The sequence below is a fragment of the Hordeum vulgare genome, chromosome 5H, assembly GCF_904849725.1.
Source record: "Hordeum vulgare subsp. vulgare chromosome 5H, MorexV3_pseudomolecules_assembly, whole genome shotgun sequence".
NCBI classification, from domain to species: domain Eukaryota; kingdom Viridiplantae; phylum Streptophyta; class Magnoliopsida; order Poales; family Poaceae; genus Hordeum; species Hordeum vulgare.
Genome location: NC_058522.1, coordinates 500,405,145 through 500,477,233, shown reverse-complemented (window position 1 = coordinate 500,477,233; position 72,089 = coordinate 500,405,145). Strand labels below are relative to the sequence as shown.

The 72,089-nt window shown below is 44.3% G+C and overlaps 3 protein-coding genes across 6 annotated transcripts; all 3 read right to left on the bottom strand.

Moving 5' to 3' along the window:
- Positions 1-18,179: 18,179 nt before the first annotated feature.
- Positions 18,180-35,202, bottom strand: LOC123400089. 3 transcript variants are annotated; one of them, XM_045094496.1, is made up of 11 exons: positions 34,719-35,202; positions 33,511-33,588; positions 33,098-33,402; positions 32,968-33,009; positions 32,849-32,890; positions 32,194-32,300; positions 31,960-32,103; positions 29,674-29,820; positions 19,409-20,436; positions 18,878-19,207; positions 18,180-18,666 (listed from the first exon to the last, which is right to left on the bottom strand). In XM_045094496.1, exons 1-11 carry the CDS (start codon positions 34,846-34,848, stop codon positions 18,617-18,619), a joined length of 2,403 nt encoding a protein of 800 aa, XP_044950431.1. In that variant the 5' UTR covers positions 34,849-35,202; the 3' UTR covers positions 18,180-18,616. The 3 variants fall into 3 exon arrangements, with proteins under 3 accessions (XP_044950431.1, XP_044950429.1, XP_044950430.1); XM_045094494.1 differs by having other exon boundaries at positions 18,878-20,436; XM_045094495.1 differs by having other exon boundaries at positions 18,878-20,436; positions 33,511-33,585.
- An 11,969-nt stretch (positions 35,203-47,171) lies between these two features.
- Positions 47,172-50,692, bottom strand: LOC123400088. Of its 2 annotated transcripts, none has more exons than XM_045094493.1 (3): positions 49,117-50,692; positions 48,319-48,550; positions 47,172-47,496 (listed from the first exon to the last, which is right to left on the bottom strand). In XM_045094493.1, the coding sequence occupies exons 1-2, from the start codon at positions 50,508-50,510 to the stop codon at positions 48,325-48,327; spliced, it is 1,620 nt and encodes a 539-aa protein (XP_044950428.1). In that variant the 5' UTR covers positions 50,511-50,692; the 3' UTR covers positions 47,172-47,496; positions 48,319-48,324. The 2 variants fall into 2 exon arrangements, with proteins under 2 accessions (XP_044950428.1, XP_044950427.1); XM_045094492.1 differs by having other exon boundaries at positions 48,319-48,556; positions 49,117-50,688.
- Positions 50,693-59,272: 8,580 nt separating this feature from the next.
- Positions 59,273-64,744, bottom strand: LOC123398997 (wax ester synthase/diacylglycerol acyltransferase 11-like). Its single transcript, XM_045093434.1, has 7 exons — positions 64,451-64,744; positions 63,654-64,262; positions 63,399-63,465; positions 63,222-63,295; positions 61,332-61,547; positions 61,054-61,191; positions 59,273-59,440 (listed from the first exon to the last, which is right to left on the bottom strand). The coding sequence occupies exons 1-7, from the start codon at positions 64,742-64,744 to the stop codon at positions 59,273-59,275; spliced, it is 1,566 nt and encodes a 521-aa protein (XP_044949369.1).
- Positions 64,745-72,089: the final 7,345 nt, after the last annotated feature.

The following is a 72,089-nucleotide window of genomic DNA, read 5'->3' as shown; positions in this document are numbered from 1 at the left end:
TGGGAAGGTCCCTATGTTGTCGAGGAAGTATATCGTTCCGGTGCCATCAAAATCAATAACACGGAAGGAAATTTTCCTAGAGTGGTAAATGGGCAAAGAATCAAGCATTACATCTCTAGTACTCCCATAAATGTTGATACCAATATCATCAATGTCATAACTCCACAGGAGTACATAAGGGATGTTTATCAGCCTGTTTCAGACCTTGAAAACGAAGATGTATCTGTTTCGGCAAGAAATTGGACTCCGATACTTTTCCAATAGGAAATTTCTTCCGTTTTGGAATTTTTGGAAAATTAGAAAAATAAAAAGCAGTTCGGAGAGTGAACGAGGCAGCCACAAGCCCTGCCACCGCCCCCTACCCCCCTGGTGGCAGAGGGCAAGCTTGTGGGCACCTCCTGTGCCTCCCAGATTCTGTTTTCTTGCGGAGGACTCCTTCTGGCCCAGAAAAATCAATATATAGTTGCCCGAAGGTTTTGATCTCCATATCGTGCAGTTTTCCTCTATTTTCGTTTCGAGCTTGTTGTCTGCCGCAGATTTAGGTCAAGATGTCTTCTCAAGATTCAGAAGAAGAGATCTATGTGGCCGATGATTGTGCTAACTCTAGGATTAATGGGGACCTGGAACCATATGGCTCGACCACTAAGGAGGAAGAGGATTATGAGCCCAAAGGGAAGGAGCAAACGAGTTCCGATGAAGAGGAGGCTCCTCTACCTCAACCTGCAAACACCCATGTGGAGTTCAAGAAGTCAAGCCTCCCTGACCATAGAAAGAAGCCTAAAACCTTGTTTATCCCTTCTCGTTTCTTGCAGGAGAGTAAGCAGGAGCTTTGCCATAGAGTTTTGAAACTTGAGGACGAAATAGACGATCTAAGGGAGCAGAACTTTTTGCTCAAGTGGAAATTAGACAAGCTCAAGACTGCTACAACAACACCACCATCACCACCAAAGGAAGACAACTAAGCATTGGTATGGGCAATCCCCTTGGCTTCTGCCAAGCTTGGGGGAGTTGCCCTGGTAACGTATCACCTTTATATCTTTTGCTTTTACCTTTGTTTTAGTTCTTTCCTTTTCAGTTTTTATTTCTTCTTTTAGAGGTTTAAGTCTTTAGTTTTTAGTTTGAGTCTTTTGCTTTTGTCTCTCCCCCGATGTATTCGAGCTTACGAGCTATATAATAAAGAGTGTCTTAGTTAAGGGCTTTGCTTTGTGCCATGATCAAAAAGTATGAAAAGAACGATAGCATGAAAGATCATGAGACGATCTTATGGAAAGTGATAACTTCACTTATGACACGTATGATGATTGAAACTTGTTGAGAATAAATCAACATAGACCTCACTCATTGTTGCAATTAATAATAAGTAATAAAGAAAGAGAGGTTCACATATAAATATATCATCTTAGACACTTTTTACAATTGTGAGCACTCACCAAACTATTACATGCCTAGGAGTAGATGTTGGACAAGGAAGACAACATAATGAGTTGTGTTTGCTTGGTTCCAAACAATGTTATATGATTAGAGATCCCTTAGCATGTGATGATTGCTTCCACCTCATATTATCCAAAACTCCCGCACCAAGTAGAGATACTACTTGTGCATCCATAAACCTCCAACCAGTTTTTCCATGAGAGTCCACCATACCTACCTATGGATTGAATAAGATCCTTCAAGTAAGTTGTCATCGGTGCAAGCAATAAAAATTGCTCTCTAATATGTATGATCTATTAGTGTGTGGGAAATAAGTTTTGTACGAACCTGTGATGAGGAAGACATAAAAGCGACAAACTGCATAATAAAGTTCTTTATCACACGAGGAAATATAAAGTGACGTTCCTCCGCACTAAGAGGACACGCATTCAAACCTCAAAAGCGCATGACAACCTCTGCTTCCCTCTGCGAAGGGCCTATCTTGTACCTTTACTTTTTACCCTTGTAAGAGTCATGGTGATCTTCACCAATTCCCTTTTTGCCTTTGTCTTGGCTACCGTCACATGTTTGGGAAAGATCTATATTCATAAATCAACTTGGAGTTGAGTACTCATGCTTTATTGTTGTTGACTTTATCCTTGAGGTAAACCGTTGGGAGGCAAAACTATAAGCCCCTATCTTCCTCTGTGTCCAGCTGAAACTTTGACACCATGAGTACCACGTGAGTTGTAACAATTGTGGAAAACAAAAGAGATGATTGAGTATGTGGGTTTGCCTTACAAGCTCTTAGTTGACTCTTTCTGACGTTGTGATAAATTGCAATTGCTTCAATGACTATGGATTATTGTTGGTTACTTATCGGTAAGGTTTTTGCTTCATGCTTTGCTTTGTGAAGGAATTGTCACTTTCCCATAAGAATCTTTATGATGTATTGTTGTTCTATGTGTGATCATGATGCCCTCATGTCCGTATTATGTTTTATCGACACCTTCGTCCCTCAACATGTGGACATGTTTATGGAACTTGGTTTTCGCTTGAGGACAAGCAAGGTCTAAGCTTGGGGGAGTTGATACGTCCATTTTGCATCATGCTTTCATGTTGGTATTTATTGCTTTTTGGGCTGTTATATTACTTGTGGTACCATATTTATGCCTTTTCTCTCTTATTTTGCAAGGATTATTTGAAGAGGGAATATTCAGGCAGCTGGAATTTTGGACTGGAAAAGGAGCAAATCGTAGTCCACTATTCTGCACATCTCCAAATGCCCTGAAAAGTTACGTGGATTTTTTCTGTATTATATAAAAAATACTGGGTGAAAGAACTACCGGAGGGGGGCCACCAGGGCTCCACAAGCTTGCCCACCGCCACCACCCCCTGGTGGCGCAGGGCAAGCTTGTGGGCTGCCTGACGGCCCACTAGCCCCCCTCTTTTGCTATATGAAGGGTTTTGGTCTAGAAAAAATCAATAGGGAGCTTTTTCGTGGTTTCGCTGCCGCCACGAGGCGGAACTTGAGCAGATCCAATCTAGAGCTCCGGCAGGACGATCCTGCCAAGGAAACTCCCCCCCCCCTCGGAGGGAGAAACCGTCGCCATCGTCATCACCAACACTCCTCTCGTCGGAGGGGAGGCATCTTCATCAACATCTTCATCAGCACCATCTCCTCTCCAATCCCTAGTTCATCTCTTGTAACCAATCTTCGTCTCGCGACTCCGATTGGTACTTGTAAGGTTGCTAGTAGTGTTGATTACTCTTTGTAGTTGATGCTAGTTGGATTATTTGGTGGAAGAGTTTATATTCAGATCCTTGATGCTATTCATTACACCTCTGGTCATGATTATGATTATGTCTTGTGAGTAGTTACTTTTGTTCCTGAGGACATGGGATAAGTCATGTTAATAATAGTCATGTGAATTTGATATTCGTTCGGTATTTTGATATGATGTATGTTGTTTTTCCTCTAGTGGTGTTATGTGAACGTCGACTACATAACACTTCACCATATTTGGGCCTAGAGGAAGGCATTGGGAAGTAGTAAGTAGATGATGGTTGCTGGAGTGACAGAAGCTTAAACCCCAGTCTATGTGTTGCTTCGTGAGGGGCTGATTTGGATCCACTAGTTTAATGCTATGGTTAGACTTTGTCTTAATTCTTATTTTGTAGTTGCGGATGCTTGCGAGAGAGGTTAATAATAAGTGGGATGCTTGTCCAAGTAAGGGCAGTACCCAAGCGCCGGTCCACCCACATATCAAACTATCAAAGTAACGAACGTGAATCATATGAACATGATGAAACTAGCATGACAGAAATTCCCGTGTGTCCTCGGGAGCGTTTTTCCTCCTATAAGACTTTGTTCAGGCTTGTCCCTTGCTACAAAACGGATTGGGCCACTTGCTTCACCATTGCTACTACTTGTTACTTGTTACTCTTTGCTTGCTACGTTTCACCTCGCTACACAATCACTTGTTACCGCTACTTTCAGTGCTTGCAGTTATTACCTTGCTGAAATCCGCTTATCAGAGCCTTCTGCTCCTCGTTGGGTTCGACACTCTTACTTATCGAAAGGACTACCATTGATCCCCTATACTTGTGGGTCATCACCTTCCTGTGGCAGCAGGGTTCTATTGGAAACTAAGGGATATTAATGCCTCCTTTTAATAGAAAACCGGAACAAAGCATTAACACATGGTGAATACATGAACTCCTCAAACTACGACAATCACTGGAAAGAATCCCAATTATTGCCACATTGGAATATGCGGATCAAGACACGTAATAGGTGCATACAACTTGCAAGATAGGATCCAAAACACTTTATATTCATGGAAACATAATAGGTTCATATCTGAAATCATGTCACCCGGGCCCTAGTGACAAGCATTAAGCATAGCAAAGTCATAGAAACATCAATCTCAGAACATAGTGGACACTAGGGATCGAGCCCTATCAAAATTAACTTGATTACATGATCAACCTCATCCAATCCCATCACCGTCCAGAAAGCCTACAAAGAAATTACTCACTCCTCGTGGTGAGCATCATGGCGGTGTTGATGAACAAGGGTTGGTGATGAAGACTGTGATGATTTCCCCTATGTGGAGCCCCAAACGAACTCCACATCAACCCTCCCGAGGAAGAACAGGAGGTGGCGGCGGCTTCGTCTCATGAAATGCGATGAAATCTTCTCTCTAATTTGTTCTCTGAAGATGTGAATTTATAGGAGTGGAATTAGGTTCGGAGGAGCCACGTGGGCCCCACAAGCCATCAGGGCACGCCCAGGGGGTGGCGTGCCCTGTTGACTTTTGTCCCACATGCAGCCCCCTCCGGTGGATCTTCGCTCCATAATTCATTATATATTACAAAAATAATTCATAAAAAGTTTCGTCCAATTCCAGGAACTTTTATTTCTGCACAAAAATAATACCAAAGTAGTTCTCGTGAAAATAGCGTCAGTCTGGGTTAGTTCCATTCAAATCATGCAAATTAGATTCCAAAACAAGATCAAAAGTGTTTGGAAAAGTAGATACGTTGGAAACATATCACCTACTTCGTGAAGATCTACCCCAAGTGAGGCTAGTCCTTCGTGGACGTAAGCCATGGTGGAATAGACAAGGTTACTTCTTCGTGGAACCTTCATAAGTGGAGCCCTCCATGGACTCGCACAACCGTTACCCTCCATGGGTTGAAGTATCCATCAACATGGACGTACAATAGCACCACCTATCGGAACCACGCCAAAAACCTTCATGTCTTCATTGTGTTTGATTTTCCTATCCCTCCCTTTACTTACACGTGCAATGTCATTACTTTCCTCTCGTATACTCGTGGACTTGCATGTGTAGGGTGTGCTAGACTTGGTAAAATAACTAAAACTTGCCAACCGATAAAACTGGGAAAATGTTAAGTTTTTAGGTCAAGAAATGAGGGCTATCTAGGCATACCGATCGTAAGTGAACCAAATCCTTCTCGTTATTTTGGTTTAAACAACTGAGTTCCTTATGCTTCCAAATTATCTTTATGTTGCTCGAGGACGGTCAAGTTTAATATTGGGAGAGTTGATGAGTGATATTTTTACACTCATTTCACCCTTGTTTAAATTGAGATATTTCAATAAAAGATAGATATTCGCTCTAATGTTTCCACTAATGACTAATGGATGCAAAGGATAACACAAATACTCTCTTTAATGTCTCTCCACGGGAAATGGGATAAAAGGGGAAGAAATCACGTGGAGGGATGGAAAGGAATGTAAATGGAGGAAGAAACAACCAACATGAGGCATCAGAACAGAGCCAAAGCAAAAGACGGCGTTTCACATGGGTGCATGTGCCCGTATGAGTCGTCGTTTGGTGTGGATTCTGAGGTGACGTGTCTACCTAAATAACTTTTATAAAGGGACCCCGTCGATATGTCAAGAGAAGAGCGTCGAGCACAGCTAGAACCTCTTCACCAACTTGATCATCCACAAACCCTAGCCGTCGCAAGTTCCCTATCCACCACCATAGTGCTCTCTCATCTAGTTCATACTGTTCGGGAACGTTGCATGGGAAACAAAAAATTTCCTACGCACACGAAGACCTATCATGGTGATGTTCATCTACGAGAGGGAGATCGTATCCACATACCCTTGTAGATCACTAAGCGGGAAGCGTTAAGAAACGCGGTTGATGTAATGGTACAGCTTCGTGATTTAAATCACCGTCGTCCCATGATCCGTCCCGATCTAGCATCGAACGGACGGCACCTTCGCATTCAGCACACGTGTAGCTCGATGACGATCTCCGCCTTCTTGATCCAGCAAGAGAGACGGGGAAGTAGATGAGTTCTCCGGCAGTGTGACAGCGCGCTGGTGATGGTGATGATCTATTCCTACAGGGCTTCGCCCGAGCTCCGCAGAAATCCGATCTAGAGGAAGAACTACGAGGTATAGGTTTGAGTTGCACGTGGCAAAGTTGTGTCTCAAAAACCCTAAAACCTCTAGTATATATAGGAGGAGGGGAGGGGCTAGCCTTGGTGCTCAAGAGAGCCCCAAGGGCGCCGGCCGAAAGGAGGAGGAGGACTCCAACTCCAATTCAGTTTGGGAAAGAGGAGTCCTCCTCTTCCTTCCCACCTCCCTCTCCTTTTTTTCTTTTGGTTTTCTTCTTGTGGTGCCATAGACCACTTGGGATGGCCTCACCAGCCCACTAAGGGTTGGTGCGCCACCCTAGGAATATTGGGCTCACTCCCGAGTAGGTGGGCCCCTCCCGATGAAAATCCGGAACCCATTCGTCACTCCCTGTACACTGTCGGTAATGCCCAGAATCTTTCCGGTGAACAAATGAAACCATGCTATATATCAATCTTCATTTTCGGACCATTCCGGAAACCGTCGTGACATCCATGATCTCATCCGGGACTCCGAACAACCTTCGGTCACCAACACCTATAACTCAACTATACAGAAACGTCACCGAACCTTAAGTGTGCAGACCATGCGGGTTCAAGAACTATGTAGACATGACCCGAGACACTCCCGGTCAATATCCAATAGCGGGACCTGGATGTACATATTGGATCCTACATATTCTACGAAGATCTTATCAGTTGAACCTTTGTGCCAAGGATTCATATAATCCCGTATAACATTCCCTTTGTCCTTCGGTGTGTTACTTTCCCGAGATTTGATCTTTGGTATCTCTATACCTATTTCAATCTCGTTACTGGCAAGTCTATTTACTCGTTCCGTAATACAAGATCTCATGACTAACACTTGAGTCACATTGCTTGCAAGGCTTATATGTGATGTTGTATTACCGAGTGGGCCCCGAGATACCTCTCCGTTACACGGAGTGACAAATACCAGTCTTGATCCATGCTAACTCGACGGACACCTTCAGAGATACATGTAGAGCACCTTCATAGTCACCCAGTAACATTGCGACATTTGATACACACAAGGTATTCCTCCTGTGTGAGTGAGTTACATGATCTCATGGTCATAGGAATGAATACTTGACACGCAGAAAACAATAGCAACAAAATGAAACGATCACATGCAACGTTCATAGTTTGGGTCTTGTCCATCACATCATTCTCCTAATGATGTGATCCAGTTATCAAGTGACAACAGTTGCATATGGTCAGAAAACCTTAACCATCCTTGATCAACTGACTAGTCAACTAGAGGCTTAATAGGGACATTGTTTTGTCTATATATCCACACATGTATCTATGCTTTCATTCAATACAATTATAGCATGGATAATAAACGATTATCTTGAAACACGAAATATAATAATAACTATTTTATCGTTGCCTCTAGGGCATATTTCCAACAGTTTCCCACTTGCACTAGAGTCAATAATCTAGTCTCACATCGCTATGCGATTTACATTGGAATGAATCTAACACCCATACATTTCTGGTGTTGATCATGCTTCGCTCGTGGAAGAGGTTTAGTCAGCGGATCTGCTACATTCAGATCTGTGTGCACTTTGCAAATATTTACGTCCTCTCCTTCGACGTAGTCGCGGGTGAGGTTGAAGTGTCGTTTGATGTGTCTGGTCTTCTTGTGAAACCTTGGTTCCTTTGCTAGAGCAATGGCACCAGTGTTGTCACAGAACATGATTATTGGATTTAGTGGACTCGGCACAACTCCAAGATCCGTCATGAACTACTTCATCTAGACACCCTCCTTAGCTGCCTCCGAGGCAGCCATGTACTCCGCTTCACATGTAGAATCTGCTACGACGCTTTTCTTGGAACTGCACCAGCTTGACCGCCGTCCACTGATCCACTCCTCGATTATTTTGAAACCTGCCTGCCATACTTATGGCCAGGCTGACGTCCGGTCTTGTGCACAACATTGCATACATGATAGACCCTATGGCTGAAGCATAGGGGACGGTACTCATCTTTTCTCTATCTTCCGCAGTTACTGGACACTGAGTTTTACTCAACTTTATACCTTGTAATACTGGCAAGAACCCCTTCTTGGACTGCTCCATTTTGAACTTCTTCAAAACTTTATCAAGGTATATGCTTTGTGAAAGTCCTATTAGGCGCCTCGATCTATCCCTATAGACCTTAATGCCTAATATGTAAGCAGCTTCTCCTAGGTCCTTCATCGAAAACCATTTGTTCAAATAATCTTTTACACTCTCTAAAAACTCCACATTGTTTCCAATCAGCAATATGTCATCCACATATATTATTAGAAATGCTACAGAGCTCCCACTCACTTTCTTGTAAATACAAGATTCTCCAACAACTTATATAAACCCAAATGCTTTGATCACCTCATCAAAGCGCTTATTCCAACTCCGAGATGCTTGTACCAGTCCATAAATGGATCGCTGGAGCTTGCATACTTTGTTAGCATTCTTTGGATCGACAAAACCTTCGGCTTGCATCATATACAACTCTTCCTTAAGAAAACCGTTAAGGAACGCCGTTTTGACATCCATCTGCCAAATTTCATAATCGAAAAATGCAGCTATTGCTAACATGATTCGGACGGACTTAAGCATCGCTACCGGTGAGGATGTCTCATCGTAGTCAACTCCTTGAACTTGTGAAAAACCCTTTGCCACAGGTCGAGCTTTATAAACAGTCACATTACCGTATGTGTCTGTCTTCTTCTTAAAGATCCATTTGTTCTGAATAGCCTTGCGAGCTTCAGGTAATACTTCCAAAGTCCACACTTTGTTTTCATAAGTAGATCATATCTCGGACTTCATGGCCTCTAGCCATTTGTTGGAATCCGGGCCCACCATTGCTTCTTCATAATTCACAGGTTCATTATTGTCTAACAACATGATAGATAAGATAGGATTACCGTACCACTCAGGAGCAGTATGTGATCTTGTCGACCTACGAGGTTTGATAGTAACTTGATCTGAAGCTTCATGATCATCATCATTAGCTTCCTCCTCAACCGGTGTTGCCTCGACAGAGGTTTCCCCCTGCCCTGCGCCACCATCTAGAGGGAGCAGAGGTTCCACAACCTCATCAAGTTCTATCTTCCTCCCATTCAATTCCTTCGAGAGAAACTCCTTCTCTAGAAAAGATATGTTCTTAGCAACAAACACTTTTCCCTCAGATCTGAGATAGAAGGTGTACCCAACTGTCTCCTTTGGGTAACCTATGAAGACGCACTTTTCTGCTTTGGGTTCCATCTTTTCAGGCTGAAGCTTTTTGACATAAGCATCGCATCCCCAAACTTTAAGAAACGACAATTTTGGTCTCTTGCCATACCATAGCTCATATGGTGTCGTCTCAATGGATTTTGACGGTGCCCTATTTAAAGTGAATGCAGTTGTCTCTAATGCATAACCCCAAAACGATAACGGCAAATCGGTAAGAGACATCATAGATCGCACCATATCTAACAAAGTACGATTACGACGTTCAGACACACCATTACGCTGTGGTGTTCTAGATGGTGTCAACTGTGAAACGATTCCACATTGTCATAAGTGAGCACCAAACTCGAAACTCAGATATTCACCCCCTCGATCAGATCATGGGAACTTGATCTTCTTGTTACGATGATTTTTCAACTTCACTCTGAAATTGCTTGAACTTCTCAAATGTTTCAGACTTGTGCTTCATCAAGTAGATATATCCATACCTACTCAAGTCATCAGTGAAGGTGAGAAAATAACGATATTCGCCACGCGCCTCCACACTCATTGGACCGCACACATCAGTATGTATGATCTCCAACAAGTCACTTGCACGCTCCATTGTTTCGGAGAACGGAATCTTAGTCATCTTGCCCATGAGGCATGGTTCGCACGTGTCAAGTGATTCAAAATCAAGTGACTCCAAAATCCCATCGGTATGGAGTTTCTTCATGCGCTTTACTCCAATATGACCAAAGCGGCAGTGCCACAAAAATGTGGCGCTATCATTGTTAACTCTACATCTTTTGGTCTCGATGTTATGTATATGTGTGTCATCACAATCAAGATTCAATATGAACAAACCTCTCACATTGGGTGCATGACCATAAAAGATATTACTCATAAAAATAGAACAACCATTATTCTCTGACTTAAATGAGTAACCGTCTCGCAATAAACAAGATCCAGATATAATGTTCATGTTTAACGCAGGCACTAAATAACAATTATTTAAGTTCATAATTAATCTTGATAATAATTGAAGTGAGACTGTGCCGACGGCGATTGCATCAACCTTGGAACCATTTCCCATGCGCATCGTCACTTCATCCTTCGCCAGCCTTCGTTTATTCCGCAATTCCTGCTTCGAGTTGCAAATATGAGCAACAGAACCGGTATCAAATACCCAGGCACTACTATGGGAGTTGGTTAGATTCACGTCAATAACATGTATATCACATATACTTGGTTTTACGTTGGCCGCCTTCTTATCAGCCAAATACTTGGGGCAGTTGCGCTTCCACTGACCCAGCCCCTTGCAATAATAGCACTCTGTTTTCAGCTTAGGTCCAGCCTTGCGTTTCTTTGTTGGATTGGCAACAGTTTTGCCGCTCTTCTTGGAGTTACCCTTCTTTCCTTTGCCATTTCTCTTGAAACCAGTGGTCTTATTGACCATGAACACTTGATGCTCTTTCCGGAGTCCTGACTCTGCGACTTTCAGCATCGCGAATAACTCGTTGGGTGACTTGTTCATCCCTTGCATGTTATAGTTCAACACGAAGCTCTTGTAGCTAGGTGGCAGTGATTGAAGAATTCTATCCGTGATAGCCTCTTGCGGGAGTTCAATCCCCAACTCAGCTAGACGGTTTGAGTACCCAGATATTTTGAGCACATGTTCACTGACAGACGAATTATCCTCCATCTTGCAAGCATATAATTTATTGGAGGTCTCATACCTCTCGATCTGGGCGTTCTTCCAAAAGATAAACTTCAACTCCTGGAACATCTCATATGCTCCATGACGCTCAAAGCGCCGGTGAAGTCCCGGTTCCAAGTCATACAAGACTGCACATTGAACTGCTGAGTAGTCCTCCTTACGTGATTGCCACGCGTTCAAAACATCTTGGTCAGACGTAGCGGGTGGTTCATCTCCTAGCGCGGCATCAAGGACATAATTCTTTTTCCCAGCTTGTAGGATGAGCCTAAGATTACGAGGCCAATCTACAAAGTTGCTACCATCATCTTTCAGCTTAGCTTTCTCTACGAACGTATTGAAATTCAGGGTTGCTACTGCGTGAGCCATTGATCTACAACATAAAATATTGCAAAGTGGACTTAGACTATGTTCAAGATAATTAGAGTTTAACTAATCAAATTACTAATAAACTCCCACTCAAATAGACATCCCTCTAGTTACTTGAGCGTGGCATGATCCAAATTCACTAACTCAAATACGATCTTCACGTGAGTTGAGCGTAGTTTCAGTGGTAAACATCTCTATGCTAATCATATCAACTATATGATTCATGCTCGACCTTTCGGTCTCTTGTGTTCTGAGGCCATGTCTGCACATGCTAGGCTCGTCAAGTTTAACCCGCGCATTCCGCGTGTGCAACTGTTTTGCACCTGTTGTATGTGAACGTTGAGTCTATCACACCCGAGCATCACGTGGTGTCTCGAAACAACGAACTGTCGGAACGGTGCACAGTCGGGGAGAACACAATTTTATCTTGAAATTAAGTTAGGGATCACCTTATAATGGTACCATCGTTCTAAGCAAGATAAGGTGCATAAAAGGATTAACATCACATGCAATTCATAAGTGACATGATATGGCCATGATCTTGTGCTTCTTGATCTCCATCACCAAAGCACCGGCATGATCTTCATCGTCACCGGCGCCAAACCATGATCTCCATCATCATGATCTCCATCATTGTGCCGCCATCGAGGTTGTCGTGCTATCTATGCTATTACTACTAAAGCTACAACCTAGCAATATAGTAAACACATCTGCAAACACAAACGTTAGTTTAAAGACAACCCTATGGCTCCTGCTGGTTGTCATAGCATCGACGTGCAAGTCGATATTAACTATTACAACATGATCATCTCATACATCCAATATATCACATCATGTCATTGGCCATATCACATCACAAACATACCCTGCAAAAACAAGTTAGACGTCCTCTAATTTGTTCTTGCATGTTTTACGTGGCTGCTATTTGTATCTAGTATGATCGCATCTTACTTACGCAAAACCACAACGGAGATGTGCAAATTGCTATTTAAGCTCTCTCCAAGGACCGCCTCGGTCAAATCCAATTCAACTAAAGTTGAAGAAACCGACACCCGCCAGTCATCTTTATGCAATGAGTTGCATGTTGGTCGATGAAACCAAATCTCTCGTAAGCGTACAAGTAATGTTGGTCCGAGCCGCTTCAATCCAACAATACTGCCGAATCGAGAAAAGACTAAGGAGGGCAGAAAAACGAACATCAACGCCCACAAAAACTTTTGTGTTCTACTCGATATTACATCTACGCATGAACCTAGCTCATGATGCCACTGTTGGGGAATGTCGCATGGGAAACAAAATTTTCCTACGCACACGAAGACCTATCATGGTGATGTTCATCTACGAGAGGGAGATCGTATCCACATACCCTTGTAGATCGCTAAGCGGGAAGCATTAAGAAACGCGGTTGATGTAGTGGTACAGCTTCGTGATTCAAATCACCGTTGTCCGATGATCCATCCCACGATCCGTCCCGATCTAGCATCGAACGGACGGCACCTTCGCATTCAGCACACGTGCAGCTCGATGACGATCTCCGCCTTCTTGATCCAGCAAGAGAGACGGGGAAGTAGATGAGTTCTCCGGCAGTGTGACAGCGCGCTGGTGATGGTGATGATCTATTCCTACAGGGCTTCGCCCGAGCTCCGCAGAAATCCGATCTAGAGGAAGAACTACGAGGTATAGGTTTGAGTTGCACGTGGCAAAGTTGTGTCTCAAAAACCCTAAAACCTCTAGTATATATAGGAGGAGGGGAGGGGCTAGCCTTGGTGCTCAAGAGAGCCCCAAGGGCGCCGGCCGAAAGGAGGAGGAGGACTCCAACTCCAATTCGGTTTGGGAAGGAGGAGTCCTCCTCTTCCTTCCCACCTCCCTCTCCTTTTTTCTTTTGGTTTTCTTCTTGTGGTGCCATAGACCACTTGGGATGGCCTCACCAGCCCACTAAGGGTTGGTGCGCCACCCTAGGAATATTGGGCTCACTCCCGGGTAGGTGGGCCCCTCCCGATGAAAATCCGGAACCCATTCGTCACTCCCTGTACACTGTCGGTAATGCCCAGAATCTTTCCGGTGAACAAATGAAACCATGCTATATATCAATCTTCATTTTCGGACCATTCCGGAAACCGTCGTGACATCCATGATCTCATCCGGGACTCCGAACAACCTTCGGTCACCAACACCTATAACTCAACTATACAGAAACGTCACCGAACCTTAAGTGTGCAGACCATGCGGGTTCAAGAACTATGTAGACATGACCCGAGACACTCCCCGGTCAATATCCAATAGCGGGACCTGGATGTCCATATTAGATCCTACATATTCTACGAAGATCTTATCGGTTGAACCTCTGTGCCAAGGATTCATATAATCCCGTATAACATTCCCTTTGTCCTTCGGTATGTTACTTGCCCGAGATTTGATCGGCAGTATCTCTATACCTATTTCAATCTCGTTATCGGCAAATCTCTTTACTCGTTCCGTAATACAAGATCCCGTGACTAACACTTGAGTCACATTGCTTGCAAGGCTTATATGTGATGTTGTATTACCGAGTGGGCCCCGAGATACCTCTCTCACACACGGAGTGACAAATCCCAGTCTTGATCCATGCTAACTCAACGGACACCTTCGGAGATACCTGTAGAGCACCTTTATAGTCACCCAGTAATGTTGCGATGTTTGATATACACAAGGTATTCCTCCGGTGTCAGTGAGTTACATGATCTCATGGTCATAGGAATGAATACTTGGCACGCAGAAAACAATAACAACAAAATGACACGATCACATGCTACGTTCATAGTTTGGGTCTTGTCCATCACATCATTCTCCTAATGATGTGACCCAGTTAACAAGTGACAACACTTGCATATGGTCAGAAAACCTTAACCATCCTTGATCAACTGACTAGTCAACAAGAGGCTTACTAGGGACATTGTTTTGTCTATATATCCACACATGTATCTATGCTTTCATTCAATACAATTATAGCATGGATAATAAAAGATTATCTTGAAACAGGAAATATAATAATAACTATTTTATCATTGCCTCTAGGGCATATTTCCAACACATACTTGTAATCGTGCATCACACAAGGCGTCGATTGTAAGACATAAGTCAATCAATCAATCCCAAGATGTGTTCTTCAATGATTTCTTCTTGCGATCTGAACTCTATGTGTGAGTTGTTAGGTAAGGTATGGGTTGAGGCATGAGCCTTGCAACCCCAGGTATTTGTTGAGGGGGGCAATGAAAGTCTTTGACATAACGTCTCATATGTGTGGAATATAATTGTTTCGTGAAGTGTCTCTTGTCTTGTTCGCGATCTTCATCCCTGAAGGTACCCATGATCATGGAGATTGAGCACCGATGAGGCTAGGAGCAAGGGGGTCGTGAAGTGTTATACCGAACACTGGTGACAGTAAGGTTTAGTCATTAAACATCCAATGCTTCTGTCTGATTTGATTGTCTTAATTATCGGGGCAACCCTACGAGATGGATAGGGACTTTAATAGGACAACTGCTTCTTGATGCAGGACCCGTGACGGTTGAGATGTTATTTGGACACATCCCCCACTTCGATATGAAACAAACACATCTTGATGGGTGTGACTTTCCAAGCACAAACTAGTATCTTTTTTTATTCAAACACAAATACACTGTTTTAAGCATTAAGACTTCATACTTGTACCTCCTTTTATAATAAGTGCTTGAATCACTATCTGTTTGTTGATCTGGTCAAATGCTGGATTTGACACTTTGGCAAAAGCTTGCAACCATGTCAACACTTTACCCCCCCCCCCCTCCCCCCTCCCCTCTATGTTGTAACAATTCTCTTATATCTGCTCCCTTCATTCCTAAATATAAGTCCTACAAACTACGTACGGATGTATGTATATATACTTTAGAGTGTATTTTTATTTATTTCGTTTTATATGTAGTCCCTGGTAAAATCTTTAAAAAGATTTATATTTAGAGAGTATCAACCAAATGGTACACAATTCTTTTATGTATTCGTGGAAAAGTGATAGATCACCGTGATGTCGATGGGCAGGACGCAAAGCTCCTTGCATAACACAACCGCGATGTCCTCGGTGCTTGCGCGGACGTCCCGTTTGAGCGACGCGATGGCAGCATTGAAGGCTAGCAAGTAGCAACACAGCTTAGATAAATACTCCCTCCGTCCCAAAATAACTGTCTTAAGCTTAGTACAACTTTGTATTAGAGATAGTACAAAGTCAAGACAGTTATTTTGGGACGGAGGGAGTACATCACTAACTTGCGGGTATTCAATTTAGCTCTCAGGTCCAAATGATCCTGGAATCTTAACCACTGCCTTGTATTGAGATCAGCGTTGGTAGCTGTATTCGCTGCCGTATTTAAATATGTGGCGAGCTTTTTAAAAAGTAACAGGCCCAACACTTCGTAGCATTTAGGAAGACTGAGCTGGTTTTTTGTACCGTCCCTAGCTAGCTAGCACCTGCACGGCTGCACCGCTGCATGAACTGTGCCATGCATTCGGCGTGTCATCAGACTCTAATTAAATATTTCTCTGCAACCCAAATCATGTCTGACTTGGGAAGTTCGAACGGTGACCATCTTGATCTGATACATTCGCCGAAAAGCCTTGGCATGACGCTACTCGTACTGGCTACTGCATCTGTCAACAATCATGTTCTACCACAGTCATCCACATCAAGGAGTTTGGTAAAAGCATGACGTGTCTGCTATTCAGGGATTTAGTGAGAGAGAGAGTACAGGCAGCACTTAGTGAAAGAAATAAGGTTTGGGGGGTGCAATTGCCAATGCTTCTGAATTTGAACCTGAAGTTTAGCAGAAACAGAGACGTTAGAGGCAGGGATGGAAATATCAAGGCTGGATAACCACAACAGCACCACCAATCTTATGGGTTGTCTGCGGGTATACTTTCAGTATAAAACCAGGCAGCTAAACACTCCTTTACTGTTGCACATTTCCATCACGCAATTTCAGCATCACAGTATGCTGCTCGAACACGGTCCCTGATGATGTACAGAAAATGGGTGGTAGTTCAATCGACATTGCCACACTGGTAACATGGATGAAAATGAGACCCATCTTACATTCTGTACCATGGTCCTGACGGACTAGCCCTCCCTGTCGCCGCAGTAAATGACATCCTCGTCTGCTAACCGTTTGCAGTCAAACCGGGCTGTGTATGACATACTCGTCGGCTAACCGTTTGCGGTCAAATCGGGCTGCACACGAGCGTGTCTCATCCATCAGGTTGCACCACGACACCGTCTACAGTATTGTACTACCTCTGTAAATTAATATAAAAGCGTTAAGATCTCTATTTGTGGTGATTTAAATTCTTTTATACTCCCTCTGTCCCAAAATAACTGTCTCAACTTTGTACTAGCTCTAGTACAAAGTTGTACTAAGCTTACGACAGTTATTTTGGGACGGAGGGAGTATTAGTTTACGGAGGGACTACTATAAAACGTTACACCAGATTTTCTAAACAACAGCGTATCACCATAAATTCCTTTTGGACCGGATCTAGAGCACCAAACACCACTCCCAACACTAAGGTCTTGTTTGATACTAGTGTATTTTAAGGAATTAGTAGGGATTATCCCAGTCAAACCCCTAAATCCCCACATATCCCATTACACCATTTGATTCTAGTGTATTTGACATGTTTCATCCCCACATTTTCTCACAAATCTCTAAATTCTAGTGCATTTTTTTCAATACACAATACACTACCCTACCTAGTGGATTGGGGATAAATGGGGATTTGAAGGGATTGGGTGAAGGTTGGGGTTTCACCCAATCCATGTGGGAAATCCCCGCCAATCTCCTCAAAAACCCTAGTACCAAACAAGGCCTAACTGGTTACTTTTGCATTAGTTATGGTCTGGCGATGTTGCCAGTTGCTCTTACAATTGGGGTACTTTCAACTACGGTAATTAAAGAACCAAGAAAATATATGACATTTGGTCCTAATATAACAGCATCTCTCTAAATGCTTTCTCTGCTCGATAAAGGGAAGAGTCCTAAAATGTGTTGTTGCTAAAAAGAGTGTCCTGCGCAGCAGTCACCTCGGCTAGTACAGGCAATGTGAGGCACCTCTACCTAGCGCCCCTCAAATTCAGATCCATACCTGCTGCTTCTCATCCAACTAGTGTTTACATACTGTATGTATCATGGACATCAATTGTTGAAAGTACCATTCTTGGCTGTACAGAATAGTAACATAACTTCTATTTTTGTTAACCTTTTGCACAGACTATGATCATCAATAACCAATTAACAGTGACCTGAATGGAGAGAAGTTTCAGCAACAACAAACAACTTCAAAAATGTACCTTAGCCGTACCCTGCATAGAAATGGCATCATTTTGCTCTGCTGCTATTGGCATTGTTGCCTGGCTTTTGATAAATGCCTTTGGCAACAAACAACTAGTGTCAAAAAATGTCTTACATTATGGGACGGAGGGAGTAGCCAAGATTATTTGTTGCACAAGAGATTCAAACCAAGTGTATGTTGCTGCATTCACAAACACACAAACACAGATCAGCACAATTAACAGATACTGCATTTGAGACGGCGACAGAACATTGTCAGCAAGTTTCATCAGCAGATAAGGTGCTGCCAGTACAAAAATTTGCAGGTTTTACTTTTACAGTTATACCCATTGACAGGTATGAGTTCAACAGCTGGGCAGATTAGAAAACAAGCTCACATCTGAGCCGCTACAAAACACCAATTTTTCAACAGCTTGCGAGTTAGGAACAACACTAAAAAAGGCCAGAAAGGTCGGTCAAAAAGAATCCACGACACCATCCGGCCGCACCGTGTTAACGTGAAGCAGCATGTCTGCCAGGGTAGAAAGAAGGGACCAAGCAACAGTAACGTGCACCTTGCAGAAACCAATATCACATATGCCACAACTTTTAGCCAACAGTTCATCCTTTCCAGGCTCTACCTTTAGCTGAACTTCAAAGCAATCGGATCAATTAACAGGAGCGCACGAGCTGGGCCGGTGAACATCAACCATCGATTCTGCAAGCATCGCCATCATCATCAGTTAATCAATCAAATTGACAGTCTAGCAGTCTACTACTAAGTCAAGCTAAACAGACAGGCATGCTTAGATATATAGTATATGGACATTACTTTACCAAAGGATACTAGTATTGTAGCTTCGATTAAATACCAGAAGTGTACTCAGGCACAAGAATTTTGAGCACAAGGAAAGACGAGTTTTACCTACCTCCTTCACTTAGAATTTTGCCACTTCTGTAGGCGCGCCATATAGGCTCCAACATTCCTTTCATTGCGTCGTCTTTCAGCAACGAATAGATCATTTCTGCGACAAATGGGGCAAGATAATGCGCTCCCAACATTTCGAGCTCATCTAATACCTTGAGATGCTGCACTTGGTGCTCATCACCAAGTTTTGAAGATGAAATGGCGTTCTGATTCTGACCCGTTTGCTGCAGATTGTTGTACACTCGCTGGTTCTGACCTGGTTGCTGACTTCGGTGCCTTTGTTGGTCCTGATTTCCATGCCAATTAGTATTACTCACATGCTGATTCTGACCCGTTTTCTGCTGATTGTTGATCACTTGCTGATTCAGACCCGTTTGCTCACCAAGTTTTGAAGATGAACTGGCGTTCTGATTCTGACCCGTTTGCTGCAGATTGTTGTGCACTCGCTGGTTCTGACCTGGTTTTTGACTTCGGTACCTTTGTCGGTCCTGATTTCCATGCCAATTAGTATTACTCACATGCTGATTCTGACCCGTTTTCTGCTGATTGTTGATCAGTTGCTGGTTCAGACCCGTTTGTTGACTTAGGTGCCATTGTTTGTTCTGATTTCCATGCCAAATCCTATTCATTTGCTGATGCTGACTCGTTTGCTTCTGATTGCTACCCACTTGCAGATTCTGACCCGTTTGTTGACTTTGGAATGTTTGTAGGTTCTGATTTCTGTGCCAGCTGCTATTCAGTTGCTCATTCTGAGCCGTTTGCTGCGGATTGTTATTCGCTTGCTGACTTTGGTCTACGGTCTTCTTTTTATTTTTATTTTTCTTTTTCTTCCCCTTGGTATAATCACTCCCATGCTCATGCAGGATACGCAAATAGTTTGTCATAGTCGCATAGTCGTTCGGAGTGGATGATCGGAGCAGCCTATTCAGAAACGCGTTACCTGACCTTTTAATTACCATTGTCCAGAATCCTAAAGCAGCCTTTTCCACCAGGCACTCAGAAATTGAAGCTTTAAATGGTGCATCTGGATGATCCTTTCGAGCATACGACTTGCAAGCGTTGTGGAGGGCACAAATGAAAGCTGCTCTAACAGGTGGCGGCTTGCTTGCCAGGTGATCAAGAATGAATTTATGGAACGCCTTCAATTCAGCTTTATCTTGTAGGACATGACAAGGAACACTACTTAACGTTGCCTGCAGTTCACTCATGTAAGGGGGAAACTTATTATCAATTTGGAAAAGGGGTATGATGGACTCTGCACAGCTGTTGAAGTCCTTCGCTGCTGCTTCAGCAAGTTCTTGTGATCCCAGGGCATACTTGCATAGAGGTGTTGATATCACATATCTTGAGCCATCATACACCTCCACATTATCTGTTCCAAAATTACCATTGTAACTCAATCCTTCAAGGTGTTTGCTGACGACGTCTTCAAGTATATCAGTTAATAAACTCGACCCGATAGAGGCTGGAGTGTACATTGGATTGTTATTATGGCTGTGCACCTCCACTGGTAAACTAAGCTCTTTAGGCGGCTGTAAAAATTCAGTCAGCACCTCATGCCTGCATGCATAATTTTACAAAAAAGAAAATCAGGAAAGTGCTTCTGTGAGATAAGAAAGACCCTTTGAGGCTACACCGCCATCTTTAGCGGCTTCCACAGGTGGTGGTGGTCGTTTCTCTCCTCGTGCCACTACGCCGCCTACTTCAGCTGTGTACTTCACCGAGGACGAGATTGCGTGATTTCGCGCCCTGCTGATTGCCTCCGACTCTCTATTGTCGGGTGCGTCTACATCGACACCTTCAATTACGCCACTGACTGAGCGGGAGATTGGGCAATTTCGTTGCCTGATAGCTCCATCTTCGACAGGGTTTGTTGGTTCTGCTACGGACTCTTCAGGTATTGTGAGACCACCTTCTACACAAGCAGGTACATCCCCATGGATTCTTGATACTGGAGCATCTTTTCATATGACTCATGTTCCATCCACCATGTCATCTACTCGACCTCTCGATTCTCCTGTTCATGTTCTTACTGTTGATGGTACTTCTCTCCCTGTTACTGGCCGAGGCACTCTTAGCACTGCATCTTTTCATGTTCCCAATGTTGCTCATGTTCCTCGGCTTACCATGCAGCTCATTTCTGGTGGTCAGATTGTTGACTCTGGTTGCAGGGTCGTTCTTGACTTTGATTCATGTTCAGTTCTAGACCGTCACATTGGTGCTCTTCTTGGTGCTGGCCCCCGACGCCGTGACTCTCAGGGTCTCTGGGAGCTTGAGTGGCTTCACCTTCCATCTGCTGCCACCGCAGTCAGTCTCTCCACCTCTGTTGCCTTGTCTACCAGCTCTTTTCAGTAGAGGCATCATCGCCTTGGTCACTTATGTGGCTCTCGTCTCTCATCCTTAGTTCGGCGTGGTCTTCTTGGATCCGTCTCTGGCGGTGTGTCTTTAGACTGTCAGGGTTGTCGGCTTGGTAAACAGGTTCAGTTACCTTATCCTCATAGCGAGATTGTGTCTCAGCGTCCTTTTGACCTTGTTCACTCTGATGTCTGGGGTCCAGCTCCCTTCGCTTCAAAGGGATGCCATCGCTACTATATTATCTTTATAGATGATTTCTCTCGACATATGTGGATATATTTCATGTCTACTCATAATGAGGTCTTATCTATCTATAAGCGTTTTGCTGCCATGTTCACACTCAGTTCTCTTCGCCTATTCGAGTGTTTCGTGCTGACTATGCTGGAGAGTATATCTCCAATATGTTGCGTGGACTTCTTGCAGAGCAGGGTACCCTTGCTCAGTTTTCTTGTCCCAGTGCTCATGCTCAGAATGGCGTGGCTGAGCGCAAGCATTGTCACCTTCTTGAGACGGCTCATGCGATGATGATCGCTGCCTCTCTCCCGCCTCACTTTTGGGTTGAGGCTGTCTCCACTTCCACCTATCTCATCAATCTTCAGCCGTCCACTGCTTTGCAAGGTGGCGTTCCTTTCGAGCGTCTTTTTTATCGTTCTCCCGATTATTCGACGCTTCGTTTGTTTGGTTGTGTTTGCTATGTTCTTCTTGCCCCTCGCGGACGCACCAAACTAACCGCTTAGTCTGTTGAGTATGTCTTCTTAGGCTATAGTGATGAGCATAAGGGCTATCGTTGTTGGGATCCTATCGGTCGTCGGATGCGTATTTCTCGGGATGTGACTTTTGATGAGTCTCGTCCCTTCTACCCGCACCCATCTTCCTTGACCTTTTCAGTGGAGGATATCTCTTTCCTCACTTTTCCTGACACACCTATCACCCCCATCCAGCCTTTGTCTATTCGCTCTCCTACCTCTGCCTCTCCACCTCTTGCCGATTTGCCGCCACCATCTCCCACGGTTTCCTCACCTAGCATGTCACTGGATTCTGCACCTTCATCTCCGATGACTTCTTCGTCTCCACCATCCGATTCTACCTCGGAGATTCCTCCTTGTATTGTTCCATCTTTTCCTCAGTATTTCACTCGTCGTTCACGTACTGTGGATGCCTCTGCGGATGTGTCGGCCTCCTCGTCTCAACCTACCCATGGCTTGCGTCGTCGTCCTCGTCCGCCTGTTGATGCCTTGGATTTCCCACCGCTACTGTTGCTGTTCTTGAGCCGACTACTTATCGTCAGGTTGTTGTTCATCCTGAATAGCAGTTTGCAATGGCAGAGGAGATTGCTGCTCTTGAACACACCGGTACATGGGATCTTGTTTCTCTTCCTCCCGGTGTCCGTCCCATCACTTGTAAGTGGGTCTACAAGGTTAAGACTCGCTCTGATGGCTCTCTTGAGTGTTACAAAGCTCGTCTTGTGGCTCGTGGCTTTCAGCAGGAGCATGGTCGTGATTACGACAAGACTTTTGCTTCTGTGACCCATATGACCACTATTCGTACACTTCTTGCCGTGTCTCAGCTTGATGTTAAGAATGCCTTTCTTAATGATGAGCTGCGTGAGGAGGTGTACATGCAGCCACCACCTGGGTATTCTGTTCCTGATGGCATAGTATGTCGTCTTCATCGCTCTCTCTATGGCCTTAAGCAAGCCCCCCGCTCCTGGTTTGAGCGTTTTGCCTCTGTAGTAACTACCGCTAGTTTTCCAACCAGTGCTCATGATCCAGCATTGTTTGTCAACCTTTCTCCTCGTGGTCGAACTCTTCTTCTCTATGTTGATGACATGATCATCACTGGTGATGACCCCGAGTATATTGCCTTTGTAAAGGCCCATCTTAGTGAACAGTTTCTTATGTCTGATCTTAGACCTCTTCGCTACTTTCTCGGGATTGAAGTCTCTTCTACTTCTCATGGCTTTTTTATATCCCAGATAAAGTATATCCAAGATCTTCTTGCTCGTGCTGCTCTTACTGACAAGCGCATTGTTGAGACTACCATGGAGCTCAACGTTCACCTCCGTGATACTGATGGTGACCCCCTGCCTGACCCGACGCTTTATCGTCATCTTGTTGGCAATCTTGTCTATCTAGCTGTCACTCGTCCGTATATCTCTTATCCGGTTCGTATTCTGAGTCAGTTTGTCTCCGCTCCCACCTCGCTTCACTATAGTCACCTCCTTCGTGTTCTCCGATATCTTCGGGGCACGATCTCTCACCGTCTATTCTTTCCTCGCTCTAGTTCTTTACAGCTTCAAGCCTATTCGGATGCTACTGTTAGAGTTATAATATAAGTCATGTACCCTTTTGTATTTATCCCAATATATAAGGGGTTTCCTGCATATAGTCCACCACATGTACATGTATATATACCGGCCTATGGCCTCATGGGAATACAAGGTGCTTATTCCTAACATGGTATTAGAGCCTAGGTTCTTTTTGCATGCGCAACTCGTGCTCCTCCCGATCTAATCTTCCCCACCTCATCCCGCTCGTCTCGTCCCGCCCGCCTCTGGTAGATCGAGGCGAGGTCCCGTCGCTCCCCGGTTCTGCATCAGCCAGATCGAGGCATCCAGATCGAGGCGGTTCCCTCTCGTGGCTCGCCAGATCGAGCGGCTCCCTCTGCGTCAGCCATATCGAGCGGTTCCCTCCCGTCGCTCGCCAGATCGAGCGGCTCCCTCCGCATCAGCCAGATCGAGCGGCTCCCTCCAGCCACCGTTGCCTCCAGCCACCGCCACCAGCCGCCGCCACCCCATCTCACTTCCGCGGATCCAGATCAAGGGCGGCTCCAGATCAACACGCCGCCTTGCCTCGGATCCAGATCAACGCGGCTCCTGACGCGGTTTCAGAAGCAACTGCGGTTCGTTGACTGCGATTCCTAAAAAAATGTCTACTGCATCCGGCTACGTTGTTGTTTCTCGTTGTCCGGTGATCTTTGATGGCACTAACTACACCGAGTTCATTGGCTTCATGCGCATTCACATGCGTGGCATCCGCCTATGGGGTTTTCTTTCTGGCGAGGTCTGTTGTTCGCCATGTCCAGTTCCTCCCGTGGCTCCCACTCCACCGACCCCACCGGCTCTTCCTGCGGATGCTCCTCGGGCCACAAAGGATGCGGCTAAGTTTGCTGATGAGGCCGCTATCCGTGCCTATGATGAGAAGGTTTTGGCTTATGAGGAGGCTTCAGACGTATCATGGTGCTCTATTTGCTTACACCCAGTGGCTTGATGATGATGCCCGTGCTGCAGCTCTTCTCACTGCTAGCGTTCTGCCTCAGTTTGCCTCTGAGTTTCTGGGCCTTCCTACTGTGTTTGAGGTGTGGAATCGCCTTCGTCAGCGCTATGAGCCCTCTGGTGATGCCTTATACCTCTCTATGGTCCGTCAGGAGCATGCTCTTCAGCAGGGTGACTCTACTGTTGATGACTTCTATGCACAGAGTTCTGCTATCTGGCACCAGCTTGATTCTCTCTGCAGTGCTGGTTGTCGTACTTGCCCCTGTTGCCAGGCTGTCCAAGCCGACTTGGAGTTTCATCGCGTCTACGAGTTCCTGTCTCGGCTCCGTAAGGAGTTTGAGCCCCGGCGTGCTCAGTTGTTTGCTCATGGCCCGAGGAGTTTCTCTCATGGAGGCGCTTTCTGAGATTCGTGCTGAGGAGACTCGCTTACGTGGTGCTGGTTTGCTGGAGGTTCCCTCGATGCTCGCTGCTCGGACTTTTTCTACGCCACCTGCTGCACCAACTCCTTCTCGCTCGAGTGCTCCGCCGCTCTTGCCCACTCCTTCTGGAGGCTCGGGTCGCCCCCGTCCACATTGTGACTACTGCAACAATGATGGTCATATTGAGTCCCACTGCTACACAAAAAAGAAACACTTGCACAAGGCGCGATCATCATCTACAGCGACTTCGTCATCTACCTCGACAGCTTCAACCATCGCTTTGATTGAGCAGGATATTCTGAGACTTAGCGTCTGCTCGCTGCTTCAGGTTCTTCCTCAACGGGTACTGTTGGTTCTGTGACTGAGGCTTCCCGCACTAAGCAACCACCTTCTACACAGTCAGGTACATCCCCATGGGTTCTGGACTCTGGAGCTTCCTTTCATATGACTTCTAATTCTTCCACTCTGTCCTCCCTTCGATCGCTTGATTCTCCTGTTCATGTCCTCACCGCTGATGGTACTCCCCTTCCTGTCGTTAGTAGAGGCACTCTTACCACTCCTTATTATGTTCGTGATGTTGCTCATGTTCCTCGACTTACCATGAATCTGTTTTCCGCTGGTCAACTTGCTGATTCTGGTTGTCGTGTCATCCTTGACCTTGACTCTTGTTCTGTCTAGGACCGTCCCACACACACTCTGGTTGGGGTTGGTCCTCGCCGCCGTGATTCTGAGGGTCTTTGGGAGTTGGACTGGCTTCATGTTCCTTCCGCTGCCCGCTCTATCGCCAGTTCTTCCGCTTTGGTCGCCTCGGCTACCGGTTCCTTCCAGCAGTGGCATCATCGACTTGGTCATCTGTGTGGTTCTCATTTGTCGTCATTAGTTCGTCGAGGTCTTCTGGGGTCTGTCTCAGGAGATGCCTCTTTAGAGTGTCAGGGTTGTCGTCTTGGCAAGCAGATTCAGTTACCATATCCACATAGTGAGTCAGTGTCCAAGCGTCCTTTTGATTTAGTTCATTCCGATGTATGGGGTCCGGCTCCCTTCGCTTCGAAAGGGGGTCATAAATACTACTCCCTCCGTCCCAAAATAAGTGTCTCAACTTTATACTAGCTCTAGTATAAAGTTGTACTAAGCTTGAGACAGTTATTTTGGGACGGAGGGAGTATATTATTTTCATAGATGACTTCTCTCGTTACACATGGCTTTATTTCATGACTTCTCGTAGTGAGGTGTTGTCCATTTATAAGCGTTTTGCTGCCATGGTTCATACTCTGTTCTCTTCTCCCATTCATGTGTTCCGTGTTGACTCCGCTGGCGAGTATATCTCTAAGATGTTGCGTGGTGTTCTTGCTGAGCAAGGGACTCTCTCTCAATTCTCTTGTCCTGGTGCTCACGCTCAAAATGGCGTGGCTGAGCGCAAGCATCGTCATCTTCTTGAGACGGATCGTGCATTGATGATTGTTGCCTCTCTCCCGCCTCATTTTTGGGCTGAGGCCGTCTCCACCTCCACCTATCTCATCAATTTCCAACCTTTCGCTGCTCTACAGGGTGGTGTTCCTTTCGAGCGTCTTTTTGATCGTTCTCCCGATTATTCGATGCTTCGCTTGTTTGGTTGTGTCTGTTATGTTCTTTTTGCCCCCCGCGAACGCATCAAACTGACCGCTCAGTCTGTTGAGTGTGTCTTCTTAGGCTATAGTAATGAGCATAAGGGCTATCGTTGTTGGGATTCTATCGGTCGTCGGAAGCGTATCTCTCGGGATGTGACTTTCGATGAGTCTCGTCCCTTCTACCCACACCCATCTTCCTCGACTTTTTCAGTGAAGGATATCTCTTTCCTCACTTTTCCTGACACACCTATCACACCCGTCGAGCCTTTGCCTCTTCGTTCCGCTCCCTCTGCTTCTCCACCTCCAGTCGATTTGTCGCCACCATCTTCCACGGTCTCCTCGTCTAGCATGTCACTGGATTCTACATCTTCATCTCGGGTGACTTCTTCGTCGCCACTCCCAGATTCTACATTGGCGATTCCTCCTTCCATTGTTCCATCTTTTCCTCAGTGTTACACTCGTCGTTCGCGTTCTGTGGATGCCTCTGTGGATGTGTCGTCATCCTCGTCTCAGCCTATTTATGGCTTGCGTTCTCGGCCTCTTCCGCCTGTTGATCGTTTTGGATTTTCCACCGCTGGTGCTGCTGTTCTTGAACCAACTACTTATCATCAGGCTATTGTTCATCCTGAATGGCAGTTCGCGATGGCAGAGGAGATCGCTGCTCTTGAACGCACTGGTACATGAGATCTTGTTTCCCTTCCTCCCGGAGTCCGTCCCATCACTTGTAAATGGGTCTACAAGGTTAAGACTGGCTCCGATGGTTCTCTTGAGCGTCACAAAGCTCGTCTTGTGGCTTGTGGATTTCAGCAGGAGCATGGTCGTGATTATGACGAGACTTTTGCTCATGTGCCTCATATGACCAGTGTTCGTACACTTCTTGCCGTGGCCTCTACACGTCACTGGTCTATCTCTCAACTTGATGTTAAGAATGCTTTTCTTAATGGTGAGCTGCGTGAGGAGGTGTACATGCAGCCACCACCTGGGCATTCTGTTCCTGATGGCATGTTATGTCGTCTTCGTCGCTCTCTCTATGGCCTTAAGCAAGCCCCCCGCGCTTGGTTTGAGCGTTTTGCCTCTGTGGTGACTGCCGCTGGTTTTTCACCCAGTGTTCATGATCCAGCATTGTTTATTCACATTTCTCCTCTTGGTCGGATTCTTCTTCTTCTCTATGTTGATGACATGGTCATCACTGGAGATGACCCCGAGTATATTGCCGTTGTTAAGGCCCGTCTTAATGAGCAGTTCCTTATGTCTGATCTTGGACCTCTTCTCTACTTTCTTGGGATTGAAGTTTCTTCTACCTTTGATGGCTTCTTTATATCCTAGGAAAAGTATATCCAGGATCTTCTTGCTCGTGCTGCTCTTACTGATGAGCGCATTGTTGAGACTCCTATGGAGCTCAATGTTCACCTCTGTGCTACTGATGGTGATCCTCTGCCTGACCCGACGCGTTATCGTCATCTTGTTGGCAGTCTTGTTTACCTATCTGTCACTCGTCCGGATATCTCTTAGCCGGTTCATATTCTGAGTCAGTTTGTCTCTGCTCCCACATCGGTTCACTATAGTCATCTCCTCCGTGTTCTCCGATATCTTCGGGGCACGATCTCTCACCGTCTATTCTTTCCTCGCTCCAATTCCTTACAGCTTCAGGCCTATTCGGATGCTACATGGGCTAGTGATCCTTCAGATCGCCGCTCACTTTCTGCTTACTGTGTTTTTCTTGGTGGTTCACTCATTTGCCTGGAAGACGAAGAAACAAGTTGCAGTTTCCCGTTCGAGTGCAGAGGCTGAGTTGCGAGCAATGGCTCTTTTGACGGCAGAGGTGACTTGGTTACGGTGGTTACTTCAGGATTTTGGTGTTTCTGTCACTACACCGACTCTGCTCTTATCTGACAGTACAGGTGCTATTAGCATTGCGCGCGACCCTGTGAAGCATGAGCTCACCAAGCATATTGGCGTTGATGCTTTCTATGTGCGCGCTGCTATGCAGGATCAGGTTATTGCTCTTCAGTACGTGCCTTCCGAGTTACAGTTGGCGGATTTCGTGACGAAGGCCCAGACTAGAGCACAACATGGTTTTTATCTCTCCAAACTCAGTGTTGTTCATCCACCATGAGTTTGAGGGGGGTGTTAGAGTTATAATATAAGTCATGTACCCTTTTGTATTTATCCCAATATATAAGGGGTTTCCTGCATATAGTCCACCACCTATACATGTATATATACCGGCCTATGGCCTCATGGGAATACAAGTTGCTTATTCCTAACAGGTACGTGGGCTAGTGATCCTTCAGTTCGCCGTTCACTTTCTGCTTACTATGTTTTCTTGGTGGTTCTCTCATTCCTTGGAAGACGAAGAAACATACCGCGGTTTCCCGTTCGAGTGCAGAGGATGAGTTGCGAGAGATGGCTCTTTTGACGACAGAGGTGACTTGGTTATGGTGGTTACTTCAGGATTTTGGTGTTTTTGTCACTACACCTACTCTGCTCTTATCTGACAGCACAGGTGCTATTAGCATTGCGCGCGATCTGTAAAGCATGAGCTCACCAAGCACATTGGTGTTGATGCTTTCTATGTGCGTGCTGGTGTGCGGGATCAGGTTATTGCTCTTCAGTATGTGTCTTCCGAGTTACAGTTGACGGATTTCCTGACGAAGGCCCAGACTAGAGCGCAACATGGCTTTTATCTCTCCAAACTCAATGTTGTTCATCCACCATGAGTTTGAGGGGGGTGTTAGAGTATATATTATATAGCCATGTACTCTTTCGTACTTATCCCATTGTATAAGGGGTTTCCTGCATATAGTCCACACCTGTACATGTATATATATCGGCCTATGGCCTCATGGGAATACAAGTTGCATATTTCCTAACAAAACTTAATTATGGAATGAGCTGGGTTAGTTTACTGTAAGCTAAAACAACCATTTTCAGCTCAAGATGTGTTAATTTTGTGATGGAACATATCATCTTCACTCATCTTACTAGCGCATGTTGCAATCAATTCTTATAAAGCCACCTATTGGAATGTATAAATCACACGTCCTACCAACGCTTACTGTCTTCCAGTAATGCATGTATGCATTGCTAAAGGGATGTCCGCGTTGTAGTGATTGTAGCAGACTAGCAGTTATAACAAGCATACCTCATAGGTTTTCCAACTAAAATCAGGTTTAGATCCTCGAGTTTGACCTTCAGGGCATGGGCCTCTTTAGGTGGTAAAGCTTTGATTGTAGCCTCCAAAACTTCAGTGGCGAAACGTTTGGCAGCCCGTATAATAGTTGGTTTCAGCCTGACAATTAAGAAATACAAGAACATAAGCCCTCAAAGATAAACATTGCCAAAGAATCACTATGCTGCCTATTTCTGCATGTGGTCAATTGCATTTATAGTAGAATACTTGTGTGACATTGGATATAAATTAAGAAATGGTTTTCTTCTTAGGATCTATTAAGTCAGGATGCGAACAATTAACCACAGCAACTTGAACAAATTTTGACCTTAGTAAAGAGATCATGCGCACAGATAATCACCTATAAAAAAGCATGCAAGACATTGAATGTATTTTACTTTACTTTCGGAGAGAGAATTATTGATAACAAAAACATGTCATCAGTAAATATGGACAAATCATTTAATTCCACTTTCTTTCTACATCCATCAATGAATTGACTTATTTGTTTGATAACTAACATATGAACGCCTTGTAACATTCCTAACTTCAGCTTTTTACCCCATGTATCAGATCCATATTAAGTACAGAAATCCCAAAACAATTATTAGTGCAACATCAAAATAGAGTAGATACTCATTATCGGTTGAACTGGAAAAACATTTGTTCCAAAACTCTCACATTGTTGAGTAAATGACATTGCCATTTGGATGTCATGCCACTCAAGTACCAAATCATAAATCTTGGTATTTCTTCAGATTACGTGGAAGATAGCTACTCCCTCCGTCCCATAATATAAGATGTTACTACATCTGATATGCTCACAAATTGGATGTAACAACATCTTGTATTATGGGACAGAGGGAGTATTAGATAAAAATGAAGCAACTAATTTTAACAAATATGTATATTACAGAAAAATACTGAATATGAGATCTAGACATGCAGCAAATGAAAACAAAGACCTAAGCATTGGCTAAAAACAACGCATACATTGGTTGATGGCATATATCATTGCTGAGGCACAAGCCACATAACCAAGAAGTGTGATTTCTGGAACCAACATATTTACTTGCTTTTATTTTCACCTAAAAATAGCTAATGCTACATGTAAGGCCAAGTGAAACTATATAAAAATGATTTATCATTAAAAGTTCAAAGATAATGGCATGTGCAATCTCAACAGGAAACTAAAATTCACATGAAAAGAACTGGTCATTGCTTAGTTAGTGGTGTGCATGCACCCAGTTTGTCCACATTCGGGAACCCATGCTTATCTTCAATATAAAATCTCATGAAAGATACAAACTGTGAATTGACCTTCATGCTTTGAGCCAAAACAATATCCTACAGCCCATATATGCAAGCACATTAGATTTTTTTTGAACCGTAGATATTTCACATCAGATTGGATAAGAAAACTGTAGATACTTCACATTAGAAAAATAGACTGAATTAATAGGCATGCACTTCCATTATACTCCCTCCGTCCTATAGCTTAGCTCAAATACTGACCAGATTGATAAATCTTCCTCAAACGCATTAAACAAATACAGATTTCGATTCCCAGTAAAAAATATATAGAATAAAAAATATGGGACAAGAGATAAATCCACTCAGTTTCAAAGTTGGTACAGCCCAAAAACACCATTCCTTTTGGTTCGCACAACCAAAGAAATATTTTGAAGTACCACGGTATGATACCAAAGAGGAAAAGAGATTAATAACACTGCTTCTAACTGATGGAGCCATCAGCTCTCACCGGTACATTTTATGCGGCCTCAAGAAAATCATGGATAAAAGATGGCTTTAGCCGAACAAATCGAGGCCCCTAATCTTAAACAAAAATATTGCATTACATAGAAAGGCTTAGAATCGATATTAGGTGATTCTCGGCATCATCTGGCCAGGAGAAGGAGGGCTGTGGCACTTGCTACTAGTGATTGGATCATACCGGAGGGAGACATAGTGAGTACTGAACGATGGCCACTGGATCCGAGTTGAGCACAATAGAATGCATGTGCTGCTCGAGAGAATATGGTGCCAGTGGTTTGAGGGAAGAGCTGAGTACTTAATTTTCTACCAGAACTGTGTAGTTGACGGATGGTACGGATCTCAGAGAGGAAAAGAGATTATTAGTGCCTTATTTCGTGAGAACTAATGTGTAGCTTCAAACAGCGCCTCCAAAGTAAATATAAGATGCTCAAGACCTGCAGAAAAGGTGAAAGTGCTTGTTCAAGAATGTGAGGAAGGTAGTACCACTCATAATCATTGCAGATCTTCATGGCTAATCGCTTATCCTGCTTGCACAGATGTGAATACTGGATACAGAGGCACCCACGGCCAACCAGGGACATTGCTTCTCCATCATAGAAAGCCTTGGTATCTCCTTGCACAGTAAACCTAATTAATTGAATTGTGTTCAGGATCAAAATGAATGAATGCACAGAAAAATATGATACGATATGATAATTGGGCATAGAAGAAAGATACTCTTTTAGGAATGTATAGCAGAAGTCTTCAATATTTTCACGGCTTTCTCCTTCAGCTATGGGAAGATATGATGCACTTGATGTGCCTGCCTCAATATTCTTAGCAGGCTACACGAAAAAAAATAGTACGATTCAGTAAAGTATGCAGGCAACAGGTTGTAGATGCTAACAACAAATTTTTCAAACTATAGGCTCTAGTTGATTAGACCAAAGAGTTAAAAACCAGAAGAAAAAAACGTACAACATAAAATGTTTGCATACTACTACTTTATTTCTTAAGAAAACAAACGATGCAACCTGAAAAGTGATAGCTACCACCAGAATTACCAGAAAGAACTTGAAAGAAAAAGAAACATTTCCTATACAAATGTTCTGAAGGCCTAGCCATAGATATTAATATGTTTGCACACTACATGGTTCTAGAAAGGTTCAAATAGTGTTCTTGTACATAAATTTGAGCATGCAGTAGTATACAGGCACAAATGTTCTATATATATTTCTATCAGCATACATAAGCAAATATGTTGCACAAACATTTTAATAGAAACAGATAATGTGATTAGGAGTGGTGACTTAAAAAAAGGAAATAGCGTGATTCAGTAAGACCTTATTCTTAAGATCAATATGAAAATAAGCCATTAAACTAAAATTCTCACATTTAAGTTATGCACGAGCTCACTTCCATCGGCAGTACAGCCCTACAAGAAAAAATAATTGATTTCATAAGAACTGATTTTACTGCCCATATAAAAATAGTCATTAAGCTAAATATTACCTCTGTGGTATGCACAACTTCATTTTCAGAAGCTGTAGTATCCTACAAGAAAGAAAGGAGGTGATTCCATTTCAGTAAGACCCGGCTCATACTGCCCATATGAAAAGAAGTTACTAAGCTAAAGTCTCACATTAATTTTATGCATGAGTCCGCTTTCTTCAGCTGCTGCCGAGGAAGATGGGTCTTCAGAATTTTGTGCAATAGCTTTGAGGACGAGATTTATATTCAGTTCAAGTTCCTTGATTACCGCAGCAACATTGCCCTTGGTCTCGACCTTAGCCCGCTCTTCAATGTTGAGGATCTTGCCTTCTTTCTCTAGCTGCTCCAGTCTCTCTATCGCTGTCTTCTTCTTGGTAAATACATTCAGGCGCTTTGACAATACTGGGATGATTGACTTTTCAGACTTCCCCTCAACTGCAATGTTGGTTCCAGGACCTGTCGTAAAGAATAGACAGATGACATGAGTGTTAAAATGATTAACTGTTCGATTGATCTACATATAATGAACAGAAACGCATAATATTGCAGTGCCTCAAGTACAACCATTTTTTTCTTCCAATCTTTCAATTTTGTCCACATTAAGATGACAATGTTGCTCCCCAAAGACAGCTTCGGTTCCTGCTGTTAAAATAATAGAAATAGTTGCATCAAATTCAATTTGTTGGCTGTTCTGAAAATGCATAATCGACATAAGTTCAGCAGCAAGATAATAATAGGTGATCAATTGGTTGGCTATTCATAATCGACATATGTTCAGCAGCAAGATAATAACAGATGATCAATTGGTTGGCTGTTCATAATCGACATCAGTTTAGCAGCAAGATAATAAGAGGTAATACATTGGTGGGCTGTTCTGAGAACACATAATCGACATAAGTTCAGCATCAAAATAATAAGAGATAATACATTGGTTGGCTGTTCTGAGAACACATAATCGACAGAAGTTCTCAGCATCAAGAATACTAATACATTGGTTGGTTGTTCTGAGAACACATAATCGACATAAGTTCTCAGCATCAAGATAATAAGAAATAATCAATTGGTTGGCTGTCCTGAGAACACATTGTCAGGACCTCCACTATCTGGAAATACAGGATACTGAAGAAATGGACAGCGACATCGAAGGAAGCAGCAACGGTGCGAACCAGTACAGTGACTGGAGATCGGACCACCAAGATGGATTCACTTAAGAAGAACAACGGCTCTGGTAAACGACCGTTACTGTCACATTTCCAGCACGGCTACCTGCCCATCGTTATGTGCTCCATCAGAGCCTCGCCATCCACCTGCTACTATATCTATGGCGAACAGGGCATCTTCCCCTTCTCCAAGTTGTAATAGATAGCTGGCTTAGAACCCTAGAAACTACTTGGTAGATGAGGTTGATCCTCATGACTGTATCCCGTTTTATCTTCCACTGTTAATGACATGTTCAACTACCTGAAGGAGTTGGAAACTAAAATTACCCACCCACCCAGCCCTCATGGTTCCCCATCTATTAGTCCAGTACAGTAAGTTATTAGAGATCCTGATAAGCAGCAACAAGCAACTGAAATCATACACGAACTTGACAAGCAGTTAAAAAAACAGTTAAGTCAAAACTGCAGAAATTTATGGCAGGAACATCTCAGATCAGGGCACCTGACAAGCAATTGCACCACCCTGACAGGACTAGAGAAGTGGAAACTCAAGTAGAATCGACATAAGTTCAGCATCGACATACACTGGAAACGGTGATGCTTGGAACTTACCGAGCAACCGGCGGGGCGGCCACCTTCTGCCCCAAAGCCCCAGAGGCCACCAGCAAAACCAAAACCCTAGGTCGCAACCCGCGAGAGGCATCCGAGTTAGAGAAGGGAGAAGATACCACCGATCAAACATCTTCTGGCGATGCTACGAGGGGTTAGGAGTTTGCGGACGATGAGAGGTGGTCGAGGTTGTTCGGCGGTCGACGAAGAGCGGCCCTGCGTCGTCCTGCAGGATCCGCCTCTCTGTCTTCACCGGAGCCGTCGACCTCTCCGGCGAAGGAGCGGCCGTGCGGCGGTCGACGAAGAGCGGCCCTGCGTCGTCCTGCAGGATCCGCCTCCCTGTGCCTTCACCGGAGCCGTCGACCTCTCCGGCGAAGGAGCAGCCGTGCGCCGGTCGACGAAGAGCGTCGTCCTGCAGGAGCCGTCGACCTCTCCGGCGAAGGAGCGGCCGTGCGCCGGCTCCGCCTTGGCCTATCTACGTCTCCTCGAGAGACGAGACGGGACGAGAGGGAGGGAACCAACCAAAATTGGGGGAGGTGGGAAGCGACACGGGCTTGCCGCGGCGGCTGGATTTGTTTTTTAGGATCCGCGCCCGCGGACCGCAGCGGCTAGACGAAGAGGAGCGGGTATTTTTTTTATTTTATTTTTTTACGGAAGGAGCGGGTACTTAGTACGGCCTTCACAGGCTGACGGGGGATTCTTGAGCTTGGGCTAGAACTTAGCTCATGTTTGATTTTTCCTTAAAAAAGGTGTTTTATTTTTTTTACTGAAAAAAGGTGATGTTTGATTAGTAAGAGAGATGAAGAGAGATGAACTGAGTGTATATATATTCATCCACACACAGTCACATCTTTATACTATTAAAGGGGATCTGCCGTCGTGATGGTTCGACCACCTTTGATCCCCCACCTCTTTTGATCCCCGCAAGCCCCCTCCCCTTCCACGGTTCCACCCTCGATAAAAAAAATCAGGCATGAAGAAAACTGGAAAACCATCCCACGTTCACATCTATGTTCCGGCAAAAACTGAAACAAGAACCTTGACCCACGGATTGTTAGCCTTCTTCAAGGACCTGCTATATTGCGGTGAGACGGCGGCGCCGCGGGCGACGCTCCCACCATCCAGCGCCATGGTGCGGCTGTAGGGGCCGGACGTTGTGCAGCCATGAAGCGTTCGCCCAGATCGAAGCCGCGGGGCGCGACGGCGGTTCTGCTCGCCCTCCTCCTTCTCTCGCTGGCACTACCCCCCTGTCCGTGCATCTCGTGAGGAGACATCACACATCGCAGATCGCGATGTCTACCCATGGACTACCTCCGTCGCGCCTACATCAAGGCACGCGCACACCGGCAGACCAACTCCACGCACGCACACCTGCAGCCATGGCGACCGGATCGACGTGTGATTCCGAGGTGGAACCACCAAGGAAAGCAACTGTCGCCAGCCTCGTCATTACCCCCTCATATCAAATATGTGATTCTTGATCTTATGATGCAGTGTATGGACTTGCAATTGTGGACTACATGTTGTCCGGACGCCTAGCTATGTGAATTACATGGTAGGTTTGCTCCACCAATGGCAGCATCAAGCAATGCGACAAGCGCTAAGGGAATGGAGTGCACGGACATAGCAACAGTTTCAGAGTGATGTTTGCTTCTCTAGGTAATTTTGTTATTGTATACGTCAGCCTACTCTCTAAGAAACAGTTTTAATCTTTTGGTTTCCAAATAGCTACAAATTCTAATGAATATACACACATATATTATCTGGACTACAAAAAATAGTTTTTTAATTGTTTAAGATAAACATACAAATTAAATGTTCCATTTTCCGCAGCTTGGAGTGTTTAAGGGATTTGTTATAAAATAATTTATCCTGAATTAAAACGAGTGGTCCTTCAATATGCTGCACACACACGTTGGTGAGTTGCATTTTCTTTTCTTCTAAATATGTTCCAGTACGATTGTCCATGGATAAGTATAGCTGCTATTTTAGTTTATATGCTGAGAGTTCATAGTTCCTCTCAGAGATTCAAGGACTGCCTCCATAACCTTGACGACGGACCCTTCCTCCTTTGCCCATGTGGCTGCTCCGCCGCCGCAGAGATGGTGATTTTGCTTTTGTGGCTGAAGTGGCGGCGATGAAGAAGGTCTCCTCGGAGGAAGGGACGGTCAACAACGAGTTCCTCGGCCGCAAGAGCTCCAAAAAGTGTTGCATCTTCCACAAGGAGATGTCGTTCAAAAAGGATTGCAGCGACAACGAAGGCGGCCACCGGAATCTGCGGGGAGGGGGGATAGCTAGGGGACAAGTGCGAGAAGGGCGCTGCTCTTCCTCTACTGTGGGCATGAACACGGCCAGAGACACCACCACTGAGCTCTGCAACATTTCCATATACAGGCCTACAAGGTTTGAACAAAGAAGTCTTACCTGCCACAAAACAAGGTAACATACATTCCCGGCAATCATTTTCTATGAATGTAATGAAAACAAATAATGCATGAGAGAGATATGGAGCTCAGCTCTTCCCTTTGGCAATCTATATGCTTCTCCCAGTAAATCCTTGCATCTTAGAGGCTTAAACCAACGTTCCTTCATGTTTCAATAGATGTTTCCTTTCAAATATTACAGGTCTAAATATTAATAGATTATGAGGCTTTCCTTTTCTGGAACCAACCATTGTTGCATGTAATGAACAGATCTCCACCAATATTAGTCTTGCCATCCCAGCTTGCAAGGGATCAGGGAACAAGTTTTTCACGTTCCACTGCTTACAAGTTGCAAATTGGCCCCTCCTTAGTTACAGTGAAATAAACATCTTCCATCAGCTTTAACAAACACAAAAATGCACCTCTACACAGCCACAGGGAGTTTTCCACGTTCCAGATAGATTGAACTAGCAATTTCATTTAGAAAAATATTTAGAATAATCACATTTTCTTTTGAAATGCTGCCAGCAAACAAAATGTTGCCAGGATAAAAGGGATATGGCAAGTCATCCTGATTTCTTGCTGCACAATTTACATTATTTCCTATTCCCAGGAAAATTCATACAGAACAGAGATGATGTATGCCCAATAAATTACACAATGCAATAATTGTAAATAAGCCAACCAACAGGCTAGAATAACACAGTCATAGGATCATTCCAGATAACATAATTTACTACAGAGAAATGTCCCAATCTTTAAATATTCTTTGGATTTAATTGCTAATGGTAAGCTGGCTTAGATTTTCAGCTTTAGACTCTATATAAGCATGCATTAGCCATTAGATTATCGTTAGGCCGCTTCTTGTTTTTGTTCGGACTTCGGAGTACAAAATCTATTTTTTTGTGATGGTGGTCCAAAGAACTCCAATACATAGTTCTGAGAAAAAAATGAACTAATTATTTTATGTGTTCCTTTCCATAATTGAATGTCATTTGTACTGTAGATTTCTCATACTGTACCTGTAGATCAGTTTGCCTCGAATTTTCTCCTTGATTCAATTTTAATGTGTTCTACTCTACACAGGTAAAGTTGCCTACATAGAGCTTTTCCTTCTCCGTTCAGTTTACCAAACTATTTCTATGTTCTGATCAGTGGAAAGCACCCTCTCAAACTTGGATGTGAGTATAGCATGTTGCTCTATTGAAATACTAAGGGAAACATTTCAAAGCCACTCTCCCAAAAACCTGGATATGAGGCTTCTATACCTTCTTTTTCTTTTTCCCTTTTTTTCATGCCTCTTTTTCTCTTCCTATAATCTTAGTTATTGTTCTGCAGGTTTCCTGATTTATTGTTACATCTTTGTGGTGATCTGTTATATGATATTTACTTTTTCCCCCACTTCCATCCTAGAAGATATAAGCATAACACATATTTCATTTCTTTTCATCATGCTTCAGAAAATTCTTCAATGATGCTTGCCGAGACAAAGGTCAAGAATAGCATTGAAAGTGAAGTCCACAAGTTGTAAATGGAGGTGATAAAAGAAATGCATTTTTCGTATGTTATGTTTAGAGCTACATGCTTACCATGTTATGTAAGTTCGTAAAATATAATCTGATAAAAGAAATGCATCTTTCGTATGTTATGTTTAGAGCTACATGCTTACCATGTTATGTAAGTTCGTAAAATATAACCTGGTAAAAGAAATGCATTTTTCGTATGTTAGTGTGAAGGGGTAGATTAACATTGCTTATTTCTAGAAACTTCTACGCAATTGAACTTCTGTTTTTAACATTTCCTTAGAGAAATGCCATAAGCAAAGATAGTTGACCAATTCTATATAGTGAAGTAAGTATAGTTCCAAATTCAGCATTATATTTATATATGGTGCAAGAAAAAACTAGGATAAAATAGAGGCGCACAACCTACACTTATCTCTTACCATTTGCATCACCTGCATGTAAGTAGCTGATTGCAAGGATGTTGGTTAAGGAGATAAATGACTACTAAGGAGTTTTATTTGTGTGCCTATATGTTATTTGCTATCCCGTGGCAATGCACGTGCATTCAGCTAATAATATGAAGTGGGGAACCCTCAAGTGATTAACACACCGAACAACCGTGTACTAATTAATTTAATGAAATGGAACATAATCCAACGAAACCGGCTACAAAATATTTGATGGACTAATTAATTGAATTGAATAAGTGCTTACACAGAAGGCATCATGAAATAGATTGGATAAAGGCAAATAAAACAAAATAAGGCACGACGAATATAAGAGAGCGACAAGGGAATAAAGCCACATGACGACGGTAGTTTGTGTCTGGATAGGATAATTTTCAGCGTTGAACCATCTAAATTTACTTTGGTTACACATGTGGTTTAGTCGGCCTGGATCTTTGTAAAAGATTCTATCGGAACCTTGCTATACGAAGACATGAAATCCTATCCATTACGGGTTATTCTTGCGTGTTATGGATAACTAGACTCGAGAATCCTTACCATGCACATCCACACTGCATAAGAATAAGCAGCGCTAACATGAACTTTTTATCAGACACTTTTTTTTTTCAAACTTTACTATGGGCAACGAAGTGGGATTTTTCCCTTTGTCTACCACTCCCACTCAAGCATCTTTTCAAAGGAACAAACTAAATCAATCTACTACTCCCTCCGTCTCAAAATAAGTGTCTTAATTTTGTACTAGCTCTAATACATAGTTATACTACTATGTTTGAGACACTTATTTTGGGACGGAGGGAGTATTTCAGAGTTTATATACTGTTAAGCTATACATTCTGTCTCGGTGGTCTCTCTATGTTATCTTATGATGCAAGTCCTTTTCAGTGAAAAGATAGCCATGAAGTGGAGCAAAAAGGAGAAATAACTGGATAGGAAGCACACGAGCATGGTTCCGTGCTAGCAATTCAACGTGCACGAATGAAGTAGCAGCAAAAAATGAACGAACTGGAATATAAAACGGAAAGAAATTCTCAAAACAAAAAAGGAACAAAAAATACATTAAAATAAAAAATAACGGCCCAGTAAAAAACACGAAGCCCGTTTCTTGAGATGTATTTTCAATACCAGAAATGGGCCTACCCACTACAAACAGAAGAAACGGGCCCATCAGAAATTGGAAGCCTGGTTAGAAAACTCTGTACGTTGACACAACAACTCAACAACAATGGGCCGGGGAAAAAAATGAAAATCAAAATTACAAAAATATATCAGAGCCAGGTTTCGATCCTGGGACCTGTGGGTTATGGGCCCACCACGCTTCCGCTGCGCCACTCTGATTTTCATGTCAATGTTACTATTTCTTTGTTAATAATTCCCTTGAAGGGGTGATAGGATCCTTGTTGGTACTACAACTACATTTGTTGCTGATTTGAATTCTAATTCACGCACTCCTACTCATCAGCACACCTCCACTTGTTACATCCTTTTATTTTCTTTTAACTGCGCATTCATCCTGCCTATCACCGGTGAATATCGATCGATGCACTCTTATGTATTCCCTCCGCTATAATATAGCACGCGCATGGGTTTTTTAAAGAGTACAAATGCACAAACTTTGATCAAGTTTTTAGGAAAAAAAATATGTATCTACAATACTAAATATGCAATATAGACAATATATTCCGTGATGAATCTGATGGTATTTACTTGATATTGTTGACGTCGATATTTTTTATTAGCATGGCTAAAGTTTACCAAATCTGACTTAAAATAAATCTAATACACGCTATATTTTCGGACAGAGAGAGTAATTGTTCAAAACATTTACTTCTGATTAATAACGGTCTGTTAGGTATTTCTTAATACATGGTACTAGCTCATGTTTTGCGGTCCCAATAACAAAGAAAGTTGTCATTGTTTAGTAGCCATGTGGACGACCTGACGCGGACGACGGGTCAGCAGCTCCAAAGAGGAGTGGGTTGCCCACGAAGCTCCTAGTATATATACAAGGGGAAGCCACACGTATTGTTACAACAGAACCGGAGAGCATGCCGGTCGTGGATACATGGGCGTAGGCGTGGCGAGTGGAGACGAGGTCGCCGTAGGACCAGGCCTAGGCCGTTGCGCTCGTGGATGAGGATGCATGTAACGGTTCCAACACCCCCCCCCCTAGCCGAAGCGCGGTGATCACCGACGTTGAGGCTGGAGCAAAAGTCGACGAAGACGCTTGTAGGCAACCCCTTGGTGAAGATGTCGGCGAACTGCGACGCGGTCGGCACATGCAAGACACGTACTTCACCGAGAGAGACTCGCTCCCGAACGAAGTGAAGGTCGGTCTCGATGTGCTTCGCGCGCTGATGTTGGACGGGGTTGCTGGACATGTACATGACATTGATGTTGTCGCAGTAGACGATGGTGGCCCACGACGGTTGGTGGCCGAGCTCGACGAGTAGTTGGCGAAGCCAGGACGCCTCTGCAACGGCGTTGGCAATGCCCCGGTACTCCGCCTCCGCACTGGAGCGAGAGACGGTAGTCTGCCGCTTCGAGGACCAGCTGACGAGGTTGGAGCCGAGGTAGACGGCAAAACCGGACGTAGACTTGCGGGTGTCGGGGCAGCCCGTCCAGTCCGCGTCGGAATAGGCAGTCAGGTCGGCGGAGGTGGAGAAGAGGAAGTGCAAGCCGAGGTGGGTGGTTCCACGAACATACCAAAGGATCCGCTTGATCAGCTCATAATGGGCATCCCGAGGGGCATGCATGAAGAGGCAACATTGTTGCACGGCATAAGCGAGATCGGGACGGGTGAGGGTGAGGTACTCGAGGGCGCCAGCAAGACTGTGGTATAAGGGGGGTCGTGGAAGGCAGGACCGTCGGTGGCGGAGAGCTTGGAGGTGGTGTCGACGGGCGTGGAGACAGGCTTGCAGTTGAGCATGCCGACGCGATCCAAGATCTCAAGGGCATACTGCTCCTGGGAGAGATGGAGGCCGGTGGAGGTGTGCTGTACATTAATGCCAAGGAAGTGGTGGAGAGAGCCCATGTCCGTCAGAGAGAACTCACGATGTAGGGATGTTATGATGGACTGGAGGAAGGCGGGGGAACTAGCGGCGAGGAGGATATCATGGACGTACAGAAGCAGGTATGCTGTGTCGAGGCCCCGATGAAGGGAGAAGAGGGAGGAATCCGTCTTGGAAGCCTGGAAGCCGAGGGTGGACAGGTACGAGGTGAATCGGGCAAACCACGCCCGCGGCGCCTGCTTGAGCCCGTAGAGCGATCGGTTGAGACGACACACGTCCCGTGGGCGAGCCCTGTCGATGAAGCCGGCAGGCTGCACGCTATACACCGTCTCGGCGAGATGCCCATGGAGGAAGGCATTCTTGACATCGAGTTGATGGATAGGCCACGAGCTGGTGGTGGCGAGGCTGAGGACGACACGAACGGTGGCTGGCTTGACAACGGGACTGAATGTCTCGCCATAGTCCACCCCAGCCTGTTGGGTGAAGCCACGGAGAACCCAACGGGCCTTGTACCGTGCCAACGTGCCGTCGGTGTTGAATTTGTGCCAAACAATCCATTTGCCGCTGACCACATTAGCACCTGCAGGACGAGAGACCAACGACCAAGTGTCATTCCTCAACAACGCATTATACTCATCAAGCATAGCAGCGGCCCAGTTAGGATCATGCAATGCAGGGCGGTATGAGGAAGGAATGGGGCTGATAGACGGTGTCACCGATAGACTAACAAGGTGTTTGGGAAGGGAGAAATCGGACTTGGACCGGGTGTGCATGGGGTGCAAGTTCGTGGGTGGTTGTACCGGGACGACACATTTGGGGAGGGGCGGCCGAGCGAGTGGAACAGGATTGGTTGGCGCGGGATCTGGCACGGAATTAGGGGAAGCTAGCGCGGGAGCGGGCGCAGAATCGGAGGTGGATGTGTGATCCGGGCAGGGCGATGACTGAGGCAAGGCGGGATCAGAGGTGGGCACGCGAACTTGGGCGAAAGCGGGGCGCGAGCTGGATAGGTGGCGTCCGGTGAAAGGAAGGGTGGTGTGGCCCAGGCGAGAGCGGGGCACGGGGAGTCGTGGGTTGGTGGGTTGTTGGCTGGCGCGCGGTGTGATGAGTGGAGGCGCGGATCCCGGGGCGTACGAGGTAGGTACGGGGGGCGGGAAAGGCGCGACAGGAGCTGGCGGGCCAGGGCCCAGATCAGGTGTGGAGGGAGACAGAGGGCTCGGCTGTGGCGAATGGAAATTTGTTTTCGTCAAAAATGACATGCCTGGAGATGTAAACGCGTGGAGTGCGTAGGTCCACGCAGTGGTAGCCTTTGTGCTCGAGGGGAGAGCCAAGGTGGACGCAGGGAGTAGAGCGGGGGGGCGAGTTTGTGGGGTGCGAGGTGTGTGAGGTTTGGAAAACAGAGACACCCAAAAACTCATAGGTGATCGTATGTGGGGTGGTGGCCATGGAGAAGAAAGTAGGTGGTGTTTTTGTTGTCAGTGGAAGAGGGTCGCCGGTTGATTAGGTGGTTGGCGGTGTGGAGGGCTTCCACCCAATATGGGGGTGGCATGTGTGCATGGATGAGGAGGGTGCGAAGAACATCATTGGTGGTGCGGAGGAGGCGTTCAGCCTTGTCGTTCTGAGACGACGTGTGGGGGCACGAGAGGCGAAGGGAAACGCCGAGGCGAGAGAAGTGTTCGCGGAGGGCGTGAGAGAGAAATTCCCCGCCGTTGTTGCACTGCACACATTTAATGACATGGCTATGTTGGGTTAGAACGTAGGAGAAAAAGCGTTGGAGGGTGACGGCAGTGTCACTTTTGTGGCGTAGAGGAAATGCCCACGAGTAGTGAGTGTAATCGTCAAGCACAATAAGATAGTATTGGTAGCCGGAAAAACTACACACGGGAGAAGTCCACAAATCACATTGAATAAGCTGAAACGACTCAGTGGTATGAGAGGTGGAGGTGGGAAAAGGTAAACGTGGCTGCTTGCCAATCATGCAAGATTCACATACATGAGAACCTTGAGTGTTATTACATGAATCGAGAAAGTTGGTAGCTAAAATGGAAAGGGAAGCGCGGCCGGGATGTCCAAGGCGCAAGTGCCACAAATCGCCGTTGCTGGAGACCGAGAGGACCTGAGGGCCGCCATTATTAGAGAAGAATGGGTATAAATCGCCGGAGCTACTGGATCTCATGAGAACCTTTCCCGTGGCCATGTCCTTCACAGAGAAACCAAAAAGGTCAAAAGAGACAATGCACCAATTATCACGTGTAAAACGGCGTACGGAAATAAGGTTTTGGATAATGCCGGGGGAGATGAGAATGTTGTGGAGATGGAAGGGGGGAAGAGAGGTGGAGCCACATGCAATGATAGGGAGCTCGGAGCCATCGCCGACTGTTACGCGAGATGGATAATACGATGAAGGGGAGACAGTGGTGAGGGTACCTGACGAGCCAACAACGTGCGAGGTGGCTCCAGTGTCCATGTACCATTCGGAACCGGAGGGAGGCTGCTGCACTTGCATGTTGGTGAGCTGGGACAGGAGGGCTTGTCGATCCCACTGCAGCGAGGAGGAGATCGAGCCGACGACGGGGTAGGCCTCGTGCGGAGCGCTTGGGCGAGGGCCGAGGACCCCCGCGGCGTTCGGCGGCGTCCAGGGAGACCGCCACTGCTGCGGGGTGGGCATCGGGGCGCCGAAGGGAGCGAAGTAACCCATCCAGGGCCAGGGCCGACCCTGAGGGGGGGGGGGGCAGAGGGGGCGACCTCCCCGGGCCCCCAATTTCAAGGGGCCCCGTCCCGGCTATGCAGAAGTTCGGTTTGCCCATGGCTTAAAGAAAAAATAAGCTTGTCCTCGCCATAACCATATTGTGAATTTTATCTTTGCTAATTAAGTAAATTCTCTTTGCATACATGATGCTTACCTTGCACGTTCAATATTGGATGTAATATTTGTTTTTGCTATGTTTGTTTCTATGCCTTTTCAAAATTCATGTCTTGTAGCGAAAAAATGAGAAGGAAAAAACATGGAGATGACTTGGTAGAATCATAGATAGAAGCTACTGGCAATTCTTTTCAGCACCAGTACTGGTCTATCAATCAAACCAAATGAGTTGGCGATAATTATTGTAGAGGAAGACAAACCAAGTAAATAAAATTCTAAATTAATCTGAACAAGAAGAAGATGTTGACATCAACACATGAAATAACAATTTATGTGGCTCTGATGTTTGTTTATTATTGTTATGTTGTTTACATTAAGGGGGCCCTGAGTTTCAGTTCCCGCCCCAGGCCCCCAAAATCTCAGGACCGGCCCTGTCCAGGGCTGTTGCGCTGGTTGGCCACGACCACCAGTGGAGCTGGAGGAGGCACCAAGGTGCCCGCGTCCACGACCGCGGCCGCGGCCGCGTCCGCCACGCTGACGATCACCGAAGGGGTTCATGGCGGGGCCGCCGGTGGCAGGCGCCTTACCCTTGTCGGACGAGGAAGGAGGGGTGCCGAATGAAGGCCCGCCGGCATGGTTGATGGTGAGGGCCGTGACGCCCGACGCGCGTTCGCGTTCCGTGACGGAGATCTCCTCGAGGAGCAGGCGAGACCTGCCCTGGAGGAAGGTGGGGAAGGGTTGTTGCATCGGCAGCAGAGTCGACATGACGTGGAAGCGGCGACTGAGCCCGCAGATGAGTTGGAGCGTGAGAGACCGATTCGAGACCGGTTTGCTGACGTCGGCAAGGGCGGAGGCGAGCTGCTGAAGACGGCGGCGGTACTGGGCGATTGTCATGTCGCCCTGCATCGTCGCGCGGAAGTCGGCGCCGATGTGGATGGCGCGACCGGCGGCGTTGTCGAGGAAGAACACCTCGAGCTGCTGCCAGATGTGGAAGGCCGTAGCTGCCGGCATTTGGACAGTGTCGTAGAGCTCGTCGAAGATCGTCCCGTACATCCAGAGGACGGTCGTGATGTCGTCGTTGCGCCAGACGACGTCCTCATGCAGCGGCTCCGCCTCCTCCAGCACGTGGTCCTCGACGCGGTACTTGCACAATACGTACCAGAGGAGGTTGCGTCACTTGGAGTAATTTCCGGAGTCGAGCGAGAGCTTGAACGGGATGTACGAGGTGATGTTGATGTGGTCCATGGAAGGGAGAGGCGCCGGGGGAACCTGAGGTGGGCGGAGCGCGATGATGTCGGTGTGGGGATGGGCGACACGAAGGGGGGGCACCATGGGTGCAGCGGGAGGCCGGCGTAGAGCGTGGACGTTTGGCAACAGAGGCGCCGGAGCGACTGGGGGGCCGGCGCAGGGTGGGGGGCGACTTCCGACAGGATGATGACGGCGTCGGCGTCCCCGAAGGAGCGAGTCCGGCGAAGGGGGCGACGGATGCTCATGGTGAGAGGAGGATCGAACCTATCTGATACCAAGTAAGAGAGATGAAGAGAGATGAACTCAGTGTATATCTATTCATCCACACACAGTCACATATATATATATATATATACAAGTGGAAGGCACACGTATTGTTACAACAGAATCGGAGAGCATGTCCGTCGTCGCTACGTGGGCGTGGCGAGTGGAGGCGAGGTCGCCGTAGGACCAGGGCCAACGGCTCCTGGATGAGGATGCATGTAACGGTTCCAACATGATTGATTGAGCTTATCTTTTTGTTCTTTTTTTTCAAAAATAAAGAGGATTTCCAACCCATCCATTACCTACAACCGCATGCCTTATTATTCTGTAACTGCTTGGATATGTCAGCCTCGCAAGCACCCTTTGTAAGACACTGAACAAGCCTACAATCATGGTGTTTTGCAGGATAATACCAGCGCAAGCTGGTAAAACGGCCTTTGCAGCGCACACAATAAACGAAAAAAAAAACATGACGTTCATATGAATTCCAGATTCTCGTATTCTTCCCACTTGAAGCTGTCCTCAAACTTCAGTTTATAATCATCAAACAGCACCTACCCAAACATCAGTATATTGGAGCGACAATTCAAAATTACACGCACAGGATCCTAGTGCACAACCGTTGACAGGAAAACACAACTGCAACTCATTTGCAGATATTGACCAGAACAACACAGCAAATTCATAAATGGCTTAGCCACAGCATTGAGACTAAAAGTGTGCAGCAGTACCAATCCACACTAGTACTTCACGACCTTGACATTACAGTATAGCACAACAACACTTTGACAATATGACATAAGTAAAGCAGCAACACTGACAGACATAACATGACAGTCAAGAAGACTGTTTCAGTAAAACTAAAAAAGGAGCATAACATAAGTAAGCCATCAAACATAATCCTGAAACAGGAGTAGAATCAGCAAGACAGGGAGGAGAGGGTGATCTTGTTGATGAGCACCACCAATCTCATGTTCACAAACTTCTTAGGCTGCTTGCTTTGACTCTGCAGAGACGGCAAACCAGAACCAATTGTAATCAGATTCCTATAGGTTGCAAATATAATTTTATATATGCATAAAATTGCTCTGCCACTACCAGGATAGAATACAATACACACTTGACAGCAGAGAAAAACAAAGAAGACGATACTTCAACAAGGCAGACAAGAGAAATGCAGTTTTGCATCGGGTGGCTGTACAAACTGCAGATAATATCTTATGATAAAACGAACTTTGTATTTACTGTGTAGCACTAGTACAGAAAAGGTTCTGAAAAAAGAACAGAACATGTCATAGCTTGACTACTTACGTCTGACCCCTTCAAAACAAATCCTACCGACTTATATCTGACGGATACTCAAAATGGACAATGTTTTTCACCACACGCTTTAAAACAAAAGTCAACTTGATTTAACTATTTAAGACGTTGTATATCATGTCATTTGAAAGGGCGAAAACTGTCGTACTTATGTACTCCCTTTGTTCCTGAATATAAGTCTTTCTAGAGATTTCACTATGGGCTACATACGGATGTATATATAGACATATTTTTAAGTGTAGATTCACTTATTTTGCTCCGTATGTAGTCCATAGTAGTATCTCTAAAAAAACTTATATTTAGGAATGGAGGAAGTAGAACAGTTATCAAATGCAGTGTTTATGAACTCCCAGCTACAGAGAAATAATCTTAACAGCGGACCATTAGTAGAGGTCCCACATGATAATGTTACAGTTTTACTTCATTGCAATGCATACAGCTAACAGTTTTGTTTTAAATGGGACTATCAACACTCTGACCGTCACATAGCAAGAGTGAAGCTACTTACTGTTTGTCAAGCTTTCTGCTTGCCTCGTCTTGAAACCTGGACCCAGCTTGAGTCAGCAGCATTACTTTTGTATATGGCACCTGCTTGGGTGTCGGCATTACTTTTGTATATGCCACCTGCTTTGGTGATACGGTCCGTGCTTGATTCAGCAGCCTTCCCTTTGTACATGTTGTCAATAGGTTTCAAAGCTATGCGACTGCCTCCTTGTGGAATTCCATCTCTGGCTTTTCCTCTGTAACTGCGACAACAAAATGGGCCAAAAGTGAATAAATTTTGCAGGTGCAGAAACAACCAGAGTCATAAAGCAAGAGCACATCTTCCAATGAGTTCCGGTTGTAGAAGACAATTTCACTCAACAGAGCTCACTTGGTGAATGCAGAATGACCCCAACTCTTATACATCCCCATCTACTGAGCAACTTACTTGAACAGAAGTTCTACTGCCATACAAAACCCAGAGTTGATGGCACTTTGGAGTCCAAGTTCATTTCATAATATATCTTGACTCTATTCCTGGTTATAGCTCAATATGTAGTATGGTTATCAGCTTAACTAGTTAAGCTGCCTCATCTGCTCTATCTAAGCTACATATTTGAACTGAATTAACCTATAGACATTCTAACATGAGAAATATCATATTTAATCTAAAAATAAGTCCACAAAATTCATACTCACTAGCATCCCCTGAGCAGGCCTGTCTAACTATGCCGGTTTGCACTATTATACTACTTCTCTAAGATCCGGACTGGTATGTACAGCAAGATAGATAGTTGAAATGCACTAGTTATAACATGATAACCTGGCAGACGACTCAGCGGTCAGATAGTTGGAGATCCCACTTTGAAGGTAGGTGTAACTGAAGCCATATGCCCTTTTTGCATCAAACTTGGACACTCCTTGTAATACCTTTTTCCTCATGTTCACAGCGAACACAACTGCCCTGCGGCTCATCTCTTTAGCCTTGGCCATGACATAAACAACATCATCATCATGCAGGCTCAGAGCAGGGTGACCTCCCTGGAGTCTCTCAAAGGCAATCAGAGTGTCCTGACCATTCAGAACATCATGAAGCAATACACAATCACTCTTGTCAACTGGTATCTTGAACATATCGAGTCTGCGATCCTTCTGCCAGTTCTGCCAAGGCTCTATCATTTTCCATGTGGTCGCTTCCAAAACTTTGGAAATTAAAGTGGTGTTGAAGGATACTGGGTGGTGTTTGACCTTCAATCGCATCTCAAAGAACCTGATATGACCTCCGACGATGGCAATGTCTCGAAATTGCTCTGGAGGGCCTACGAGCTTCTTGCTAAATGGTAGCGGCAATGCACAGTACCGAAGAACAGTGCGGCTGGTGAGCACCTCACAGAACAGAATGCCGTTGCATAGGTCGATCCAGGCCACCAGACCATCTTTGCCTCCGATAACCAGCACCTTGTTTGTAAGAATGCGCGAGAATCTCTGTGGTTTATCAACATGCATCAGCCTGGTGCTCCATGTCCAGGTCTTGGAGTCAAATTGGTGGAGGTCATATTGTCCGTGGACCCCTGCCCAGTGGATAGCAGCGATGATATAACTGCCGTCACCACGGCGAACAATGCCCGCTGAGCAGTCGGCAAAGACAAAGGAGCTGGCGTCGGCGAGGCGGCGAAGAGTTGGGTTGGTGCCGGCCTGGTACACATAGTAATTATTGATGTAATTGTTGGGACAGTGGTGTGTATGAGGGCCAATGGCGACCCGGAGGAGCACCAGGTCGTCCTGAGCGGCGACGACCATGGGCATATTGGTGAACTCGCTGGGTTCCACGCCGTTGGAGTGGACCGTCAGGCAGGAGACGCCCGGCGGGTGGGCGATCCAGAAGGTAACCCGGATGCGGTGATCCTTAATCAAGGGCGCATCAGCGGTGGTGGCGTTGATGCGGTCGTCGAAGTAGGCCTGTACGTCGAGAAGGATCGAATGGGGGAAAGAGTCCAGATCGTGGGGGTGGGTAGGCGACCAGACGTTCTCCACTTCGTACTCCTCGTCCTCCTCGTCTTCGTCGTCATCCGTGTACTCCTCGGAGGAGGAGGAGGAGTACTCGTCCTCATCGTCGTCGATTCTGAGAGATGAGAAGTCGATTCCCTTCTTTCCCATAGCGATCGGGCTCGGAACTTGAGAGTGGCTGCGGCGATCAACGCTTGGTTGATGCTCCATAGCGATTGGCCTCGGAATCGAAGAGTGCGAATCAAGGTCGTGGCGGTGGCGGTGGCGGCGGCGGCGATCTAAGGTTGGCTGATTTGGGTATCAAAGGATCGGATAGGAGGAAATTGTGTGGGTCTCGTCTCGTGGCGGCGGAAAGAGGGATTCCCAAACCCTAACCCGAGGGGAAAGTAGGAGAGGATTGTGGGGAAGGTTCCCCCAATTATGACCCGTTGGATGAAAAAACAGGGGCTGGATGAAGGTTGGTGGGAGTATTCTAGGGGCTTTTCTTTTTTTGAGACAACCTTGCAAAGCTTTTTTTTCTTTTTGCGAAGCTTTATTAAGGGTCAAAAATGTTGTGTTAAAAAAAAGTCAAGAATATTTACATGCAAAAAAAGCAACTCATCTTGTTGGCCCAACCAAACATGTCGTCCAAACCCGAGTGTTAAAGCATGCTTAGCAACATTGTGAACCTCGAAGTTCAAGTTCCTAAACTCATGAACTATGTTACAAGAAACGAGCAAACGAGAACGGTCTATTATTTCATGTAATATACCTATGTACTTCGTCGTTGATTTCTTCTCCAAGTCGCCAACCACCATTTTACAGTCAGAGGCAATATGGATCTTATTGACACACGCGTCCTCTCATAGAGCTTGTCCTTTGTGAATAGCAAGAGCTTCCAGCGTTGCCACCTTGGATATGTGCTTAAACTTGATCGCCGAAGCCCCCCCAAAAAATTACACGTCTGGTCTCGACAGATTGCTGCAGAAATGCCAAAGGATCCATCGCATGCAATCGCTGCGTCAGTATTGAGCTTTGCATGGCCCTCCGGTGGAGGCTGCCAAGCTACCGCCCGAGGTGGGGCACTCCTACGGCCAACTGTAGTAATCTTTTCAGCATTTTGGAGATCTCAAAGATATGAAGTGATGAAAGCATTGGTTGAGAAGGGGCTCTCATAAATGTCTTCATGTATCGTCCATCTTCGTGCTCGCTAGACCGCCCATAATGTCACTACAACGCGGATAAACTCACCGTGGGGCAGCAACTCATGAAGTGTAAAGAGCTAATTCCTTGCATTCATCGACAGGTTCTCAACCATAGTCTCCTCTGTTTCTTCCCAGAAGAGGAACCAAATGCTTCTTGCTGTAACGCAGTCTACTAGTGCATGTTTCCAACTATGTTCTAACACACAAAAGGCACAAAACTTAGTAGCTAGTAGACATGTGGCGGTGGTGAAGAATGTCTGATGTGGGGATGGTTTCATGGCATAGTCTCCATAGGAACACCTTGATCTTCGAAGGTACCTTCATATGCCAAAGTGACCCCCTGTCGGTTGTAGCAAGGCTTCGTTTCTTATCTTCATGCACAACAGAAGTTTGTAAAGTGATCTTACCGAAAACCTTCCTCTTTTGTCTTCTCCCCGAGCCCAAAAATCTGAAACTCTTCTTGTGCACGGAGGTATCTTGAGGATACGGTTAGCATCATTGGGAAGGAAAACTGCACGGACCTTCTCCTCATGCCATGTAGTGGACGAGCTATCAATCAATTGTGACACCAACATCGGCGTATCTAGGCTTAAGGATGCTATTGGCCTCATCATAACAACATGGAACAATAAAAAATTACAGATAGGTTGGAGACGTATCACTCCCCGCACCTCCTCGCTACCGAGCCCTCGTCCCCAGGGCATCTACATTGTCTCAAGCGCGCCCTCGCCCACAGGAGTCCTCGCCGCTGACAGGAAGCATCGCCGTTGTCATCACCGTAGCGAGACCTTCACCGCATTAGGGTAAGGTTTCGGCCCCTTCTTGCGCTCCCAAATCCGAATCTTGCGCAATTAGGTTTTCCCATCTTCTGTCCATGTTTGTATTCTTCCTATCCAGAAGAAGCCTCGAGCAGATTAGAGAGCGAAGCAAATTTTAGGCTTAACTATACACAAAATCGAATCTCGGTGTCACCGAATCAGAAAAATCGGTCTTATCGTTTTTGGTTTTGGGCTACTCAGAACAATCTCGGTGAAACCGAGTTAAATTTTTCGATGGAACCGAAAAGTGTGCCAAGTTTCTGTTAAAGAGATTGTCAGTCTTGGTGGCTCTGAAATTTTTGTCTCGGTGGAACTGATATCCCTTTTGCACGACATTAAACTTAGGATTTTCAGAGTTCAAACTTGCAAAACTTCTGAATTTTTGTGATGCTTATCCACTCCTGCTCTTCTACCTCTATTCATAAGGTCATCTTGCTTGCTTGGTTGATTGTCAGTATGTCAGGTTCAGAGGATAGTCAGAATGACTTTAGAGATCCCAGTGTTGATGGGCAAGATGACTAAGACTCCATTTTCCGGAATAATGGAGAGGGCAAGTGACTTGTTGGAAATCATACATACTCATGTGTGCGACTCGATGTGCATTGAGGCGCGCGGTGGATATTGTTATTTTTTCACCTTCACTGATGACTTAAGTAGATATGGATATATTTACTTAATGAAACAGAAGTCTGAAATGTTTGAAAAGTTCAAGCAATTTCACAGTGAAGTTGAGAATCATTGTAACAAGAAGATTAAATTCCTACGATCTAGTCGAGGAGTAGAATATTTAAGTTATGAGTTTGGCACTCACATAACACAATGTGGAATTATTTCACACTTGACACCGCCTGGAACACCACAGCGTAATGGTGTGTCCGAACGTCGTAATCGTACTTTATTGGATATGGTGTGTTCTATGATGTCTCTTGCCGATTTTCCGTTATCATTTTGGGATTATGCATTAGAGACAACTGCATTCACTTTAAATAGGGCACCATCAAAATCCATTGACACGATACCATATAAACTGTGGTTTGGCAAGAAACCAAAGTTGTCGTTTCTTAAAGTTTGGGGATGTGATGCTTATGTCAAAAAGCTTCACCCAGAAAAGCTGGAACCCAAAGCGGAGAAATGCGTCTTCATAGGATATCCAAAAGAGACAGTTGGGTATACCTTCTATCTCAGATCCGAAGGCAAAGTGTTTGTCTCGAAGAACGGAACATTTCTTGAGAAAGAGTTTCTCCCGAAAGAATTGAGTGGGAGGAAGTTAGAACTTGATGAGGTTGTTAAACCTTTACTTCAACCAGAAAATAGTGCAGCATAGAAATATGTTTCTGTGGAGCCTACATCAATGTAAGAGGAAGTTAATAATGATGATCATGGAGCTTCAGATCAAGTTGCTATCGAACCTCGTAGGTCGACAAGGGCACGCACTGCTCCTTAGTGGTACGGTAATCATGTCTTAACAGTCATGTCGTTGGACAACTATGGAGAAGCGATGGTGGGCCCAGATTCCAACAAATGGTTAGAGGCCATGAAATCTGAGATAGGCTCCATGTAGGAAAACAAAGTATGGACTTTGGAAGTATTACCTGAAGGGCGAAAGGCCATTCAGAATAAATGAATCTTTAAGAATAAGACGAACGCAAACGTTAATATCACCGTCTACAAAGCTCGACTTATGGCAAAGGGTTTTTCACAAGTTTAAGGAGTTGACTACGATGAGATTTTATCACCCGTGGCGATGCTTAAGTCCGTCAGAATCATGTTAGCAATAGCTGCATTTTTTGATTTTGAAATTTGGCAGATGGATGTCAAAACAACGTTTCTTAACGGTTTCCTAAAGGTAGAGTTGTATATGATGCAACCATAAGGTTTTGTCGATCCAGAGAATGCTGATAAAGTATGCAAGCGCCAGCGATCCATTTATGCACTGGTGCAAGCATCTCAGATTTGGAATCAACGCTTTGATGAGGTGATCAAGGCGTTCGGGATTATACAAGTTTATGGAGAAGCTTGTGTTGGAAATATGCCCTAGAGGCAATAATAAATTAGTTATTATTATATTTCTTTGTTCATGATAATCGTTTATTATCCATGCTATAATTGTATTGATTGGAAACACAAATACATGTATGGATACATAGACAAAACACTGTCCCTAATAAGCCTCTAGTTGACTAGCTCGTTGATCAAAGATGGTCAAGGTTTCCTGATCATAGACAAGTGTTGTCACTTGATAACGGGATCACATCATTAGGAGAATCATGTGATGGACAAGACCCAAACTATGAACGTAGCATGTGATCGTGTCTTTTTATTGCTATTGTTTTGTACGTGTCAAGTATTTATTCCTATGACCATGAGATCATATAACTCACTGACACTGGAGGAATACCTTGTGTGTATCAAACATCGCAACGTAACTGGGTGACTATAAAGGTGCTCCACAGGTATCTTGGAAGGTGTCCGTTGAGTTAGTATGGATCAAGACTGGGATTTGTCACTCCGTGTGACGGAGAGGTATCTTGGAGCCCACTCGCTAATACAACATCACAAACAAGCCTTGCAAGCAATGTGACTAAGTGTAAGTCACGGGATCTTGTATTACGGAACGAGTAAATAGACTTGCCAGTAACGAGATTGAAATAGGTATGCGAATACCGACGGTCGAATCTTGGGCAAGTAACATACCGAAGGACAAAGGGAATGACATACGGGATTATATGAATCCTTGGCACTGAGGTTCAACCAATAAGATCTTCGTAGAATATGTAGGATCCAATATGGGCATCCAGGTCCTGGTATTGGATATTGACCGAGAAGTGTCTCGGGTCATGTCTGCATAGTTCTCGAACCCGCACAGTCTGCACACTTAAGGTTCGATGATGTTTTAGTATAGTTGAGTTATATGTGTTGGTGTCCGAAGGTTGTTCGGAGTCGCGGATGAGATCACGGACGTCACGAGGGTTTCCGGAATGGTCCGGAAACGAAGATTGATGTATAGGAAGTTGGTGTTTGGATTTCGGAAGGTTTTCGGGCATTGCCGGCAGTGTACCGGGAGTGATGAATGGGTTCCGGGGGCCCACTGGGTGGGCCCACCACGCCCCAAGGGGTCCATGTGGGTTTATTGGATGTACAATAAGGTATAATGGGCTGACAAAGTCATCCAAGAAAAGCCCATGAGGAAAAAGTGGAAAATCCAAAAGAGGTGGGAAAATAAGGAAGGAGTCCTAATCCAAGTGGGATTGGAGAAGGACTCCTCCCTTCCCCAAGTCGTCTGACCCAAGGAGGCCACCTTTGGCCGGCGCCCTAGGGATTTGCCCCACCCCTTGTCTCCTCCTATATATACTAGAGGTTTAGGGCTGTTTGAGACACACCTTTTGCCACGTGCAACTCAAACCTACACCTCATAGTTCTTCCTCTAGATTAGATTTGTGCGGAGCTCGGGTGGAGCCCTGCAGGAATAGATCATCACCAACACCGGCGCGCCGTCACGCTGCCGGATAACTCATCTACTTCTCCGTCTCTCTTGCTGGATCAAGAAGGCCGAGATCGTCATCGAGCTGTACGTGTGCTGAACGCGGAGGTGCCGTCCGTTCGGTGCTAGATCAGAACGGATCATGGGACGGATCGCGAGACGGTTCGTGGGACGGTTCGAGGGACGGATCATGAAGACGTACCACTACATCAACCGCGTTTCTTAACGCTTCCCGCTTAGCGATCTACAAGGGTATGTGGATCTGATCTCCCTCTCGTAGATGAACATCATCATGATAGGTCTTCGTGTGCGTAGATTTTTTTTTGTTTCCCATGCAACGTTGCCCAACAGCTTGTATTTACAAAAAAGTGAGTGGGAGCTCTATAGCATTTCTAATATTATATGTGGATGAGATATTGCTGATTGGAAATAATATAGAAGTTTTGAGAAGCGTAAAAGAATATTTGAATAAGATTTTTACAATGAAGGACCTATGAGAAGCTGCTTTCATATTAGGCATCAAGATCTATAGAGATAGATTGAGACACTTAATAGGACTTTCACAAAGCACATACCTTGACAAAGTTTTGAAGAAGTTCAAAATGGATCAGTCCAAGAAAGGGTTCTTGCCTATATTGCAAGGTGTGAAGTTGAGTAAGACTCAATTCCAAGTGACTCCAGAAGATAGAGAAAAGATGAGTGTCGTCCCCTATGCTCCGGCCATAGGCTCTATGATGTATGCAGTGTTGTGCACAAGACGTGATGTCAGCCTTGCCATAAGTATGGCCGGAAGGTTTCAAAGTGATCTAGGAATGGTAACACTGGACAACGGTCAAAAATATTTTGAAGTACCTGAAAAGGACTAAGAAAATGTTTCTCGTGTACGGAGGTGATCAAGAGCTCGTCGTGAAGGGTTACGTCGATGCAAGCTTCGACACAGATTTGGATAACTCTAAGCCTCAAACCGGATACGTATTTATTCTCAATGAGGGAGCAGTAAGCTGGTGCAGTTCCAAGCAAAGCGGGGTACATAGGTGCCTCGGAGGCGGCTAAAGAAGGTATCTGGATGTAGGAGTTCATGACTGATCTTGGAGTTGTGCCCGGTGCACTGGATCCAATGACTCTATTATGTGACAACACTGGTGCCATTACTTTAGCCAAGGAACCAAGGTTTCACAAGAGGACCAGACACATAAAGCGACGCTTCAATTCCATCTGTGATTACATCAAGGAGGAGGTCGTAAGTATTTGCAAAGTGCACACGGATCTTAATATTGCAGACACGTTGACTAAGCCTCTTCCATGAGCGAAACATGACCAACACCAGAATTGTATGGGTGTTAGATTCATTACAATGTAAATCATGTCGTGATGTGAGCTAGATTGTTGACTCTAGTGCAAGTGGGAGACTATTGAAAATATGTCCTAGAGGCAATAATAAAGTGGTTATTATTATAATTCCTTGTTCATGGTAATTGTTTATTATCCATGCTAGAATTGTATTGATTGTAAACTCAAATACATGTGTGGATACATAGACAACACACCGTCCCTAGTAAGCCTCTAAAGGACTAGCTCATTGATCAAAGATGGTCAAGGTTTCTTGGCCATATACATGAGTTTCCATTTGATAACGGAGTCACATCATTAGGATAATGATGTGACGGACAAGACCCAAACTATGAACATAACATATGATCGTGTTAGATTATTGCTATTGTTTTCTGCATGTCAAGTATCTGTTCCTATGACCATGAGATCGTTCAACTCACTAACACCGGAGGAATACCTTGTGTGTATCAAACATCGCAACGTAGCTGGGTGACTATAAATGTACTCTATAGGTATCTCACAGGGTGTCTGTTGGGTTGGTATGGATCAAGACTGGGATTTGTCACTCCGTGTGATGGAGAGGTATCTCAGGTCCCAGTCGGCAATACAACATCACAACAAGCTTGCAAGAAATGTGACTAAAGAGTTAGCCACGGAATCTTGTATTGCGAAACAAGTAAAGAGACTTGTCGGTAACGAGATTGGACTAGGTATACAGATACCAACGATCGAATCTCGGGCAAGTAACATACTGATGGACAAAGGGAACAACATACGAAATCAACTGACTCCTTGACATAGAGGTTCAACCGATAAATATCTTCGTAGAATATGTAGGAAACAATATGGGCATCCAAGTCCTGCTATTGGTCATTGACCGGAGAGTGTCTCGGTCATGTGTGCATAGTTCTCGAACCCGCAGGGTTTGCACACTTAAGGTTCGGTGACGTTTCGGTATTATTGAGTTACTTATGTTAGTGACTGAAGTTTGTTCGGAGTCCCAGATGAGATCTCGGATGTCACGAGGAGATCCAGAATGGTCCGGAGGTAAAGATTAATATATAGGATGAAGAGTATCGGAGTCCGGAAGTGTTCCGGGGCATATCGAGGAAACAACGGATTGCCGAAAGGAGTTTCGGGGGGGGGGGGGCAAGTGTTGGGGGGCTTATGGGCCAAGGAGAGGTGGCACACCAGCCCACAAGGGGTTGGGCATCACCCACACCCCAACCCACTTTAGCCAAGGGAGGGCCTGAGGGGATACCCTAGGGCGACTCCTCCCACCCCTTCCTCCTATATATAGTGGAGGTTTGAGGGCAGCCCTACAGCTGAAAAGCCACATGATGCCCTCTCCTCTCTAGATCGTCTTCCTCCTCTCTAGATTAGTTCGGTAGAGCTCGGTGAAGCCCTGCTGAATTAGTTCACCACCACCGCCACCACGTCGTTGTGCTCACGAAGAACTCATCTACCTCTCTGTCCTTGCTTGCTGGATCAAGGAGGTGGAGATCGTCATCGAGCTGTACTCGTGCTGAACGCGGAGGTGTTGTCCGTTCGGCACTAGATCGCGATTGGATCGCGGGACAGCTTGCAATTTGTATCGTGAAGACGTTCGACTACATCAACTGTGTTTCTTAACGCTTCCCGCTTAGCAATCTACAAAGGTATGTGGATTCAATATCTCCTCTCGTAGACGCTCATCACCATGGATCGATCCTGTATGTGCATAGGATTTTTTTTCTTTCCCATGCAACGTTCCCCTACAACTCGGGCCCAAGGGACCGGTGAACGGCTTCTTTGGTGGAGCGGTGCTTCATCTTACAAACTGATGACGGCAGATCTTGGCGGCGTGGCACAGGGGAGACTCGGCGTCTGATGTGCGGAGATAGACTCGCGTAGGAGGAGGACGTCATATTCATTCTTGGGTCAATTGCCAAAAAATAGCTATGGGGTTAAACAGATAAAAGTGACACGACAAAGGAACATAATGGATTAAGCATGGTCTTGGAATAAATGATATACTATGTATACTCTCTCCCAATAAATTGTTATTCAATGATAACAATTTACTTAATACATATCTCTTATAACCTTAGTCTGGTAGTGAAACACAATGGATATATAGGAGTACAATTTTATAAATCATGATAATGCAATTGTTAATTATTCTTTCTTGACGGGTGTTGAAATCCTTGAAGCCGCATCCTTAATGTGCCCGAATGATTGAGCAAAGTCATCCAGAAGTTGAGCATAATCTGGAAATATTTCCTCATTGACTGACAAAATTACCTTAAGAGTTCTATTGTAACTCTGATAGTGCACACCTAAAGCCTGCAAAATAAACCATGGTGGTTAAAATGGAAATAGGCTCGCCAAATGATTAAAATTTATAGGTTTACTTTCATTCACTTTATTTTATGCTATGAAGTTCTACTTGTACTTCCCAAGGAATTGAGCCTACCATGGTTGGTAGATTTTAAACCCATAGAGGGTTGAGTCATCTCCATAACTCGGGAATCATTTAGTGATGAACTGTCGTAAAATATGTACTTAAAATTGCATATATCCATTGTTGGCTCTTGGGTCCAAGTTCACCACTCACAAAAGAAGAAGTTCATTGGAAATACAACTACACAGATACACATACGTATTCACATTATTCTAAAATTCAATTATTGATAGGTGTTAGAGCAAAACTCACCTTACCTTTAATAGCCTTTTAACTTTGTTCTAATTATACATGGCGTTGTTTAGTTGGGTTTCCTAGCCTACTTATCGCAGGAAAATGTTGAAACTTAACCAAATACAATTTTCTTACCCTATTGTGAGGCCACAATCCAAAGCTGATTTTACTTATACAACTCACATCCATCTCCTGAGTTACTCATGTTGAAGCCGTTGCTTTTCCATGCGCTACCAGTAGCGTTTCATTGGAATTACCTAAAGGCTTCCACGAGAGCATCATGCTCTCATTCCACCTCCTGAGTGAAATCATTTTCCTATCCATCGTCTTCACTGCCGCTGCTACCGCGACAGAGCCTTTGTTGGACACTGCCATAGTAACCACACGACACTCAAACACCACCTCCACCCCACCACACTCGGCTACAACATCACCATGCTCGGATGCAGCCACCACCCTACCGAGTCCACACATTTTTTCCTCCCCTTCTTCGTCGTCCCTAGACATGTGAAGCTTTCTAACATCCTGGCATTATCATCCTTCCCTAGGCAGATATGGTCTAATTGTACCCCCCCCCCTTCGTCGGCCTTTCTCTGGACATCCTGGGTAGCTTTGCACTATCTAGGGGGTCTATGAGAGAGAGTGGGAGGAAGAGAGAGATTACCAAATATTGTATTCGCCAATATATATCAAATTATCCATTGTCGGTCAAAATACCACTAAAAGGGTCTATTATCTTAGAATCAACAATAATTCCAACACTCTAGGGCATTTTAGAATTTTATCTCACAACTACTCCCACAACCAAGTGGCGAAAAAAGCAACCTTCATTACAGCGACTTCCTCAACACAACAAATTCCCTACAATAGCTACTCTACAACTCATCCTCGCATGACCGCGACACAAACAAATAACATGTGCATGCTTTACTTACCACCTTGGAGTATAGTTCATCCTAGCTACATCATTATTTTGGAGATAACTATATGGCGAAGTGATAAATTAGACATGCATATATTTTTGTTGATGTTTTCTGCTCCTATTCTCATTTTTTTTCTGGTCCGGTAAACTAGAGTAATTTGTGTGAGCGGTTTTGATAACTTAGGTCACCTAGAGTGGTTTTGAGTTTAAAAGCGACACATGAGGAGCTGAGGAGAAATGTTGTTGTATTGTAGATTGTCCGAGAGATGGTTTGTTTAGACAAAAACAAACATGTTTCTTAATAAGGAAGGTCTTGACGTCAGATCGTCAATGACTTACTTGTGGAATTCCGTAAATGCTAGGTGCAATGAAGATCGCTGGATGTCCATAGAACTCTACTTGTTCAGTTGGTCCAACCATGTTTGAGAACGAAATAGTTGTATTGGTGAACATACGTTGAAAGATAAAAGCCCCTGCCTGATTGGATTGTCAAGTTGAACAATTAGAAACATGGACATTAACTAACTAAAAGCAGTGTTAGTTTGTTTAGCAAGGAGTTTCTTAATTTTGTGTAATTTATTTTTTTAATAAAATGTACAAAAAGGCAGAAAATATACCTTCAGACCAAGCATTTTCAGGAAAAATTCACTCATCTTACACGTGAAGATAACTTCAAGTGAGCTCTTTTTCCTGTCCACCGTCTTCTTTGCCTTGCGAACATATGCAAGTGGATCATCGTGCATCGCTAAATGAAATGGAAGAAGGATGTAGCCTAGTTGATTTCCCCATGCCACCTCGCTACTCTTGCCAGATTCTATCATATTAACATATTTCTGTGCATAGTTATAAGAAAACATTAAACTAAAATAGTGATATGCTACAAATTGGTGATGATATGATCTAAAACGTACATTCGAATAAGTAAAGTTTCATTAAATGTGTAATCAAACTAGCTACATGCCTACTCCGATATTGTCTACCCACTTGGTCGGTTGAACATATATAATATAATTAGTTTGTCAGGAATCAGACTTTCATAAGTACCTTGATTTATATTTTTTTAGTAACATACTCTCTGCAAAGTAATTATCAAACTTGCACATTGAAGATTGTTCTAATACACCATATCTTTTTTTTTCTTAAATAGTTGCAATCCACTACATATTTTTCCTCCTCATGCAACCATGCCACATCATCAAGTCATGCATGTGGTCATAAGTATTTATTTTTCCTCATGTAACCATGTGACATCATCAAGTCATGCATGTGGTCATAAGTTACAATATGTGCACAATCTACCCATTGTTTCACTATTTTTTGCTGTGGGCATAAACATCATATCCTTAGAGCAACTACTACCTCTGTTCCTAAATATAAGTCTTTGTAGAGTTTCCACTAGAAGACTACATACAGATGTATATAGACATATTTTAGAATATAGATTCACTTATTTTGCTCCGTATGTAGTTCCCAAGTGACATCTCTAAAAAACACTTATATTTAGTAACGGATGGAGTACATGTAAAGCATGCTACAATTTTTTTACACATCATTTTATCAAATACTGCATATGAGTTATTGTTTTTCAATGTAAAATGAGAACAATCCTATTTTTTGCAATAGTTTTAGTTTCTTTAGCACCGGTTTATGCATATATTTATCACATCATCATCTAGTAAGTACATAAAGAAAGGGGTAATCATTTGGGGTCACAAACATATAAATGAATTAGATGATGCCCCGGCGCGTTGCTGCCGGAAACTTGCTAAAATAATGCATAAAAGTTGCCAAAAATATTTATAACTAATGTAAAGAAAATGCAAGTTTAAGAATGACATAAATAAAAAAGAGAAAGGTGTGATAGCTCCCGGGTGCCTAGGCATCCTCTATGAACAGTAAAATCAAAAAAATAGAAAACAAAATCAAAAAATCTGAAACTTTGCAGCATCAACGATGATCAAACTTTGTAGGTTCCTACAAGTTTTCATGTCAAAATATCATGTAGCGAAAGATGTACAAACAAGTTTCAGATCATAGCTAAAAAGTGCTCAAAACTTCAAGCATTGAAATATTTTCCGTGTGTAGAGCTCCTCGAATAGTTTTTTGGCATGAAAACTTGTAAACACCTACAAACTTTCATCATCTTTGATGCTGCAAAGTTTCAGATTTTTCTTATTTTGTTTTCTATTTTCTTTTACTGTTCATAGAGGGTGCCTAGGCATCCGGGAGCTGAAAATCCACTCTCAATAAAAAAGGGTATAAAAATGAATTACTGTTAAAAGAATGTCAATGTGAATGTAAACTACATAGTTATGATGCAAGCGACAAACACATATATATTTAATAAAATATCTAATGCAAAAAATAGCTTCTAAGTAACATGCATGAATTGATGATATGGTGCTCTTATGCATAGACATTAGTGGCATAGTTGCATGTCTAGAAAAAATAGCTAGTGGTAATTAGTGGCATGCATTTGAAAATTCTTAGATCATGAAAGAACTTACTTGTAGGCTAGCTGTTGGCCTTGTATTGACAAAGAGGGCAGAGCGCAAACATAGTTTCCTTGTTTTGGAGTAACCTATAATACATAACAGAAATTAAAGACAAGTTACACAAATGTGTATAGCAAATCGTGCAACAAATCGGTCTCGCACGTTGGCAGACGTGCATATATAACTTACCATACTGGCGAAAGTAATATCTGGACAGAGCAGCAGAAGTCGCTCCAACTAGCACATCATTGACAGTCTCCGGAAACCGAAAAATGCGAGTAGTGAGACAAAATTAATGAATCTTCAGACGGGCACGGGCTAGCATACGTACGGCATGTAGAAGGTATGTGGCTCGAAGGATGCCGTACGTACATTTGCTTCAGAATCATACTAACATTCATGAGGATTATAGGCTTGTACTTACGCAGTTCTAGATGTACTTACGCAGTTCATGGCATTCTTGATGTACTTGACATCGTCCAAGCTAAGGCTCCGGTGGACGAAGCGCCTGCGGGGTTTCAACGTAACGTCACTATCCCCGCGTCTGAAGACCGTGTCCGGGTCTCTCAGAAACAAAATCGTCGCAGCAAAGAAGATGACGTCCACCACGGTGTTCCATGCAAGCATGAGATACAGCCAGATCCGCATGACGAACGACTCCAGGAAGCCGGCGGACCGCGGCCGCGGCGTATAGATGGCGCCCGTGCGCGACGGCTGCTCCGGCATGGCCGGCAAGCGTGCCGGGTCAGCGGCGCTGCGCGCGGACGCGAGGAGAAGCGTGATCAGCGACATCCCGTCGCCCATGGAGTGGTGCACGCGGATGACCACGGTGGAGGTGGCTTCGGAGGTCGGGAAGTCGAGGAAGTGGAATTCCCAGAGCGGGCGGGAGGGGTCCATGGGGAGCGCGGGCAGCGAGGTCTTGTAGTCCTCAACGGCCCGGTCCGGGTCGGCCTCCATGGCGGCGGGGTCCAGCGTCGGGACGATCATGTGGTCATCCACGTTCACCGCCGTGCGCACCCACCGTGGGTTGCCACCATTGTACTCATCTGTGACCTTTGTATGTAGTCACAGTCACACGCACGCTCATGGTTAGGCTCAATTTATGGCTATAGTTAGTGTTCTACTCCAATATGGAACAAATAGAGAATACAAAAACAGCCAGGAATTAGAGCCTGGCGCCTACTGTTAGCGCCTCGTTGTAGTTGCAGGTGCCGGCCCTCATTAGTAAGAAGAGTCTATACCTGAATGCTGCTGAAGCGCGGGTATCGGGCAAGTTGGGCAGCGATGCCGGCGCTGAAGACGGGAAGGTTTACGGGGCAGCCAAGGCCGACGGTAACAACGATGTATATATCTTCCATGAGTCTTGCAGTAGGGCTCACAGGCTCTTCCTCGGCCGCCGCCGCCGCCAAGGAATCATCCGTCATCGTCGATTCGTAGTTGCTGCCGGGGGCCGGTGCTGACCTTGGCGTGCGTACCGGGAATAGCCGGCCGCTTGTTGGTAGAGCTGCTACCGAGGGGCTATCAGCACTACCCATAGCTACTTTAGTTTCAAGAGAAGAAGAGTTGCTAGCTACTGGATCGATCGCTGCACGTATGGAGTGGCTAGGTGTAGAGCAGCACATACTAGCACACACTTAAAAGGCTCATCGTACATGGAACCTGGATTCATCACTACCCGGCTTGTTGTTGTTGGGGAGGACACATCAGGGGCTCACGTCCATTGGCGATGTGGTCCCACATTGCAAAGAAGAAAAATTGCAAAATGACAAATATCTGTCGTATAAGTTATGGAAGTACAAAGCACATCCAAACATACTAAAATTACATTGAGATCCTTGTACCATTGAACGATCATTACCTTCGTCGAAACAAGCCGTCGACAGGTCCCCCTCGTCGCCCCCATACGGTAGCCGACTAGATGGCCGAGAAGTGTCCGTGCATGTACTCTTAAGGACCAGCACCCTGGAGGTGTAGTCGTCGCTGCTCAACCCTCACATCAATCTGAAGTGTCTCACGCCAGATCCAAGAAACCCAAACCTCACTCCCCCAATGAGACGACATGATTTTACGTCGAAACTCTGTTGACTCCGTCCCAACAGACGAATTCGAGGAGGATCGAAGCTCGAAAGACCAGCTTGAAGATGAATTGCTGCCATTTGCTTGAGTGCAGCCCTTACAAGAACTAAATAAATACTAAGCTAAACTAGGAGGTGATGTCGCAAACTTACTCAAAACTGAAGGTGAATCAAGTGCAGAGCTATATGTCAGTTCCTTACCTCTCCTCGTAGTGAAAGGCAAGATTTTAGTTCTTTGATCTTTCGGATTCCTCATAGTGATCAGCAGATGTAAATCCCAAGTGACTCAGAGAATATAGCTGTACTTCCCCGGCAACGGCGCCAGAAAAAGGTTTTGATAACCCACAAGTGTAGGGGATCGCAACAGTTTTCGTGGGTAGAGTATTTTTTTACCCAAATTTGTTGATTCGCTCACAAGGGGAAGCTAAAAAATATTCTCAAGTATTAGCAGCTGAGTTTGTCAGATTCAACCACACCTGAAAGATTAGTGTCTGCAAGCAAAGTATCAGTAGCAAAGTAGTATGGTAGCAACGGTGCCAGAAACGATCTGTTGACGGCAGACTATTCCTAACTGCTGTATCAATGGCGCCAGTAAATAGCACGTTGACGGGGGATTATTCTTGAGAAGAATGCTTCCCCGGCTACGGCTCCAGAAAAGTCTTGCAACAAGTAACAACGAAGTAGCAAGGAGCAGCAGTAGCAGCAACAGCAAAGTAACAACAGTAGCAACAGTAGCAGCAAAGTGGCCCAATCCCTTTTGTAGCAAGGTGCAAGCCTAGGCAAAGTAACGTAGCGAGGACCAAAAGTAAAAGACTCGTAGGCAGTGGATCGGTGATGGATGAGTGTGACGGATGTGATTCATCATGTAACAACTATAACATGGAGAGATATGTAACTAGCTCCCGTTCATCAATATAATGTAGGCATGTATTCCGTATGTAGTCATACGTGCTTGGGAAAAAGAACTTGCATGACATCTATTGTCCATCCATCCCGTGGCAGCGGGGTCCTAATGGAAACTACGGGATATTAAGATTCTCCTTATTATAAAGAACTGGACCAACGCATTAACACACGGTGAATACATGAACTCCTCATACTATGGTCATCTCCGGGAGTGGTTCCGGCTATTGTCACTCCGGGGTTGCCGGGTCATAACACATAGTAGGTGACTACAACTTGCAAGATAGGATCTAAAACACACTATATTGGCGACAACATAATAGGTTCAGATCTGAAATCATGGCACTCGGGCCCTAGCGACAAGCATTAAGCATAGCCAAGTAGTAGCAACATCAATCTAGAACATAGTGGATACTAGGGATCAATCCCCGACAAGAACTAACTCGGTTACATGATAGATCTCATCCAACTCATCACCGTCTAGCAAGCCTACGATGAGATTACTCACGAACGATGAAGAGCATCATGGAATTGTCGATGGAGAAAGGTTGATGATGACGATGGCGACGATTTCCCCTCTCCTGAGCCCGAAACGGACTCCAGATCTGCCCTCGAGATGAAGAACAGGATGTGGCGGCGCATCCGTATCGCAGAACGCGATGAAACCTTCTCTCTGACTTTTTTCCGGGCGAAACGGAAGATATAGAGCTGAGATTGGGGGCGGTGGTGCCACATGGGCCCCACAAGCCTGCATGGCGCGGCCATAGGGGGTGGTCGTGACTTGTGGGCTTGTGGCCCACTGGCACGCCCCCTTCGGTGGATCTTTGCGCAGGTATTTTTCTTTTATTCCAGAAAAAATATCCGTAAATTTTCAGGACGTTCCGAAAACTTTCATTTCTGCACAAAAACAACACCATGGCAATTCTGCTGAAAACAGCGTCAGTCCGGGTTAGTTCCATTCAAATCATGCAAATTAGAGTTCAAAACAAGGGCAAAAGAGTTCGGAAAAGTAGATACGACGGAGACGTATCAAGTTGATGTAGATGTCGTCCGTGATCAACTCCCTCTCCGGCAGATTACCGAAAAAGGCTCCCAGATTGGATCTCACGGGAATAGAGGCTCTCAGCGGCGGAAAAGTATTATTTTGGTCTCGTTCTGGTATTGGGGGGATATTTGGGAATTTATAGGATGAATATTAGGGTTAGGAGACCTACAAGGGGCCCATAAGCCAGGGGCGCCCCCCCCGGGGGGGGGGGGGGTGCACCCTGTAGGCTTGCCATCTCCCGACAAGTCTCCTGCCCCCTTCTCCAAGTCGGGCAGGTTTCTTGTGGTCCAAGAAAAATCATTTCGGAGATTTTATTTCGTTTGGACTCCGTTTAATATTCCTTATCTCCAATACTCAAAAACATGGAAAAAAACAGAAACTCGCACTAGGCTCTAGATTAATAGGTTAGTCCCAAAAATAATATAAAATATCATATTAATGCATATATAACATCCAAAACACATAATATAATAGCATGGAACTATCAAAAATTATAGATACGTTGGAGACGTATTAAGCATCCCCAAGCTTAATTCATGCTCGTCCTCGAGTAGGTAAATGATAAAAACGGAATTTTTTATGTGGAATGCTATCTAACATGTTTATCCATGTAATATTCTTTACTCTAGCAAGAATAATCAGATCCATGAGATTCAAAACAAAAGTCTAATATTGACATAAAAACAATAATATTTCAAGCATACTAACAAGGCAATTGTGTCCTTTCGAAATGACATGGCCTTAGAAAGTTATCCATACAAATCATATGGTTTGGCTATGCTCCATTTTCCCCACACAAAGTATCTAAATCATGCACAACCCCGATGAAAGTCAAGCAATTGTTTCACGCTTTTTATGTTCTCAAACCTTTTCAAATCTCACGAAATACATGAGTGTGAGCCATGGATATAGCACTATAGGTGAAATAGAATATGGTGGAGGTTGCAAAAATAAAGAGGAGAAGATAGTCTCACATCAACTAGGCGTATCAACGGGCTATGGAGATGCCCATCAATAGATATCAATGTGAGTGAGTAGGGATTGCCATGCAACAAATGCACTAGAGCTATAAGTGTATGAAAGCTCAAATAGAAAAGTAAGTGGTTGTGCAAAAGATGAAATTCCACTAGTTATATGAAAGTGACAAAATAGGAGACTCTATATGAAGAACATGGTGCTACTTTGAAGCAAAAGTGTGGAAACAGATAGTAGCATTATCCCTTCTCTCTTTCTCTCATTTTTTTTCTTTTTTTGAATGGTGGGCATATTTGGCCTCTTTTAATTTTTTATGGGATTCGTTGGCCTCTTTTATTTTTTGTAAAGTCCGGATACTCATCCCAATTTGTGAGGGAATCATAGCTTCCATCATCCTTTTCTCACACGGGACAATGCTCTAGTAATGCAAATCATAACACTTCTATTTACTTGCAACTCGAAGATTACAACTCGATATCTAGAACAAAATATGACTCTATAAGCAATATGGAAGTGATGTCATAAAAACAACGGGATGGTGGTGTTGCATGGCAATATATCTCGAAATGGCTATGGAAATGCCATAATAGGTAGATATGGTGGTTGTTTTGAGGAAAGTATATGGTGGCTGTTTTGAGGAAGGTGGGTTTACTGTACCGGCGAAAGGTGTGCGGTACTAGAGAGGCTAGCAAAGGTGGAAGGGTGAGAGTGTGTATAATCCATGAACTCAACATTAGTCATAAAGAACGAACATACTAATTGCAAAAGCCTATTAGTTATTGAAGCAAAGTATTAGACGCATGCTCCTAAGGGAAGGGTTGGTAGGAGTTAATCATCGCGTGACCCCGAGCTACACAAAGGTAGACAATCATTAAACAAATCATGCTCCGACTTGATCAGATAATGGTTCACCATACGTGCATGCTACGGGAATCACAAGCTTTAACACAAGTATTTCTTCCAATTCACAATTACGTACTAGCATGACTCTCGTATTACCATCTTCATATCTCAAAACTATATGCAAGGAATCAAAGTTCTCATTGTATTCAATGCACTTAATATGTAAGTTTTTTTATCATATCCCTCTTGGATGCCTATTTTATTAGGACTAAATTCATAACATAAACCAATTAACATACTATTTAAGACTCTCAAAATAATATAAGTGAGGTACGAGAGTTTAATAATTTCTATAAAATAAAACAACACAGTGCTCTAAAAGATATAAGTGAAGCACTAGAGCAACATTGCCTAGCTCAAAAGATATAGGAGAAGCACATATAGTATTCTAATAAATTCACAATTCAGTGTGTCTCTCTCAAAAGATGTGTGCAGCAAGGATGATTGTGGAAAACTAAAAAGTAAAGACCCATATCATACAAGACGCTCCAAGCAAAACACATATCATGTGGTGAATAAAAATATAGTCTCAAGTAAATTTACCGATAGATTGAAGACGAAAGAAGGGATGCCTTCCGTGGCATCCCCAAGCTTAGGCTCTTTGGTATCCTTGAATATGGCTTGGTGTGCCTTGGGAATCCCCAAGATTAGGCTCTTGTCACTCATTATTCCATAGTCCATCAAATCTTTACCCAAAAGTTGAAAACTTCACAACACAAAACTCAACAGAAAACTCATGAGATCCGTTAGTATAAGAAAAATAAATTATCACTTTAGGTACTATTGTGAACTAATTATTTATTTATATTGGTGAAATATTTACTGTATTCCAACTTCTCCATGGTTCATACCCCTCATATAACCCACAGATTCATCAAAATAAGAAAACAACACAAAGAAAACATAATTTGTCAAAAACAGAACAGTCTGTAGAAATCTATAAACTTCGAATACTTATGTAACACCAAAACTTATGAAAAGTTAGGAAAATCATAGAAATTTGTAAATAAATCTTGTGTAAAAAATTCATATCGAACTCATGTTCCAGTGAATTTACAAAATTCCTGTAATGAGAGCGAAAGTTTCTGTTTTTAGCAAAATCAACTTCCAAACACCATAGACCATTCCAAAGGTCTTACTTGTCTCAAACACTAAGTAAAACAAGAAAACACAATTATTAAAGAGGTAATAATGTGTTCATCACTCAAAAAAAAGCATAAAAATAAAATTGGGTTGCCTCCCAATAAGTGATATTGTTTAACACCCCTAGCTAGGCATAATGCAATAGATTTAGGTATCGTCATAATAGTATGGGAGCTCATCAATGCTCATCTCATACTTCCTTCTTTCAGCAGAAAGTTTCCTTTGTGGCAAGAATAAGTAATCAAAAGGGCTAAATTTAATAGGATAAGGATCCTTAAGATCAAGTGCGGGAGGAATAGGTTCCTCCTTCGGCCCTCTATAGTGTATAATCAATTCATCATTGTAGGCTTTCCTCTGGTGGAAGGTCATAAATCTATCTCTTAGTATGAAGCCTAATCCATTATGTTGTATAGAAAAATTATCATTGATTTCAGAAATCTTATCAACCAAAACCTCAATAGGAACCCTTTTTCTCAATTTTTTTGTTATAAGCAACATAATCGGAGACTACAATCTCATTATTTCTTCTTGATTAAAAAGGATCTCCTCTATGAGGGGACATCCACAATTAATTTTATAATAAGGAAAAAATTCACTAGCCTCTTTCATGATGAATCTAAACTCATGGGCTAGAAATATAGTGGCAGCACGCTTAACGGAAGCAAGCTGAATATTAGAGAACTCAAGAAAAATCCTTTGTATGCAAGGATGCATATGAACAAATTGCCTCTCAAGTTCAATTATTAGTAGTGTTATGGAGTCCTCAAGACTATTAGTTTTATTGAGCATATACCCTCCTAAAGTAGGTAGCGTACCAGCACAAGTAAAGAAATCCTGAATAACACATTTTCCGATAATATTGCCGCTACCTATGCGGAATTTTTTTTGTATGATTTATAGTAGGTTCTCTATGAGAATCATTATTCTCTTCAAGATTATTACTATCCTTTTCATTGTAAACCTCCCCAAATTCAGACATGGTGGCAACGAATAGATCTAGCACACAAGAAACCAAATGAAAAGACGAACGAAAGAATAGCGAATAAAAAGGCAAATCTTTTTGGTATTTTCTGAAAATCGTTTTAGAAGTGGGGGAGAGGAAAACTAGAGGCAAATGGCAAATAAAGTAAATGCAAGAGATGAGTTTTTGATGGGTACTTGGTAAGCTTTATCTTGCTATGTATCCTCCCCGGCAACGGCACCAGAAATCCTTCTTGCTACTTCTTGAGCTTGCGTTAGTTTTCCCTTGAAGAGGAAAGGGTGGTGCAGCAAAGTAGATAAGTATTTCCCTCAGTTTATTGACAACCAAGGTATCAATCCAGTAGGAGGAACAAGCAAGGCCCCAAGCTTAGCACCTACACAAACAATCAAACACTTGCACCCAACGCTAAAAAGGGATTGTCATTCCCTTCATGGTTATTTGCAAGGATGAGATCTGATACAGATAGATATAAAAGATTGCTAGATCTAAAAGTAAAACAAAAGTAAGTAATTGGCAGCAATATATTTTTGGTATTTTTGGTTTATAGATCTGAAAGTATAATATGGAAAATAGACCCGGGGCCATAGGTTTCACTAGAGGCTTCTCTCATGAAGGAAAATAATACGGTGGGTGAGCAAATTACTGTCGAGCAATTGATAGAAAAGCGGATAACTATGAAGATATCCAAGGCAATGATTATGCATATAGGCATCACGTCCGTGTCAAGTATACCGAAACGATTCTGCATCTACTACTATTACTCCACACATCGACCGACTCCTGCGTGCATCTAGAGTATTAAGTTCATGAAGAACATAGTAACGCATTAAGTAAGATAATGATGTAGAGGGATA

Excerpts from the sequence above, each read along its gene's own strand:
- LOC123400089 (XM_045094494.1), bottom strand. The coding sequence starts at position 34,848 with ATGTTTGATCGGTGGTATCTTCTCCCTTCTCTAACTCGGATGCCTCTC. Across the intron at positions 33,010-33,097 it reads GACTCATGCATAAAATTAAT|GATACTACAGCTTCTGAAAA; the intron begins GTGAGACTTTAG and ends TCTTTCTTGTAG. Across the intron at positions 20,437-29,673 it reads TTAGTTGGAAAACCTATGAG|GCATGAGGTGCTGACTGAAT; the intron begins GTATGCTTGTTA and ends TTATGCATGCAG.
- LOC123400088 (XM_045094492.1), bottom strand. The coding sequence starts at position 50,510 with ATGGAGCATCAACCAAGCGTTGATCGCCGCAGCCACTCTCAAGTTCCG. Across the intron at positions 48,557-49,116 it reads ACCGCTGAGTCGTCTGCCAG|TTACAGAGGAAAAGCCAGAG; the intron begins GTTATCATGTTA and ends TTGTTGTCGCAG.
- LOC123398997 (XM_045093434.1), bottom strand. The coding sequence starts at position 64,744 with ATGGGTAGTGCTGATAGCCCCTCGGTAGCAGCTCTACCAACAAGCGGC. Across the intron at positions 61,548-63,221 it reads GGCCAACAGCTAGCCTACAA|AAATATGTTAATATGATAGA; the intron begins GTAAGTTCTTTC and ends AACTATGCACAG. Across the intron at positions 59,441-61,053 it reads GCATTTACGGAATTCCACAA|GCTTTAGGTGTGCACTATCA; the intron begins GTAAGTCATTGA and ends TTTATTTTGCAG.